Source organism: Ylistrum balloti, unplaced genomic scaffold, assembly GCF_031769215.1.
Source record: "Ylistrum balloti isolate Yb309-2 unplaced genomic scaffold, AGI_CSIRO_Ybal_v1 Utg370442, whole genome shotgun sequence".
Lineage (NCBI taxonomy): Eukaryota > Metazoa > Mollusca > Bivalvia > Pectinida > Pectinidae > Ylistrum > Ylistrum balloti.
The window spans coordinates 3,554-75,642 of NW_026782295.1; the positions used below are offsets into that span (position 1 = coordinate 3,554).

General features: G+C 34.2%; 2 protein-coding genes across 2 annotated transcripts; both read left to right on the forward strand.

The window, feature by feature from the left end:
* The first annotated feature begins 15,519 nt into the window (after positions 1 to 15,519).
* LOC132554766 (sorting nexin lst-4-like) lies at positions 15,520 to 45,686 on the forward strand. Its single transcript, XM_060219076.1, has 16 exons — positions 15,520 to 15,645; positions 26,081 to 26,155; positions 26,456 to 26,755; positions 28,263 to 28,375; positions 28,856 to 28,949; positions 31,062 to 31,187; positions 32,059 to 32,173; positions 33,143 to 33,181; positions 36,169 to 36,299; positions 41,261 to 41,364; positions 41,578 to 41,681; positions 41,950 to 42,027; positions 42,311 to 42,387; positions 42,596 to 42,685; positions 43,248 to 43,454; positions 43,695 to 45,686. The coding sequence occupies exons 1-16, from the start codon at positions 15,520 to 15,522 to the stop codon at positions 43,740 to 43,742; spliced, it is 1,827 nt and encodes a 608-aa protein (XP_060075059.1). The 3' UTR covers positions 43,743 to 45,686.
* A 7,614-nt stretch (positions 45,687 to 53,300) lies between these two features.
* Positions 53,301 to 63,635, forward strand: LOC132554754 (differentially expressed in FDCP 8 homolog A-like). Its single transcript, XM_060219063.1, has 11 exons — positions 53,301 to 53,808; positions 55,398 to 55,495; positions 56,126 to 56,275; positions 56,655 to 56,799; positions 57,066 to 57,130; positions 57,587 to 57,686; positions 57,977 to 58,104; positions 58,442 to 58,555; positions 58,952 to 59,173; positions 60,681 to 60,790; positions 61,824 to 63,635. Exons 1-11 carry the CDS (start codon positions 53,301 to 53,303, stop codon positions 61,891 to 61,893), a joined length of 1,710 nt encoding a protein of 569 aa, XP_060075046.1. The 3' UTR covers positions 61,894 to 63,635.
* The last annotated feature ends 8,454 nt before the right edge of the window (positions 63,636 to 72,089 follow it).

Consider the following 72,089-nt stretch of genomic DNA (forward strand, 5'->3'; position numbering starts at 1 on the left):
CGGGCACGACACCTGCCGACCTACTGAACGATGACTGACACGACGCGTACCAACCGACTGATCGACGACGGACACGACGCCTACCTAACGACCGACCGACGACGGACACGACACCTACCGCCCGACTAACTGACGATGGGCACGATGCCTACTGACCGACCTACCGATGAAGGACACGACGCCTACCGACCGACTGACCGATGACAGACGTGACACCATCCTACCGACTGACTGACGACTTACACGATACCTATCGAATAACTTACCAACGACACATGACACCTACTGATTGACGTACTCACGATAGACATGGGTAGCAGGAAACAGTTAATTTGCACTTTTCCTGAAATTATTTGTCACGTTTGAGATATACAGGTATAGCAGATTGGTTATGAAAAATACATCATTACATGTATATATATTTATAAACTACATAACAATTACATTTACAGTAGAGAGATGAAATTTGTGTCAAAAAAAAATTTCCTCTGATTTCTGACATTTGATAGTCATGGTTACCTACTGAAAATGCTAAAATACTGCTAATTCCAACCTAACACTACAACTTTCTAGGAGAAATTTGATTCTGAACACCTATCTTAAAATCAAAAACACTGTCGTGGTAACAAAGTACTTACATTTCAACAAATTCCAACTCGTAAATCCTTCATAACATGACCACATGTAAACACTATGAAAATTTCACTTCCTGTAAAGCTAGTTTTTGGTGCGTAGACACAGATTCGAGATTGCCCAAATAGTAATCTCCAACACAAAGCTTAAGTATTATTCTGAAGAAATGAAACCCCACATTGTCCACTTTAACATGACAAGACCAATTTTAGCAACAAAATGAGACATATCCTTATATTACTTTTAGATTGTTTACATGAATAAGTTGTGAAGATATCACATTTTTTGCAGATCGTTAAGTATCAAAGTAGATTAAAATGTGAATGAAATCTTGTTTCTTTTCCTGTGGAAACATGGAGAAGCTAGTGATGTCAATGAACCTGATCCTGTGATGTGGACACAAGCAGCAGTGACCTCATGATATTTGGGAGGACTAATTAACTGACAATCATTGAAATACAAGAGGACAGGGTACCAAAGAGGATTTTGTATACACATGTGTGACTCTACGGATTATATCTAACATTTTCAACATCAGTTTCGTGCAGGTTTTAATAGTAACACTGAAGAACATTTATATTCTTGATGTTACCTTGTTATATTTCAAAAGGCATCATTTCATAATTCCTTTCATAAAACAAATAAAATTATCTGTAAATTTTACCTGTTCCTTATTTTAAAAGAATGTATGTAGATCCCATAAAAATCATAGCAGCCATAAGGCATTTGTAAATTTTGTTTATTAAATTTGTTAAATTCAAATTAGTGTTGCTTTTTTAATTGTTTCAGTTTTCATTGATTCTTTCAATCTTTACCTCCTTTGCTTCCCTGCTACATTTACTTCTCTGTTATACGTTACTGTTTGAAAAATTATTTAAAAAATACATTCATGGCTATATAAGAAAATAACAGTTCCATGATTGTTCTAGTCCAGCTAACTGCGTAGGTAGATAATGTAACAATGCCATGATTGTTCTTATCCAGCTAACTGTATAAATAGATAAGATGATGATTCCATGATTGTTCTAGTCCAGCTAGCTGTATAGGTAGATAATGTAACAATTCCATGATTGTTCTAATCCAGCTAACTGTATAGGTAGATAATGTAACAATGACATGATTTTTCTAGTCCAGCTAGCTGTATAGGTAGATAATGTAACAATGACATGATTTTTCTAGTCCAGCTAGCTGCATAGGTAGATAATGTAACAATTCCATGATTGTTCTAATCCAGCTAACTGTGTATGTAGATAATGTAACAATTCCATGATTGTTCTAATTCAGCTAGCTGCATAGGTAGATAATATATAACAATTCCATGATTGTTCTTATCCAGCAAGCTGTATAAGTAGATAAGACGATGATTCCATGATTGTTCTAATCCAGATAGCTGTATAGGTATATAACAATACAATTCCATGGTTGCATTAGTCCAACTAGCTGTAAAAACACTCCTCTAACATTACAATTACATGAAGGTTGGCTACGATACACTTGTACATAATTATATATACAGAAAATGTAGTAAGTTGCCATTGATTACTTCCTCAGAAACAATCACATATCATGAGGAAATGAAACCAAACTAATGAAACATCTTCAACATCCAAGAGTGTTGCTTTCAATATTAGGTGAATTGTGTACTCTGTATCTTTGGAATATGTAAAGCAAAAAGTAACATTAAATTATTATAGCTAGTGACCAGCTTACAAAACATTTTAAGAAAGGTCCATCAACTTTCATCTAGAGCAACTTGGAGGAAATTGTAAACTTCTTGCCAAATGACACAGGATGTTCAATGATAATTGGAACCACCCCAGGAACCTTGGGTCTTCAATTGAGGTGTATAGTACCAGATAAATTTAATGATTAACTGGAGACACCACAGCGAAAAAACTCCCATATTATGACCGTACATTAGCGCATATGTCTATCTATACTCCAACCTTACCACAAACTCACAAAATACATGTGGTACATTTAAAAATCATGTGAAGACTAATACTTATTTGTAAATCAACTTTAAAATGTCAATTTTCTTCAACAGAAAAATCAAGGACAATTTATTACTGTGGCATAAATGAACTTGTACAATTTTTCCGCATGAATTCCACTCAAAAGAACTACATACAGACTGTACCAACTTACAAATTGCAAAATATACAAGTTCATCCACACTCATACCACTCAAAATTCATAATTATTGCAATAATGATCAAACTAAAATATTTTTTTTAGTTTCTTCATGAGAAAAAATGACCAAAAAATATGCCATTGTTGAAAAGTAGGTCACGGTAATTAAGTGTCCTAATTACTAATTAAGTCACACTTGAGCACCGTTTTTTGTCTTAATGCATCTATAAACAATACGTTTATCACGTGCAGTGTATTTATTTGAAATATTTTTGCATGAATTAGAGCAATGAAGAAGTTACAGTCAGAATAAGAGAGGCATGCCATTTAAATAGACTAGTTACAATTTAAAGTGCGAGAGCACCAGTCACTGTCTTATTCCGGTTAATGAAAATGAATATTGAATTATACTGTATGAAAAATTATTTCAAATAAATTTCACAGTATAATCATTCTTCCGTGCATTAGTTGTATTCTTGAGCTTTAACATAAGATGGTTTGACACTAGAGCTTAAACATAAAATAGTATGACATTATGACATCTCCCTGATGTATACCTTGTTGATGGTCTTGTTTCAAACACTAGCAAACTTCAGTAATCTACAATGCAGTGTATGTAACACATGGTATATCCAGATATACAAGTATGCTTTGTTCTGTGCAGTTCGTACATGCCTTGACTTATGCACATATCTTGTGTATCAATAAACCGTTAAATATAATTTAATTCATACAAGTGTGACATATATATAATATTATTATAGTATTTTGTTTAGTTTTTATTAACTTTTTGTTATTTTTGTAAAATGCCAGTACACAAGCAGTGTGCTTGCTGCAAAGCAGATTATAAAGTCAGAATATATTGTCTGAATCAGGCAGATGTTCTGTCTTTCTTGAAAGATAACATCAATAAAGATTTATGTTTAGGTGACCCTGTATGTAAGAAATGCATAGGGAGATTCTACAAAGACCATGAACCATTCTAACAGTGGTTTAGACCATCAGAGTGAGACACCCGACTCTAAAAAAATCAGACTGGATATTCCATGAGCTACGCTTACTGAATCGCAATGTTTCGTTTGTGGAAAGTCCAGAGATGAAAAAAAGTAAAATGGTGAAACCATGCACGGAAATAAGAGTTAAGATTTTCATTAAGACAGGCATCTTGATTCCAAACACATCAAGGTGCTGTGCTTCTCATATAGTGGATGGTGATATTCATTCATATGTTCTTCAGTCACTCACTCCTACCAGTGAAGACTCGGAACTGGATGCATCTGAAATATCAGAAATCCTGCTTTCACTGAGATCACTGGCTTCAAGAAAAAGTTGTTTGGCAAAATCCTACACCAATTTCTACTCCAACCATCCATTCTTTTCTTTTATTACACAAAGAATCTTTGTAGGTGGACATTACACATAGTACATATATACTACATTGTACAGCTGCTGTTGTATTTACAGCTAGATGTCTAGTAACTCATTATTGCATATAAATTTCTTGCTTTTAGTGTGGGATAATGTTATATTGATATTAAGAAATTATTCTATTTAGATTTAAATTAATAAGGTTAAAGTTAAACAAGTATGTTTGAATTTTAATTGAAAAAGAAATAGATTTATCTCCCCTTACAGAAATACTGGGGAGACTAACCAAATATAACTAAATGCATACTAGTAATATACAAAATGAATATTTGTTTGATAGTGCAGTATTTTGTTGTTCAGAGAAAAAAAATAGAATCAGAAGGTTAGTTTTTAAATAGTATTAACACAGACATTAAACCCTGTCAATCAATAAATCATTTTTAAGCATATTTGTAAAAATGAATCAAAACATATTTCAAGAAATGCTGGTAATAAAACCAGACAGTAGTAATAAGTTTATTTAAAAACAAAAGTAGACAATACCATTTGCAACTTCAGTGAAATGCAACAGTTTTAAAGTTCAACTTGCTATAATTTTTTCTAAGATTTAGAGGCAATACGAACAATATCAACAGCTAAAAGCCCGCCCCTGTTTGAGACACGCCTGTCAGCACAGAACAATTTTATCCTTCAATTTTTTATGGTGCAATGGCCTGAATACATTTATTTCATCTTAACAGTTAACATGTGTACATTACTTATAAAAAACTGGAAAAGGCTTAAAAGATTTTTACATAACTTTACATAATATAAAACTACTTTGAACCACTGTATTTCATACTTTCAAAAACAGTAAAGTATATCTGTTCAACATGATAATGAATCAAACATTTACTTCATAGCACAAAAGCAAACTTTAAACTGAAAAACAAACCTAGATTGTATTGTTCTGCTGAAAATGAATGTGCCTTTCACCAATTTGGCTTAGACTACTCTATTTGAAGATATGCAATGTCAACTTTCTCAACTGCAACTCAGCATCAATAATAAATAGCTGAAGCTGGTTGAAGTACAATCCTGCTTGATGGACATGTAGACCTTCGTTCAAGTATTGTCTGCTATAAGTATGGAATGCTGGAATCTGACCAGTAGATGTCATGAAAAATGTCAAAAAGTGATCAGAATTGTGAATCCCATCATCAGGACAGGACATTGGGATAACAACTGCATTAAAATTGTTCTAAAAGCTATAAAAAATAACCTTTCATTATTTGATTTTGATCAACAATTTGTGAAGTTCACTCTCAAGATAATCTTGATGTTTGTTTGCTTGGATTTTTTTTATTTTTTTTTTATTTTGACCCTTTTACCTAGACCGAGGACCACCCGTGTAAAGAGATCACCTCTATTGAGAGACCACCTGTGTTAACAGATCACTTATTAGTCCACTTCATGTTAAGTTTTATCACTACACTGTCATAGTACTGATTCATAGTCAAAGAAAAGCTTGGAATTAAAGTAACACCAAATACATCATATTTCCATACTTACAAGACAATTGTACACTTGACAGAATTTTGTTTCTTTGTAATGTTAACTGGACTGGATATGCTGGGGATTTTTTGGTTAGTCCTGAACCAAATTCAATAAAATTTTACATAAAATTAGGAATTATATGCTCCCCACCCATAGAGCTCTAAGCAGGGGACTAAAATTTATCAAATTGATTCAAATTTCAGGGATGGAAGGATTAAAGATGATTTACTAAAATGTGATTTTTTTTTTGTCCTTAGGGTTTCACATTTCCCCTTGGGTAGGAATTTACTACAATTTATATAGGAATATTATCTTTATCTTCTTCTGCCTTTCACTGTATTTCTGTTCTTGTTATAGCATCTCTGTATTATCTATAAATTCCAGCTATGTCATTGACTTTTTACATTTAAAGACAAGAAAATTGGTCTCATCATTGAATATCAGGGTCTCCAACCCACAATATGACATTGGGAGAATGAAAATAATTTTCAAAATTGTCCTCTTTGTAATAAAAACAACATGACGCTGTAATTGAACTATCAACTGAGGTAGATGATTAATGACCCTGGTGTCTAATTTTATAACAGACATGTTTGACAAGTCACCATCAAAATATTACATAACTGATTTAGATACATTTATCTTACAAATATCTTTTACTTTAGAGATTTTGCAGTCAAATTGAAAATTTGAAAAGGTTTATTTTTTAAATAGGATATACAAATCTAGAAGAAATCAATATTAAACCTGTGTATTTTCCCCTCTGACCTTCAGAAAACTCATACATGAAACTACTACCCATTGTGCGTCTTAAGCTAACAGTTATTGTATAAACATTTTCCAAAATTTTCTATTGACACACTTAAATTGTTGCCAAAATTTGGGATATTACGCGTTTAAAATTTGCACAAAACTTTAAAAATTGTTTATGTCTTTGTTTCATTAATTAATTTTTAATACACAATGTCACTTCAAAGTTGTGAAAAGAAAACTGTAATGGCTAGTTATGAGTTATCTCCCCTCTGTCAATATTGATGTTGTCAGAAACTACAAAAGGATATCAGCTTGAAGCTATGTATTTTTAGCAACAATAAAAAATGCAACATTATACACAAATTCTAAATTTTTAGATAGCTTCATGTTTTCTTGACATTTTTCCAAACATGTAAAATTCCCAGATATTCCCTTGTTGACATCAAATCAAAAGAATGATTTTATTTCTATATTATTATTATCAAATTTTTATTATTCCTTTTATGTCCTCCAAGATTACATAAAAAGAATAAATACAATTAAAACACAATCAACATTAAAGAAGAGTTGTATAAATGTCCAAAGCAAATCATAATAGTGTAATTAAGAAGTTTTAAATATTTGATACAGAAATCTTTAATTTACATGTCTGAAATATTCCAAATCTTCTTTCAACATTTCACGACTAAAAGTACCCACCAAGAAAGTATTTGCTAAGCCAAAGTCTGACAAATTATTCAACCACGTCATGAAATTTATGCCCAACTTATTAAATAAGTGACACCTTACTTCATCTCAAATATCAATATTATTCATAGCAGTGACAAATAATATATGTAATAGAATCATCGCACAACATACCGCAGTAGTGACACAATTCCTCATGGTTCAAAATGCAAGAGCTTACACATATTTTTAAAATATACTGTATGTAAATATTGAGAATACTTTACTGCTAATTTCCGTGAGTGATGTGTTTTAAGCTTAAGATGGATAAACTCTGAAAAAATTGTTGTCATAGAGAATAATATTACGTATGAATAAGGTAGAACCTGGATTAAGGGTCAATTATGTATATCAAGTGAGTTACAACTACACATTTACAATTCTTATACAATAAAAATGGTGGATGAAAAAAACCTAGTGCTTGCTGCTAAAGCAGTATCAATTTGAAAATTGAGGGAAAACTTTTTAATATCTACAATGTCAAATCCTAAAATCAACAATCAAAATTCTTTAAGAAACATTTGTTATGGTATTAGATACACTTGTCTTGTCGAAAATGTTCTCCTTCTTAATAAATACATGCTAAAACTAAGGGTTTTCTGAAAATTTAGTTATTTTGCCAATGTTAGTTAAAAACATTATGATCTTATGTTGATAATCAGGAGTGAATTAGTTCATGTATTTGGTTTTTAAATAATAAATTCAAATTTTCTGGTAGTCTGTTCTGAATAAAGTAAAACTTTAGGAGCAACGTATTACGCGTATAGTGGATGAGAAATTCTATGAGAGGTTACAGCGGATGCGAGGCATTATAAGGATCATATCATAACGGGCTTGAAGTAATAAGATCGAAAGTCAAATTTTATGTTTGGTCGATAATGCTAATGAGAAGTGGAAATTATTGAAATAAATCTATTACATAGCCAATGGGACATTTTAGGGAAAGTCTTGTATAAGAGGAAGTGTAATCTTTGTAAGGTGTAGAACATATTGAGAAGAAACTGTCAGGATGGGGCAAATAGTACAAGTAGTTAATGAGTGTGTGGTATTAGGTCTCAGCTTTACTAATCACTTATGGTATTAATAAAGTTTGCTAACGTGTATTTAGTTATATGAAAATAAGAACATATTGTACTATAGACCACGTCAGTGTGTAAAACTCAAAAATTCACGAAGTCCATGTATGTATTAATGTGAGCCATGGCACTTTTGAAATTAATTAAGATCTGGCACGGGAAAGCGATTCTGTAAGTCCTCTTCACAATAATGTTTTCTCTCATTTCTGGGAGAGGGGTTCCGATATACACCCCATATAACAGTGAGAGAATTCTCGGACTCCTCATAATGTTTTATGCTTTATAAATGGCTACTTCAATTACTTTTCATGTTATAAAATGAGTGTTGACAATGTTAAACATCTGATGAATGATATCTGATAGTTAAATGCGACTACTGCCAACTAGAAAATGGTCTCCCCACAGCAAAGTAAAACTTACCAATTCCGCCTAAACCACATTTTGCGCGCGCGCGCGCGCGAGAGAGAGAGAGAGAGAGAGAGAGAGAGAGAGAGAGAGAGAGAGACGTAGAGAGAGAGAGTGAGATTTACATTGTTTTTTAAAAAAAAAATTGAAAATAAACAGAAAGTAATTGTCACAAAAGTTAGCGAGATCAATTTGAAAATTGAGATTTCTACTTAACTGTTTGTTTTGAAAAGAATTATTAGGAGTGTCTTGAACAAAAAATGTATATAAAGACATCAACTCTAATTAACGATGACTTTTACCGTATTTCATTTTAAAATATTCCATAATACAATCACTGTAGAGAAATTATCAAATCATACGTTATATTTAGTACGTTTCTAGACATTCTTAATAATAAGATATCAAAATAGATAAAAGCATGTATTTTCTAGCATTTGAAACAACTAGGAAAAGTAGAATAAGCAGTATCAAATCCCTCTATTATACGTTTCTGAATTTACGTGAAACAGTTGACTTTCAAGACTAGGTTAAAAGATTTAATTATGTTGGCGTGCTAGTATCGCATTTAGTACATTGTATATCGTTACATTGGATTTGACCCAAAAAATCAGACTTTTTGCTTGAAAATTAAGAACATGGATTGATGTTTCAATAAACGAGCAAATGAATAAATGTAAGTCATAAATCTTTCTGAGAAATAAAAATGTACGAGTTAAATGAATTCGAGATTTGCTCGGTCCTATGTATTTATATTGGATAGAAGCATTGCCACAATAGAGAAGTAATGTATTTTTAAAAATGTTGTGGTTAATCAAGTTCTATTCACTTTCCTTCATCTCCTTACTGTGATGAGTTACTTTAAGATATAGTTAATGGTAGCTGTTGTAGATCCCTTCTGTTCCGAATCCTCCTTGATCAAGAGTTTTCAGTTATTAATTTTCAAATTTTAATTGCTACAGTAATTATCAATTGTTGTGTTCAAATATATTTTCAAATTCCGGATCTTCTCGCATTTTTATTTGTTTAACTAAATCCAGATGACTTCTTCGTATATTGACTATGGTAATGTATGAAATAATATAGGACATAGAGTCAGACGATAAGAAATTAGCCTGTGAAAGAAATGACTATAGTTCACACCTGTCCAAGTAAACCACATGGGGTTCTCAGTTTGGGGTTTACTGACTCGTCCTTCGAAATAACGGACCATGTGAACTCATATAATAAAATGTTAGGTTTTTATTCAACATGTATTCAGTGTTGAACTGAATTTTACCACTCTGAATTTTATAATAATCACTGAAAGTGTTTTTTTGTTTGTGATTTTGAACACCGATATTCATGCTATCGCGGATTCAAATTCGAAATAAGTCTGACATGTTATGATGTGTAACCTCTATGCAGATTACAACAGATATCTATATAACCATGTTTGTATTGGTCTCTGAGTAAAATGGTAACATGATTTTATAAAAGCGCTCATCGATGACTGGGGCTGATGTACATGTGGGCTCTCGTGCCTACGACTCAATAAACACTAAGGGACGTAACCCATGATATCCCGTAGAAATAGCTGCATATCATCAGACAACGGTTTTAAACTAGTTTCCTCAATTCAGTGATCTTGATAAACGAAGAAATGTTTCAATGTCGAAATTATAAACTGCAGCTTTAGAAGATATATATATATATTCTTCAATCAGGAAATATAACGTTATCAGGGACGTCCCTGACGTTATATATTTCTCTGTTCCAAATTTCATTTTTATTGATTTTTTATGAATCACATGATAAATCGTATAACTTGATCACAGTTTATAAATAATTACGTCTATCCAATATCTAGACTCTCTCTCTCTCTCTCGCTCGCTCTCTCTCCCTCTCCCTCTCTCTCTCTCTCTCTCTCTCTCTCTCTCTCTACACACGTAATAGATAGATAGGCCTGTATCTTGATCTAATACTATACTGGTAGAGTGATGTCCCTTAGCGCGTATTTACAGAGGGCGCAGCAATTCTTGTCAGGTTGAGTCATGGCGGAGACCACGGTGAGTTGAACTTTACCCTGTTGAGGACTGTTTACATTGTTTCCACTATGTTTTTAGCTTGACTTTTTGCGTAAAATTTACATAAACTAATCATTATGTATATATGAATTATTGAGAGACTTAAATAAGTTGAAAATATGTTAGAAGAAAAATTAAGCTTCTTTCGTGACCCACCCCCCAATGGCAGACTGTCATTTCGTTGAATCTGAGTCAGTTAATCGGTGGGGTGAGCACCAGTGGTATGATGCTAGAAAAATATCCGATATCATGGATACACTATGAGTTGCCGTATTGATATAGTTTGGGAAAGAAATTGTAGTCAATTTCCCTGCAACATTTTTTGGGGTTGTATATCTAAATAGGCTACTGCATTTTACAGGGTACAGTATTTGTCAAGATTAAACGACCCATTACAGCTATTGCAAGTAGCATTCGGTTAAAGTAATAGCACGTCAGGCGTTATATACTTGGTGAATCAAAACTCTGTCTGTTGTTTTAGGACCAAACAATATATTATGGATCGGAACAAGAAAGCTGTGTTTAACTGTCCTGTGATGACGATCAGTATATACAAATATATTATTATCAATGCAGCAAAGACCACTCAACTGTAATTAAACATAAAATAGGAAGAGACACAGTACAGAGTCATGAATAACATATTTATTGGTGTTTATATCCACTTGAACTTAGGCTAGATTGACAAAGCGTGATTTCCTTGATGCTTAAGCAGTTGTGACAGTACTCCGAATGACATTTATCAAACTATATTTAACATTTTCATACTTCATCTACTGAGCTGTTTTATCAAAATATATTCCTGTGTATCAATTATGGTGCAAGAACATCAAAATGATTTATTTTCATATAATAATATTGAATTTATCATGACATTTTGAATGAATTTGATTTAAAAAAATTTTGACTAATGAAAAATGCTTTCAGTTTGATGTGTACTTATATTCAATGTACCATGGATCCATCAGCAAGTCACTCTTAGTCTACTTGACTCGATAATATCACAAACAGGAAGGAGACCATTATGCTTACCAACATCCAAAGTGCTACATAGTACCGTCCTCCTCATAATATTGTTCACAGACATTGAACTAAACCCAGGTGCCAACCAAAAAAGTATTTTCCTATGTGGATCATGTGAAATCTCTGTGACATGGTTGAAAGATAGGGATATGTTGTGACTTGCAATGCCCGGAACCATAAATCCTGTGAAAAACTATGCATTGCTGATCATGAGCTCCTGCAAAGGTTGTCAGTCCAATGTTTGTCGAAATGTGACAGCCTAAATGTATCCTCATTCACATTCCACTCATACCAGCTAGACAATGCCAGCTATTATAAACCACTCACAACCCCAAACAGTTTTCTGGACTTGTATCTCAATTTCGTCCATGGAGAACAAGCAGTCTAAAGTCAATAAAAAAAAAAATACAAACACAAAAGATAAGGAAAAAACAAATAGAAGTAGGTTTCAACACTTTATGCTCTCAACATCACCACCAAAACTTAAACTTAAGAATAATGACTGTCAACTGTTGAAGCATAAAGAGACAAAACATCAGAATGTAAAATGATATTAAACTACACTAAACCTGATGTAGAAAAAGGTTCTAAATCATGGCTGAAAGGGATAAAACCTGGAAAAATCTCAGTTACAAGTGTGACCTGATTGTCACAGGGTTTTCCATAAGAGCCGGTCGCCGGCCAATTTGACCAGCTACTTCAATCATTTGGCCGCCTACACCAATCCAGTTCCGTAATAATGTTCCATACACGACTACACGTACACGGCAGGCCAGCCTCCTACTTTCACTACACAGCCTACTACTAACAAAATTAAGGAAAACTCTGTTGTCAGAAGTAATAATGATAATATTAATTGTAATTGGTTTTATTTATATATTGAGCAATATGCTTGTTTTACAAGAAGATGATATACAATATTTACAAATAAAGTATTCCTGGATGATTACACTGAACATGAGAAGGTGTGTTTTTATTGGTAAAAAATAATACCATAGCAACTGAATAAGTGCAATATGTAGCCAGAGGTGAAATGAAATGGATGAAAATAAAATAAAAAAATGCCAAAAGTCTATTGGTTGGTGCAGTCTACATGCTGCATAGAAATACAAAGGACAAAGAGGAACTAGAAAAATAATTCAATCTTGTAGCTGAAGAAAACATCAGAAACATTATACCAGCCGTTGACTGCAACTGCCCAAACATAAACAGGAAATCATAGACAGTTGAAACAAGAAACAAGAAAAACAAAGAAGTAGAAAGGAAACAAATTGATATAACATCACAGATAGGCCTAATACAACTGTATGTGGACACAACCAGAGATAATGACCTGCTAAACCTTTTCTTCATTACCAACCTCACTATAGCTGGACCATCATGCCAAAGGTTTTATACCATGCCATATTAATCACAGATGTGGATACAAATCCACACTACCAGCAAATCATGGGAAATTATGCATCTTGAAGAAAGTAAATGGGAGCAAGTGTACCATGACCTAGACAACATTTTACGTAAAATAAAAGACAGGAACATTAAAGGATGCAACATCAACAACATCTGAGTGACCTCAAAAAACACTTGCTTAGGAGCCTGGATAAGAACATACCCAAGAAAACCCATCAAGTCAAACCACAAACTACCATGGTTCAACCAAAGATTAACGATTGTGTTGAAGAAAATACAATACCTGTATAATCAAGCCAAAAGAACAGAGAAATGATCCAACTTCAAACTCTATCAGAAAGAATATGAGAAGGGAATAAGAAAAACAGAACAGAATTCCATAAGTTTGACAATATTATTGGGCGTGGAGAATAACAGCAAGCCTTTCTGGAAATACCTAATATAGAAAGGAGACAAACATGCAGCATAAAACTACTGACTGGTATCCCTGACATCAGTACCTTGCAAGCTGCTGGAACACAGCTGCAGTCTACTAATGTAACAATTTGAAAAAACATAAAATCTTGACAACATTAAAACCATGGTTTCAGATCAGGGTACTCTTGTGAAACACAATTTGTAATCACAATTAGTTCTAGATAGAAATACTCTGCCGAAATCACTGTTAACTTTGGTGTACCAAAGGGAACAGCTCTAAACTCCATCCTCTTTCTATGCCACGTTAATGTCCTGTCAGAAGTGGTTAAGTCCTCAGTATTGTTCTTTGTGTGTGATTGCTTGTTGTACAGGGAGATAAATAGTAATTAAGACTGTACCACACTTTTAACTTATCAAAAGAATCTAGAAACATGGGCAGGAAACTTGGGTATGCAGTTCGACACCAAAGAAAAGTTACATCCTCCGTATATGAAACAAAAGTGAAGATCTGAAATGGAAAGGGTGCATTAACAACACCTGTATAAAAGCTGGCTCCACACTTGGATACCTGCATAGAAATCTCCAGCACTGTCCTAAAGAATGCAGAAGAACAGCATATATAGCTCTCGTCAAATTAGTCAAATTTTTTTCTTGGTGCATATCATAGTGATGTAGATATTTTAGAAAAGTGTCTTTGTGATGAATGATGAAAAACTTAGTCTAGTTTTAGATCTGTGTTTTGAGATATCACAGTAATACTGGAAGGATTTTTTTCTGTTGAGTCCAGTCCACTCACAAAGATGCATAGTGGCTTTTCAAAATTTGAGTGATTCCCACAGGGAAAAGTATGAGTCCAAGACTCAAATATTCCAAAAAATTGTTGGATGACATCAATTTGCCCAATGTAATATATGTTATGCAATAAAATCCGGTCATTGTGTTGTAAGTGAATTAAAAAAAAAACAGTCTAAAAATTGGGAATGTTGACAGATGGTAGGTAAATGGAACTAATAAAACGTATCACAACATTCAGAATGTTCATGTGATACATATGTAAGAACATGGTGGAGAAAATTTGAACTGGCCCAATTAGATTGGAAAGGTCAGGATCATTAAGAGTATAATTTACAAATGAGCCTCCATTCTTATATAGGGAGTCTAAAGCCAAGGATAGATTTGGAATTTCAGGGAATTCAACTGAGTCTAATGCATGGAACATAAAGAAATGGTACATTAAATTGGATCAAGATTTTGCCTGAATTTGCTAGAGGAATGGTTCATTAGGATGGTACAATGTAATAAAATACTAGTAATTATTATAGAAAGACTTACATTTCTAATCCTGTAGGTGGTCTTCAGTCTCCACCTCCTTGTATATTTTACTGAAATGCAGCTGATAAAGGTATCTTCTGTCAGGAATGATCACGATTACACCTGACATGGAGATGATCCTACCTCTTTTCAACATGTTCGCCACTTCCTGCCTGATCCCCACCACCAAAAGGATCTTGGATTTGTTCATAGTGTTTTATGTTCAACATGGGTCTATAAAAAGTCCTGATATATCCCAACTTTCAATTCTTTTGTGCATTCAGTGTGAACTTGCAGATATCAAGGCAGGTCAGCTGAAAATTGTTTAACCTGGAGATTTAGATATTAGACACTAAAATTGAAAAAAAGATGATATATGAAAAGTATTTGGTTTTATCATTATGCATTTTTGAGTCACTAGATGTGGTTTGGCATTAGAGTGAATGCTAATGTACATGTTGTTACTTGTACATTGTAGTTACATGTATACAGACATTGTTGTTCATATAATACAGCATCAGTCATCTTGTGATAAGTTTTGTATCCTACTGTACATACACAACTAGTTATGCTCAACACAAGCTGATTAATATCCTACCCTAAACCTACTTCTCCCATAAGGTGTTAAATATGCTTATGTTCATATTTCTCTTAGACAAAACATGGCACATTGTAATCGTAGAATTTTGGATGTGTTTCAGGCCCGTGCATTGTATGACTTTGATGGAGACCCAGATAATGGAGAGCTGAGTTTCAGAGGAGGTGATGTTCTGGCAATTATTGCACAGGTAATTACATAATCTTCCAAGCACTAGATTTAACATTACCCCATATATTTATATATCTTTGGTGGAAAATATGTGCCATCATTGATCTCTTAAGCAATGTAGATGGTCAGTAATTTCCGCCTCAAAATGCAGTCAATGAAATGAGGTAGAGGCTGCTTTGGTTATATGGAGAGGAAATGCAGAATAAAATTTAAAAAAGAAAATGATATCGGTGCTAATACCTAATTTGTTGATGCAATTATAAACCGTGATACTAGGAAAAGGAAATGTGTCCTTGATTTTGATTTAGTTTATGTATAGTGATTAAATATTTGCCCAACTTGTAATATTGATTCAGTTAGTATATGTTAAGGATTTACAACGTTTGGACATGGAAGTTAAAACATTTGCTACATTTACCTGAAACACAGCTAAGGGTGTGTGGAGCTCAGGAAATGAACACTTGATACAGTTCTCAGCTGTTTTTCTTCTCACTCCCTATGTTTGACGTCAAGGTCCTTCTTAATTTCATTTATTGGGGAAAAATCCTTGAACTCCTAGTTTCCTTTCTAGAAAGTATTATTGGTTTCAGTGGATAGTAATACCTACTTCAGTTGATTTTATTTTGTTCTGCATAAACAAAGTTTTGAAGTACATTGTAGTGTCTTCTTATGAGAAAACCTACATTCTAACAAAAAGTATTTGTATTCTGAGAAGAATTACTGACAAATTCCTAATCCAGACGGCTACAATATAATATCAGATTTCTTTGTGAATTAATAAATAGTTATGATAAATCAGATATCAAGTGTTTAGTTTATATATGTCAGTTAGGTGTATACATGTATATATATGTTCCATGAATTAATGGCAGTACAGACAAGTAAATTAAGGTCAATAAGGGTCTTCATCGTCTATTGTAACTTCTGTAATATTTTGTTTCTTGATAAATGGGAGGGGCAGGTTGCCTCAAAATTTTGACAATCTACTTGTTGGTATTGACGTTATTACTTCATTGATTAAACATCTATACCAGCAATACACATCCAATGAACATTTGTTTGTCAAGAGCCAGTACAAATATTGGACCTTATTGTCATTTTTACTATATATACATTAAAATTTTTATTGTACATCTTTAATTCTGTTATTTCTTTGGGTTAACTGTAGGTTGTAATTAATCTTAACAGGACTCTGTAGGTCCAGTGTACTACAAATGTATTCTTGGTGTAAATACATATATTGTACCTGATGTAGCTGGTCACAGGTGAAAGTATTTGGGCAAATATATCATCTTAGGTACATATAATGTGATAACAGATGGGCAATCTTTACACTCATTATTTTGTCACATAACTTGTGTGCAGTGAACTTTGTAAATATGATATCCCATATCTTAATACTTGTAGTGTTGGCCATATGTCCCAATTGGTTTAAATTTAGGTTTGGGTTTATACACCACTAGAAAGCTTTGGAGGAGTAAGATAACATTTTAGTCTAGTGGTACCAATAGGGCTGAAACTGTATACCTACTTCACTGATACAAATATATATATATATATTATGGTACAACACATGCAGGAAGGATTAAATACAATGCTTTTAACAATTTACATAGTGGTCTAGAAAGCAAACAAAATGATGAAAAAGTGGTAACTAGGAAATTAGGATAAGGAAATGTCTCCAAAATGAAAAGATTTTTATCGATGTAAAATGTCCATGTATCATTCGCTGATAACCTATTTCCTGAAATGTTCAACAATGCTTATATATTGCACGGCAGTTTTATTAAAATGTAGTGTTAAATATCCTTCCTGACATATTTCATGAGAAATAGAGATTATTTGAAAGGTAAAACAAAATTGAGAATCACCTTTAATGTGCATGACAATGTGTATCAGAATCCATTTGTTTATCACCTCACGTTTAACACAGGGTGTTTACATAGAAGTTTACTGAATACTTTTGTATTCTGTTCCATTTTACTTCTGAATGTTCATTTATGTAATAACTAAGTTTTCTTTGAATACTTCTGATTTTGTAAAATTTTCACACACAGCAAAGGTATAACATTTATTAAGTATTGCCTCTGGTGGTTGTATTCTTAGAATGGTATAGTAAAAGATGGCACCAGTAAAGCGGTATGAACAAAAATTAGGATAGAATTTGGAAAAACCAGAGTAATTCTTATTATAGAAAAAACAAGGTGAGAGACAAAATTATATATTCCCAATAAATCCAATTAGAAAGTTATCACAAGATTAAGATTCTAGCAAAGCAAAATTAAATCAAACTTCATTATTATGTTGAAACATTTATTGACTAACTGTGAGTTCTGAAATGATGTGGAAACAATCTTGTTTTCTCCCTCTGACTCAAACATTGAACAGCTAGGACAGCTACTGTATAAGTAAGTAAATTATAATAAAATCCCTATTATTTCCACCAATCATATTTTATCTTCACTGGATAGGCAGGGCAATGTCTTAATAATGCAAAAAAGCATAATACTTAAATATTTAAAAATAAATTTCTACAACAAAATTCAACATCACACACAAATACTATATTGCACAGGTGATTGTATGACTTGGTACCCATACTTAGGTGATTGTATGACTTGGGACCCATACTTAGACGTAAGGGAAGCAGAAGAGCTCTTCTTCTTACAATCAAACTCCCGCTCAATATTCTTCAAATAGATAGGTCCTCAGGATACCCTGGGAAACTACTACAGAGGATTACTTCTGATCCTCCCATTAATTGGTGCATATTGACACCTCAGGAGATCTGTGGTGTCCTCCTCTGTGCCCCACCCCTACATTTGAATTCATTAACATAATTTTTGCACATGCAGAGGAGGTGGTTGTGTCCGCACAGGTAATTGGCACTGTCAAACTGTACATATATATTAGTTCAGATCATATAAAAACATAGTATTACTTGCACAACTTGTACAACACCACCACATCTTCATACTAATAGGTCTTCAGACTGGGGACCATATGCCTTTAAAATGGGTTATTGTAAAGATAAAGCAGGGTCCTTCTGCCAGGAACCACGAAACCAATACACCCATGTGCAGTAGGTCCTAGCTTTGTTATATGAGGTATTTTACAGGCTTGTCACCTCATCAGGTGCACTTGTTTACCAGTGAAGAACTGTATCATCACATAAAAGACACATATTGCGTACTTGAAATGATTAGTTCAATAAAAGTAAGTATTTTTATGTGTATTTTACAGGCATGTTACCTCTTTAGGTGCACCTATTTACCATCTTAAGTGATGAACTGTATTGTTACATAAACACACATGCAGTAACTAACACACACTATCACTTTATCCCTCGTCTGATACCTACGGGCCCATCTTTCTTATACCTCTCAATAGTATTACTTTACTGTCACCCTGTCCACCTAACGTTTAACATGGTAGCACCCAACAAGACTAGATCATGAACCACTTAGTAACCCCTGTTAACTTTTTAACCCTCCCTATACTAATATCAAAATTACAAACCATGAGGACATTGTTACATGATGCAAGAAACAGTGTAGATTTACAGAAAGTAGGAACATTGTTGAAGCAAACAATTAGACAAAGTGGCTGACAGATATGAGAAAAGACTAACATATTGACACCAAAAATACATTAGCACTAGTACCTTGCTCACAATTAAACACCAACACATAGTCCGTCAGATGGGACTTAAAATGGTGGCCTGTGTGGGAATGTCAAATAAGAGCAGGAGGCCCAGACATTAGGGTTAGGTTAGCATTAGGGACTACAGTAGTTGTTAAGAAATTTTGGCAGCTTTCCAAAATTATTATAAACATATAGAAATTCAAATAGAACTGTATTCCCATCCTCTTCCACTTTGTTCACAACTGGTTCTTTTGCTGCAATGTGCCTCGTCAGAGTTAAATAAGTTATTTAGGCCGTAGGAGTCATCTTCAAAATTATAGTTTGATAACAGGTCTGATAGTATAGAAGACCTCTCTCTTCCTCATCTCTGCATTCCACTCTCTCCCATCACATCATACTATTGGCTCCCAACTCATTTTCCTGTCCTTTCTCATGTACAAAAGTGTGGAAAGGTGGTAATAATGGACATAAGACTGATTAAATGAAATAAATAGGTGTACAAGATTGCAGAAGTGATAGATACACAGTAAAACTGACTGGATTACCTGATTATGTATATAGTAATAAATATGTAGTATAAAAAGGGCCGATGTAACACCCAGTCTATAGTTGTACTATAAACATGTATAAATGAATTCTTAACAATACCATGTGTACATATGGTGCCTAAGGGTTTGTTCATTGTGTATGTATATATGTTGTGGAGCTAGAGGCAGGAAGGACATATTCAGTCTGACTTTAGTGACCAGTTGTTAAAATTCATGGACAAATGGGACAGGCTAAATTTGGTAGTCTCAATGAATCCAACTTATGTAGAAACTAAAATACACTTATATAAAATCATGAATTACAAGATAAGACACAGAACAAGATTATATGCCAAGGAATAATTCTCTGTAAATTATACCACTAAATAATTACATATGTATTGTTGTGATTGTAGGTAATTATGTGTGCCAGATTGTCAATAAAATGATCACTTCCTTCTCTTTTCTGATAATTAATGTACAGTTATCACTTCACAACACTTAATCAGCTATATATGACAAAGTTACCAAACATAGATCCAATTTTTAGTTATCTTTTATCTATTGTATTTATCATTACCACTAAATTTACCAACTGAATTTTTACAAAGATAGTAGTACATACATGCAACCTGATAATGACAAGGATGGAAATACTCTTATCTTCAATTGTTTAGGCCTGATTGTTTTTCAGATATCAAATGTTTCTCACAGAAATAATATTGTTGTATGGACATTCCCAGTCTTTTTTGTGAATAATACATCTCTGTAATATTGTAATGAATTCAATTTCCCTGTTGTGAATTTTCCATTTTTGGATAGCAACATCCCTGCATACCAAACCTAAAGTGTTTACATGTTGCATTTTATTCAGTATTCAAGAGCTGTTCTAATGATCAGAATTTTCGTGCAAGAAGTTATCAACTGACGGACAAACTCTTAACACAACTGGTTTTGAAAGATACAGATTGATGAATATTATTGTTTTGGGATCATCATAGTGACCTCATGAAGAAATCTTCTGTTTGTTTGTATGATATGAAGCTGGATAAATGTTGATGCTGGTTAGTTTGCCTGATCGTTCTGTTGGTGTATACATTGTTCTCATGTGAGATTGTGTCATTACTTATCGTGATAGACCAAGGTTTACATGGCAATAGATACTTACTCTTCCTGAACACCTGGTCTTATTCTCCTTGAACTTTTTCTGGAATCTCCATGTAAATCTTTCTTTTGTTCATATTTTGGTTTAGTTTTATTGAATTTGGTTTGGATATTATGTAGACCTGTTGGTATTTTCTTTTGTTTGTCAGGTCCTATCATCTGTATGTACCCAGTCACATACTTGTTATGTTCACTATAAAATGATGTCGGATATGTATCAGAATATTTCTGTACATTTGGTGCCATGATCTGAACTGCCATGTGGTTTACATGTTTTAGAGCTGGTATCACAACAGTTTTCCTTTTTATTTCACCATACTGGTAGATGTTAACACAACAGACAGCTGGTGAATCAATCATCAGCTCACCGTGTTATCTACATCAGAGAGTCTACAGGAGATGTTCCAGCTTCTGTACTCTATCAGATCTTTTTAAACTGCTAGCAGGTAGAAAATTGGTAGCTGGTCAGGAACGGAAGATAGTTAAGTATCTATGCACACGTTAAATAAAGTTTAGGTGTGAAAAAATTTTACTTAGTCTTGATATCCATGTTCCAGACATGTTATGTAAAGCTGTGCAAATGAGAAAAAAATGATAGCATTCACTATTTCAAAATCGACATCTGAAAGTTGACATAACTAATGATATTTAGCATGATTTTTCCTCAAAAATCTGGCTGATTTACATTAAACATGAAATTGTATGGCTACGACATTTGTAGTCAGTATAGGCAGCACAGTTTTGTAAAAACACACACATATATATATAACATGCTTTTTTTGTAGACAAAGTTGTGTCATTTATGAATATCAAATCTATTCTGTTGTACTGGCAGCGATGCCGGGATATCGGCGATCGCATACAAAGTTGAACAGCTCTCTCTCCATCTCTGGGTGTTTCGCTGTCACACCTATGTCAGCCCTTCTGGTCAGTGGTTGGGACTTTAGACAGTCTTTTTTTCTTTCGTGCCTTGATATTTCACTCTGGAATGTCGAAGTGGCGACCGGCGGCACGAAACTCCAGTCTCTCAGCGTAGTCAAATGGCGTTCGCAGTTTCCCCATGTCGAAGTCGGTGTAAACAATCTATCATTAAATACCTTCGGATACTGCGGTGGGTACAGATACCATGAAAGATCATGCCTATACTGAACAAACCACCTGCTTTTATGGGGACAAGGTAGGATTGAAAATGTTCACACGTTAAAACAACATCGTTTTCTGACCAATAGTACGCGTTCAGCCCAAGCCGGGTGTCATCAGTCTCCTCATACTTAACGTGTTAACTGTCATTAACCGTTAATTATACAATCAGCCAAGCCTTTCATGCTGGTTAGGTCACCTGGGTAAATTTGTTTACTTAAGGTAATTACATGTGGTAGGGTCACGCTCATTGTGGTTTCCTAATTATCAATGGATCAGACCACATCAAATGTTTCGTCGCAGTGACCAGTCAATTAATTTTTCTGTAGATTTTTTTTTTTTTAAATCTGATCTCCAAAAAGTACCTGCGCACTATACGCGAATATTTATGGTATATATATATATCACCTTAAGCAAAGTTGTGTCATTTATATCAAATATGAATACAACCCATGCTGAAATATTACATAGTCTATCAATTCAATGTTTATCTTGGAATTCTTACACTGTGTTTGCTGTCTTATCAAGTTGATTTTATACCTAATTAGTTGTTTCATTTGGCTGGCAAATGTATGTAGTAGGATAACCTATGCACTCAATTGTTTTTTAACTATTTTTCGGGATGGTTGGTGCCATGGTAAGGCACTCACCTTTCACCTAGCTGTCCACGGTTTGATTCCTGGAATGGATGTGAAAAGGTATGGGGTCACCTGCACAACCATGTGGGTTTTCCCAAGGTACTGCAGTTTCCTCCCACAGAGAGACCCCTCGTGCGCTTCCATCCAGGCCAACAAGAGTGATTAATATCAGTTGGAAAAACTTGTTTCGCAATTGTTACAAAATAAATAAAAGTATTCTAATGCCAAAACTGCATATAAAATTGTATTTGGTCAAACAGTTTTTTTCCCCATTACTTGATAATGTATAATTCTGGTTGTTGATAAGCAGTATACTTAATGTACATAATCTATACGCACAAGTGAACTGGGCTGAATATGTGATTGTGAGGGCAGGGTCCGTAAGGGAAGGGTACAGATCACACTGCTGTATTGTATAATGTATTATGTAAGCCCTATATCTCTGAATACAGTGGCAGCTGACCTATAGTAGTATTTAGTGAATGGTGTGTCATTGACATGAGAACATACAGATCTGACTCATCATCTGTCAACAAGCATCCCGAGCAACCTCCGGATATATTGAAGGTGTCACTGAGATCTCTACTTCCTGTGTCTGTAGGTCAGTTGTCAGTGTATTTAGTATCACTGGTATATGCTACTGAAGAAACATAACATCTGTAGATCAATGCAAATGTAAAAATAGGGTGGAATTCCAATTGAGGAAAATGTTTGACATTGACCTCCTTTGATTGTCCTGGGTGGGGGAGGGGTGGGGGAGAGAGGTTCAAAATATATAAATGTTGTCTATTACATGTAGTTTGACAGTGTCAGTATACATATATGTTTATAGTGTAACAGTGCGAGAGTTGTGGTACCTAGTACATGTATCTACATTGTTCTATAAGTATAGGAAGTGTGTCGTACATTTTTTCCTGGTATTATGTTGGTTTAGGTGAATGCACTTTATACCTTCCTTCCATAAATTTGTATTTCTGTTGTTGATGTCTAGATTTACCATTAGATCACTCAGTATGCACTGTGGTATGATTTGTCTATCTATGGGATATTTCCATGTTTAAGACTTAGTTTATTGTTTCAATATCAGATAATCCTGACGACTACATGTATATATACATATGTACTATGACATACAGATCAGCTGATATCCAAAGCAGTAACACAATAACTGACACTTTTTTTAAAGTTTGCTTCCTCATTGAGAAAAAATCCCCAGGTGTGTTTATTGGTTCAAAATGTTAGTAAAGAAAATATCTGTGGACAAGAATACTGTTTCTGTGGATATTTAATTAACATTACATGCAAACATCATTTGATTGTCGCATAATAAGCCCACCCAGCCTTTGATTCTGAGGTATTTGTCTCCTAGGTTTATTGCTGGATGGATATGGTAAAACGTCTGCAATGAGTCTTCAACATGTTGTTTTGATATACAAAATATCACTATATTGTTTGAATGTACAACATATTTTATAAGGTCACTGTCCCAGAAGCCAGTAGCTGCAGCCATTTGAATAACAATAAATAGTAGTAAATTTCCATGTTATTGAATACAATAAAATGTAGTTATATGTATGTATGCATATTTAACGGTTTTACTGTATAGATATATATAAGGATATAGGTAAAGGACTGAAACCTGCCTTTGGTATATATCAGAAGAATTAAACAGACAAGCATGTATACTACCATATTCACCTGATATTGACATGAGATGGAAATCAATTGCTTTGAACTCAGTGATTAATGTGACAAGTATTTCATGCCATTGATTACATACTGAATGTCTATATTGGGCCTATATAAACTAGGGGTGAAATATTACATGTGAATGTCTGTTCTCCTGATAGCTGTGTACAACATACACCATAATATATATACTCTTACTGATCATGTTTTGCTCTTTAAAGGCCAATCTTTTTTTTACACATACACAAATTATAAAATTGAAAATGGATCTGGCAATAAGATTATAAATCTTATATTAAGCCATCTCCAAAGCCAATTGACATGGGTTTATGTATAACAGTGTAATTCCTGGAAGTCCTAATTTTTATTTCATACATTGTACATGTTCATGTACAAAATGTTCTTACATACCAAGGTAGTTAAGTCCTAAAACAGTCTGTCATTGATCAGTACATTCATCGACTATTATAGCCATATGTTGTTTACAATGGAGTTGGCAATGACAGAGGGTCAGTATGATTTAAACATCCTTCTTACATTATCTATAATAAGACAACATGGAAGCCTGCGACAGAATATTCTTATCTTGGTCAAAGTGTGACAAGCAAGGAGCCATTTGTACAGTAATATACTCTCTAATATAAAGTTGATAGAGGGCAGTCAGGGCTCTTGATCTGCCAGATTTGGGGCCGATATTGGGCCCCATTCCCAATGCAAAATAGTATCTTTTTTCCCAATTTAGACCCCAAGTTTTCTCAATTCTAAGGAAAACACCATTATTTTTCCCAATTCTGAGGGCCCCAGTCCCAAACTGGGGTGTTAGAGCCCTGGCAGCGCTGTATAAATAACAGGTGATAAAATGTGCTGGTGTAAAAGATTCCAGATGTCTTGTATTACTTTCCAGTTCCTAGAAATGGGAAAAATGAAAACCTGGTACTGAAGTATAGAGTTGAAACATATATTAATCACAGAAGTTATGAGCTATGATTTCTTATTGAAAATCTGGGCATGGGATTGTAGAGTGAGTTACTGGTATGATGTTGTCAAATGCATCATATTAAAAATTATTCACTATTCAGAAGTTACATTTTCTGTGTTTGCTAAAATCACAATAATACACAATGATAAACAAGATTTTAGCTGCCTTTGTATACAAAAGGTATATTATATTTTTAAACTTTTTATAATTCATTTAGAATCTTCCTGTTATCCATTGAATTTGCTCATGGAATATTTTATTGTATATGTCACTAGTGATATAACCCTGGGAAGTTTTTCATTGACTATGCCATTCAGAAATATAGTTATATAATATGGACAAAGAGGGTAAATCATGAATTGAACATGATGCAACAAATGTCTGCCTATGTTGGATTTTTTTCCTAAACATTTTTTTCTTTAAAACCTTAAAGGGTGAAACTTTTCTAAGTTACATGTACATGATTAAAATTATCCTAATTTTGATTTCATTTGATGAGATTTTATGAAATGAATTTTGGAAGTTTTTTTTATATTTTTGTGAAAATAATTGAATACTCAATAATGGTCCATTATACATAGTATATCAATTATATCATTAAAATACAGTAGTCTTTTCTCTTGCTTCTTCATAAATCAAATTAACATGTATGATATGCTTGATTTTTTTCAGGATATTGGAGATGGATGGTGGGAGGCTAAAAATGACTTGGGACACCAGGGTTTGGTGCCTGAAGCTTATCTACAGGTATATCTTTACCATTCGATGGCCAACCAAATTCAAATGTCAATCATATTAGCTGTATTTGCCATGACCTTATTGTTGACCTCATGTTGTGACACCAAAGTTAGCTATTGTAGACTATCCAAAAAAGTTTTGTTCTTGTAAATACATTGTGATCTTTCTATTTTATGTCATTTGCAAAAGTCTTTTCTTCCGAACAACTTTTCAGAAAGTTGCAGTTATATGATTTGTTTATCTTTATCTATTCTCAATTGATATCTAGTTTGAAGAACTTTATACATTAATCTTTTTTTTGTTTATTAGATATCAGAGGAACCTCCTGAACCCTCCTTTCCTCCTCCCCCTCCCCCGATGCCTACTCCCCCTAGTACGGTGGACTACCCAGATGACCCAAGGGCAAGTCATTACTCCACAGGCACAACATCTACTACAAACGGGTACAACTACCATTACCAGAATACGCCTGCTGACACCGGGGGTGGGGACTATAATGTAGGAGGGGGCTTCACAACACAGCAGAGCACAGAAGAGTGGGATGAGGAGGAATGGGAAGAGGAGGATGATGATCACTCCTCTACAAGTACAGATCGTGGGACATCTCAGGTAAACATAGCAGTACAGACTGGGGTAGATCTCAGATAAACATAGCAGTACAGACTGGGGTAGATCTCAGATAAACATAGCAGTACAGACTGGGGTACATCTCAGGTAAACATAGCAGTACAGACTGGGGTACATCTCAGATAAACATAGCAGTACAGACTGGGGTACATCTCAGATAAACATAGCAGTACAGACTGGGGTATATCTCAGGTAAACATAGCAGTACAGACTAGGGTAGATCTCAGATAAACATAGCAGTACAGACTGGGGTACATCTCAGATAAACATAGCAGTACAGACTGGGATACATCTCAGATAAACATAGCAGTACAGACTGGGGTACATCTCAGATAAACATAGCAGTACAGACTGGGGTACATCTCAGGTAAACATAGCAGTACAGACTGGGGTACATCTCAGATAAACATAGCAGTACAGACTGGGGTACATCTCAGATAAACATAGCAGTACAGACTGGGGTAGATCTCAGGTAAACATAGCAGTACAGACTGGGGTACATCTCAGATAAACATAGCAGTACAGACTGGGGTACATCTCAGATAAACATAGCAGTACAGACTGGGGTACATCTCAGATAAACATAGCAGTACAGACTGGGGTACATCTCAGGTAAACATAGCAGTACAGACTGGGGGACATCTCAGATAAACATAGCAGTACAGACTGGGGTACATCTCAGGTAAACATAGCAGTACAGACTGGGGTACATCTCAGATAAACATAGCAGTACAGACTGGGGTACATCTCAGGTAAACATAGCAGTACAGACTGGGGTACATCTCAGATAAACATAGCAGTACAGACTGGGGTACATCTCAGATAAACATAGCAGTACAGACTGGGGTACATCTCAGGTAAACATACTGGATAAACATAGCAGTACAGACTGGGGTAGATCTCAGATAAACATAGCAGTACAGACTGGGGTACATCTCAGATAAACATAGCAGTACAGATTGGGGTACATCTCAGATAAACATAGCAGTACAGACTGGGGTACATCTCAGGTAAACATAGCAGTACAGACTGGGGGACATCTCAGATAAACATAGCAGTACAGACTGGGGTATATCTCAGGTAAACATAGCAGTACAGACTGGGGTATATCTCAGGTAAACATAGCAGTACAGACTGGGGGACATCTCAGATAAACATAGCAGTACAGACTGGGGTAGATCTCAGATAAACATAGCAGTACAGACTGGGGTACATCTCAGATAAACATAGCAGTACAGACTAGGGTAGATCTCAGATAAACATAGCAGTACAGACTGGGGGACATCTCAGGTAAACATAGCAGTACAGACTAGGGAAGATCTCAGATAAACATAGCAATATAGACTGGGGTACATCCAAGGTAAACAGCAGTACAGACAGGGTTACTTTATTAATCTTTTCTTTTGAAATTATGATTTTAAATCACAGGCTGAAATGTTTTTTTCAATAACTAATATAAGAATTTACTTACAACTTCTGTTCTGTTCAGGATTTACAAGGACAGGGAAACTTTGGTCTTTCTCAGCCAAGAAGAGAGCCTAAACAGTTATCACCCTCAGGTGACATGTCAAAGTATGGTACAGTGAAGAAAAGCTTTAACAGGTAATAAAAAGTTATATTGTAGAGTGAAGGATAGATTTAAGATGTAATTTACAGTTATCTCCCCTTGTGGTTTGTCAAACCATGGTACAATACAAAGAGCTTTGATGTGTAAAAAAAACAGTTATCCCCCTTGTGATTTGTCAAAGTACAGAACAGTGAAGAGATGTTTTAACAGGTATCAGTGAAAAACAGTTATATACCCGTGTGGACATGGCATAGTGATAAAAAACAGGCAAATCTCTTATACACCTGGCTCAAAAATGTCACATGAATGAACCCATTAATTCTTAAACAAATTTAAAAAATACTGGAACAAGTACATTTTAAAGTTGCAATGTGGTCTGTGACACATTAATGTGTGTATGTATGAAAGCAATATATTTATTATCGTGATCTATTTCTCTTTACCCTCCTTCCATATATACTTTTATATACCATTCCGTTTCCTTGTTTTGTAATGTGTTTCCTGTTTATCTGCAGATTTTCACATTTTGCTAAAGCTGGAGGCGAGGCCTTTATGATGGGACAAGTACAGAATGAAAATGTGTCCGAAAATGATGTCATTACCATCACTGTGAGTAAAATTGTGCTGAACATGTGCATTACACATGGTCATATTTTACGACATTTAAAGATATTGATATGTGTGTTTTTCATTCCCATATCAAGTCATGCCACATTCATCTCAAAAATGGCAAAAAGTTAGACACTACATACACAACAATGGCTGTAATCGCCATTTGTATTATCAACCATCTTGACTTCACTCCACCTCGTTGTAAGTAGTTAACTCCGAACAATTTGTTTACCTATAGAGGAAATGGGTCATGTGCTTTTGTTCTGGGTAAAGATACAATGATTCATTGTTTTGTAACATCGCTGTACATGTCTAATGTACATATATGTTCATATGTGGAACTACCAGAACAATACAGAGAGTTTAAAAACACATGATCAGACAAAACACAGACATTGTCGGAAAGTTTAAAAACACATGATCAGACAAAACACAGACATTGTCGGAGAGTTTAAAAACACATGATCAGACAAAACACAGACATTGTCGGAGAGTTTAAAAACACATGATCAGACAAAACACAGACATTGTCGGAGAGTTTAAAAACACATGATCAGACTAAACACAGACATAGTCGGAGAGTTTAAAAACACATGTTCAGACAAAACACGGACATTGTTGGAGAATTTAAAAACACATGATCAGACAAAACACAGACATTGTCGGAGAGTTTAAAAACACATGATCAGACAAAACACAGACATTGTCGGAGGGTTTAAAAACACATGATCAGACAAAACACAGACATTGTCGGAGAGTTTAAAAACACATGATCAGACAAAACACAGACATTGTCGGAGAGTTTAAAAACACATGATCAGACTAAACACAGACATTGTCGGAGAGTTCAAAAACACATGATCAGACACAACACAAACATTGTCAGAGAGTTTAAAAACACATGATCAGTCAAAACACATATATTGTCAGAGAGTTTAAAAACACATCATCAGTCAAAACACATATATTGTCAGAGAGTTTAAAAACACATGATCAGACAAAACACAGACATTGTCGGAGAGTTCAAAAACACATGATCAGACAAAACACGGACATTGTCGGAGAATTTAAAAACATATGATCAGACAAAACACATATATTGTTGAAAACATCACCTCTCAACAATTACACTACTCAATAACTTTCTCATAGTTTAGGGTACCAGAAATAGGATCTGCTGTGTCTGTCAGATTTTGTTGTTACAATATCAAATAATGTTTGTGAGCGTTTAGATAAATATGACATCTCTTCGAAGCTACATTTGATATTTCAATGCCAGTCACTAATGAACTGCTAGTGTTGTTACTGCTGTTTGATACAAAGTCCTAAAAAAACTTTAGAAAGTTGTTCATTATCAAAATTCTATTCCCCTTTCACTTAGAAGAAAAAGTGAAATTTTAAAATGTCTGATTTTAGCACATCTATATTGCAATGATTAAAACTGTTTTGGTATTGTAGTCTTCCTGGTAGCATTCTGTAATGGCTAACGGCAGCTGTGTGTGCACACATGTATGATAACTGAAACAATGTTACAAAGTGACACTACATTGTACTGCAAACACAAACACATCCCTAATTAACACAAACACAATAGTGGAGATAAACATATCTGTATAATTGGCATTGTCATAGATGTACTGTCTGATAAAAGATGTATTCTAAAGATTGTAGTAAATTTCTGATAAGAACTGCTATGTTAGAAACCTATTGTTTTACAACAAAACACAGAAAAGCTTACATTGGCATTTGAATGAAATTAACTCTTATCCTAGTTTTTTTTAATGGAAGTTCACAGAGCATACATTTATTGCAAAATAGTCACTCACTAAAAGTGTCCATGGTTTGGCTTGTTTTGTTGTACCTTTACTAGAGCGTTGCTGTAACATGGGACTGTAAAAAGCATAATATCACATTTCTTTTGTTACGCATAATACCATTGTAAGCGATATGTGTTTTCATTATTGCATTGTATTAAAGAAAAGGCTCAATTAGAACAATTATGTGTGGAAAAAGTTAGTTTTGTGTAAACATTCAAATGTATGCAAGTCATTACCAAACCTGTTCAATTAATAGCTTTTATAATTAATGTCATTTTTGTGTTAATTCTAGGATACCGGAGATGGTCCTGTCTGGCCACTACCAACTGATACCTTCACCTGTGAGGTCACATCTCCTAAGAAGGAGAGTAAATTAAAAGGCCTAAAAAGTTATATAGCGTACCAGATCACACCATCAGTAAGTGTTCCTCAGCAACCTGTTTAACTATTTCCTAATCTTCTGTTGCTGTTTATGAGATATTTGTTTTGAAGTACAAGGTAATGTTTTAAGTTAAGGAGTTATACATAATGTATGTTATCATTGGAGGTATAGGGCAGGTAGTTGCACAAGACAGAATAATTAGGTGATCAAGGATAGACAGGACATATTGTCACATTAAACAGACTGTGACAGAAAGCTGTATATTAAAAGGTAGGTTATCACACAACACAGATTAGACAGGTTAGGAAGGCAGTCAAAGAGTATTCTGTTTTTCAGGTCACCTGTGACAAAATCTCAAGTGACCTTTTGAGATGGTCCATTGTCTGTCGTGAACAATTTACATTTTTGATTTTCCCTCAATATCAAAAAGGCCCAGGGATATGGTATTGGGCAGGTAACATGATAGGGTGAAGGGCTGCAAAGTTGTTCAAATGAATGACCTAGACCTTCATTCACAGGGTCACAAGAGTCAAATATGCTAAAGTACAACAACAGACATTGTTATCAATTCTGTTCATTAGAGAAATAAACCTTCAAACTTAGAAACAATGAAAACTTTGTAAGTATGCATATATATTGATTCTGCTCCATCTGCCCCAATGGTGGGACTGACGGACAGGCACTAAAATTGCCCAAAGACCAGAAAACTACATGGTGACCATTAAAGCCCATGGGCCTCTTGTTTTTCACTAGCAATTGTAGAATGTAAAGTGTTTTATCTTCAGTTTAACAACATAATCATAATGCTGATTTAAGGAATATTTTGGTATGTTCTTGTTACATGTTTTCACTGGTTTTAATAAAGGTTGTATTTGTATTTTATGTGCCAAATTACCTTTGTTTACAGTTCAGTAACATCCAGGTGAGTCGGAGGTATAAACACTTTGATTGGCTACATGAGCGACTTGAGGAGAAGTTTGCCTGTGTTCCTATCCCACCACTGCCAGACAAGGCCATATCAGGTATACAACCATAGTACACTTTAAATGTTTAAATGGAGGCACAGGGAAAGTTTTCTAATTCTATCAGTGTGTTCCCTCTCACAAGGTTTTGAATTAGAGGGGTTTCACTGAAGGAGACATATTTGAAAATGTCTGGCAACATGCACTTTCATTATTTATGAGATCTTTTATAAGATAAGCTCCTGAAATCATTATATATATAACTATCATTGATGTGTTTCAATGTTGCTTATATGAGAGCAAAGTCAAATGATCATTGAGCACTTTGTGAGACTAATGACAATGTCTGACTTTGGTTTTAATCTCAAGCTCTGCTCTGATGGAAACATTTTTTCAGTATTGAAAATTGAGATATTTATAAGTACTTTTTTCATGCTATGTTTGTAGGAAAATAACTGAACTTTGTCAGTTAGCATTCACAACATTTTAGCTTCTACACACGTTTCAGTTTTTAAATTTTTTGGTGATATTGTAAGCTTTGTAGGCATATGTCACCAAATTGTGAGCTCAGTGATATACAAAATGTGTTGTGCTTTGTTGTTGGACATTTGTCAGAAGTTGTTTCACCATCAGATTACTTTCCCCTTATATACACATTTTCATGTTGGATCGGGGCTGTTTTTATTAGCTCTGCTTTTCGTCACTTTAACTGTTTGTAGGTATATACATGCCTATGCCTTATATATTGTATAGTTTAGCTATCTGCAGATTGGGTTAACCAGTCTTTAGGAATGTCCGTATTGAGCATGATGGTGGTGAATAATGAATCATATAGCTGTACTTAATAAAATGATAGGTTCTTGTAGAAGCAATTGAAAAAAAATGTAGTAATTTGTTGAACTTTGTATCTGTTTACATGTAATGCTAATATTTCATTTGAACAAAATAAGAATGTTAACCTCTCATTAAAGAATTCTTGTTGGATAGTCTATGTCTTGGAACACTTGCTTATTTTGTCAATCCTTTCAGTTGGCATTGGGTCGCTTTCTAACTCAGGAATAAAGAAAGGTTTGTTATGTGGTTGTCATTTCGGGTGAAAACCTGATCCCTTAAACAATCAAAACCTTGGCCCTAACACAAACCTTAACCACAGACACTGCACCATTGATACACTCCCTTTGTCAGAAAGTCCTTGGATTTGTAATATATTTATTAAAATAGAGTATTGATGATAATTGGTGTGATTCTGTTTTAATTACTTGGACAATATTTAATAGTAAAAAGTGATTAAAAACATTTAAAACATGTAAAGTTATGAGAATCACTTAGATTAATTTTTTCATGTTTAGAAAAAAATCTGTATTTTATCAGGATCATATTAAATGTTGAAGTTTTGGAATTTTGATTGAAGATAATTTGGTTGTGGAAATTGCAGAACTATTTAGTATCAGATGTTCCATTCCAGCCTGTATACTATACATAAAAACACTTTTAATCCATGCTCAGCCACTCTTACCTTCCTTATCAAAGCTCACATTTCTTGACAAAATCTGGCCAAACATGTTGATCCTTAAAAGGTTCTTTAGTTGTGTGATGAAATTTGAATGAACAATCTTTTTATTTTCCAATACAGTTTTAGTCAATATGTTCAGAACATTTGAAAAAATTATGTACTTCCCAATTATTTGTTGCTTTAGAATAGAAGTTCTTATAACACAACCAGTGGAAAATTTGATTGTGATGTTTAGATGACTTATGGCTTCCTTCATCAGATAAATAACTATAATCTGATGTACATTATGCAAGTGCTAGTACACTCAATACTGGTCATTTGTCTGATGAAGGTGATCATGTAGTCATCGAAACGTCACAATCAAATCTTATATTGGCTTGTGGTATAAGAACTTCTATTCTAATGATCTGACCAAACTGAAGAAAATGTTCCAAAATGTTGCTGCTTTATTTTTCCTTTAGTTTCTGGAGCATAACTTTGCCTTCAGGATTATGAAACTTGATGTATACATTGGTCATACTAAGACAATGTGCAGTGTTCCAAAGTCAGGGCATGATAAAATTTTTGTGTCCAGAACATAACTTTTCTGTTATTTGAGCTAGAATAATGAAATTTAGTGTATACATCAGTCGTACTAAGAGGATGTGCAGTATGCCATACACAGGGCATGCAACTCCTTTATAACAGAATTATTGCCCTTTGTTAAAATTATATATCCTGAGCATAACTAAGCTTTTATTAAAAGTAGGATAATGACACTTTGTCTCTACATTCACCATACTGAAAGGATGTGCAGTGTTCGAAGTTCAGGACCAGCACACCCCTTAATTACAGAGTTACTATTACTCTTTATTAAAATTTGATGCCTGGATGCATAACTTTACTTGAGCAAAGATAATGAAACTTGGTGTGTACATTATTCATAATAAGAGCGTGTGAAGCATACCAAACTCAGGGCCTGAAACCCCTTATTTACAAAATCATGTATTGTATTGTCATCTGTCCTACATCAATCCTTTCTTCCTACTGCTAGCTGTTCGTATTTGGTGTGGGTTTAATCTTCCCTTGCTTGGCTGAATGCAGTTTTATTTTGTCAAATGTATGTCCCTTCCTTGAATAGATGTTTTTGATTTGCTATTAAACAAATTAACGAAATTTTGTCTTTTTTTAGGACAAAATCTGATCTTCAAGTCTATTTGTCTTAACTTTCAGTTTTGAAAAAGTACATTTCAAATTAGACTCCCTTAGTAAGCAGAATTCCTGTGTTACAACCTGGTACTTTTGAAGTTTTAACTTATATAGAAGTAAAAACTCCCAAGGTATGAATACCATCCCTGGACAACTTTACGGGATATCTTTTTCCCTTCAATCTTTGATGTTGATTTTACCTGTCCATTATTTCCATTGATAGGACGCTCGGGTGAGTAAATGTTCCGACTTGGTTGCTACTTTTGTCTCTCTAATCCTGTGAAGAGTTCTGGTAATTAGGTTTGGGCAAAATAATTCTTGGGTAAGGATTGAGGTACTAAAATCTGTTTTTCTGGTACAACTGTCATGTAACTTTACACACTCAGACTAATTACAAAAGATAATAAAATGTAAATGTAAGAAAAATTAACTGGTCTGTATGGATTATGAAATTTATGATTCACAAACATACAACTCCTTGCATGTGATTAAAGAAAGCATGTTTTATTCTTTTGGTTTAAGTTGTAATTGGTATTTTGGTTGAAATATGTGATTGAGATGAAATGAGATGGATTTTCTTTAAAATAGATTAATATGCTGTATTAGTAGTTCAGTGTTTCTGTAACTGTTTGCCGTGACTTCCTTCTATGTAGTAGTAAACAGCTGTCGTTTTGGTTAACTGATGAAACAGGTTTGAATCATAGGAGTTAGGTGTCTGTCTGTCCACACAGGACCGGAGCATATGTACATTCTACATGACGTGATATATATTTAATGCTCTAGAATTAGAATCATACAAAGCTTGACAGGCGTGTTCTATGCTGAAGCTAGGTCGCTGTGACTGTTTTGTAGTTTACCATGTTGAATAGCTATCAATCATTGCCATATCCTGACCATACATACTCAAGCAGGATCGTTGGTTGTGTAATTCATCTCAAAGTTTTCCAAAAGATTTCATACTTCCTTCAAATTTATCCTGTTAGAGCTGGTAACAAGTAACAGCCAATAATACTAGAGTGTTATAAGTATGTCTGTCAGCTGCCAGTATTAAATGTATTACTTTACGTTTGGTATTGTGATATTAACAATCAATATACACAGTACATGTGTATTTTCACCTGAAATAATGTTTGTACTGTTAAAATAGATTTATTGTTAGTTAAGCTTGTTCATGTATCAGGACTGAGTGAAATATGATAAAGCAGGATAAATCATTACTTTGTTCTGTAAGGTTGTACTTTCAAAGTGAAAAAAGGATTTTAAAGATCACTATATTTATAAAGTTACATTGAAAATACTGAAGATGAATACGATTTCTTGTATCTGTGATTGTTAATGGCTCTTTTGTATGTAGGAAGATATGAAGATGACTTTATAACAGAAAGAATGCACCAACTCCAGCTTTGGATTAACAGAATGGTACGCCATCCATTGATATCCCGTTCTGAAGTCTTCCATCATTTCCTCACCTGTACAAACGACAAGGTAAATATCAGCATTGGGAAACACAAATAAAAGGATAAAAAAATGGAAAAAGGTAAAGAAAGAAAAATAGATATAGGGAAAGACAGATAATAATGATAAACTTCATTTATTTTACAAAAATTGCGAGGCAAGTTTTTTCAGATTATATTAATCACTCTTGTTGGCTCGGATGGAAGCACACAAGGGGTCTTAGTGTGGGAGGAAACCGGAGTACCCGGGGAAAACCCACATGATTGGGCAGGTGACCCTATACCTTTTCACATCCATTCTGGGAATAGGGAATGACAGATGAAGGGAAAGGAAAATAGAGGTGGGGAAAGAAAAATAGATTTAGATAAAGGCAGGTATAAGGAAATCAGAGGAAAGGAATGAAAAATAAATAAAGGGAAAGATGGATATAGTGAAAGAAAGGCATAGGTACAAGTTAGAAAAAAGATATATGGAAAAACTTATATAGAGAAAGAAAAAAAGTGGTATTTTGAGAGAAAGGAAAAAAATATAAGGAAAAAACATAAAGGGAAAGAAAGATAGATGTAAGGCAATATATAGGGAAAACAGATAGAGGGAAAGGAAACCAATGGTAGGGGTCGCAGGAGGGAGGGAGGGGGGAGAAGAAAACTAGACATGTATTGGGAAAGACATATGGGTAGAAAAATAGAAGTAGGGAAAGAAACAAAGATGTATGTAGACACAGATAGATGGAAAGAATGATGGTTATAAGGAAAGAAAATCATTAAAAGAAAGTAGGAAGACAGATGCAAAAGCTGATGTAGGGAAAGAAAGATATATGAAGTATATTGATGACTGTAATGTGTGTGAATACATATGCAGTCTGTTATTTTGGAAGTATCAGTTACTTCCGAAATGATATTGAGAAGGGACAAAGTGACAAAATGACACTGTAGAGAAAATATTACTTCTGAAGGAACAAGAATGAAAACTGGTATTCTTACAAATGAATGTATACAGAGTATTCCCCTGATTGTGTCACTGGTCACTGTACAGAGTATTCCCCTGATTGTATCACTGGTCACTGTACAGAGTATTCCCCTGATTGTATCACTGGTCACTGTACAGAGTATTCCCCTGATTGTATCACTGGTCACTGTACAGAGTATTCCCCTGATTGTATCACTGGTCACTGTACAGAGTATTCCCCTGATTGTATCACTGGTCACTGTACAGAGTAGAGTTTTCTCTTCCTGATTGTTCTCTTACTGATTGTATCACTGGTCACTGTACAGAGTAGAGTTTTCTCTTCCTGATTGTATCACTGGTCACTGTACAGAGTAGAGGTTTCTATTACTGATTGTATCACTGGTCACTGTACAGAGTATTCCCCTGATTGTATCACTGGTCACTGTACAGAGTAGAGGTTTCAGAGTATTCCCCTGATTGTATCACTGGTCACTGAACAGAGTAGAGGAATATATCACTGGTCACTGTACAGAGTAGAGTTTTCTCTTCCTGATTGTATCACTGGTCACTGTACAGAGTAGAGGTTTCTATTACTGATTGTATCACTGGTCACTGTACAGAGTAGAGTTTTCTCTTCCTGATTGTATCACTGGTCACTGTACAGAGTAGAGGTTTCTATTACTGATTGTATCACTGGTCACTGTACAGAGTAGAGGTTTCTATACTGATTGTATCACTGGTCACTGATTGTATCACTGGTCACTGTACAGAGTGTTCCCCTGATTGTATCACTGGTCACTGTACAGAGTAGAGGTTTCTCTTACTGATTGTATCACTGGTCACTGTACAGAGTGTTCCCCTGATTGTATCACTGGTCACTGTTTTCTATTACTGATTGTATCACTGGTCACTGTACAGAGTAGAGGTTTCTATTACTGATTGTATCACTGGTCACTGTACAGAGTATTCCCCTGATTGTATCACTGGTCACTGTACAGAGTAGAGTTTTCTCTTCCTGATTGTATCACTGGTCACTGTACAGAGTGTTCCCCTGATTGTATCACTGGTCACTGTACAGAGTAGAGGTTTCTATTACTGATTGTATCACTGGTCACTGTACAGAGTAGAGTTTTCTATTACTGATTGTATCACTGGTCACTGTACAGAGTAGAGGTTTCTATTACTGATTGTATCACTGGTCACTGTACAGAGTAGAGTTTTCTATTACTGATTGTATCACTGGTCACTGTACAGAGTGTTCCCCTGATTGTATCACTGGTCACTGTACAGAGTATTCCCCTGATTGTATCACTGGTCACTGTACAGAGTATTCCCCTGATTGTATCACTGGTCACTGTACAGAGTAGAGGTTTCTATTACTGATTGTATCACTGGTCACTGTACAGAGTAGAGGTTTCTATTACTGATTGTATCACTGGTCACTGTACAGAGTATTCCCCTGATTGTATCACTGGTCACTGTACAGAGTAGAGTCACTGTCAGAGTCTTCCCCTGATTGTATCACTGGTCACTGTACAGAGTAGAGGTTTCCCCTGATTGTATCACTGGTCACTGTACAGAGTAGAGGTTTTCTGATTGTTCACTGGTCACTGTGTGTTCCCCTGATTGTATCACTGGTCACTGTACATTGAGTACCCCTGATTGTATCACTGGTCACTGTACAGAGTAGAGGTTTCCTGATTGTATCACTGGTCACCCTGATTGTATCACTGGTCACTGTACAGAGTTTTCCCCTGATTGTATCACTGGTCACTGTACAGAGTAGAGGTTTCTATTACTGATTGTATCACTGGTCACTGTACAGAGTAGAGGTTTCTATTACTGATTGTATCACTGGTCACTGTACAGAGTAGAGTTTTCTCTTCCTGATTGTATCACTGGTCACTGTACAGAGTATTCCCCTGATTGTATCACTGGTCACTGTACAGAGTATTCCCCTGATTGTATCACTGGTCACTGTACAGAGTGTTCCCCTGATTGTATCACTGGTCACTGTACAGAGTGTTCCCCTGATTGTATCACTGGTCACTGTACAGAGTAGAGGTTTCTATTACTGATTGTATCACTGGTCACTGTACAGAGTAGAGTTTTCTCTTCCTGATTGTATCACTGGTCACTGTACAGAGTGTTCCCCTGATTGTATCACTGGTCACTGTACAGAGTGTTCCCCTGATTGTATCACTGGTCACTGTACAGAGTAGAGAGTAGAGGTTTTCTTTCTGATTGTATCACTGGTTACCTGATTGTATCACTGGTCACTGTACAGAGTATTCCCCTGATTGTATCACTGGTCACTGTACAGAGTAGAGGTTTCTATTACTGATTGTATCACTGGTCACTGTACAGAGTAGAGGTTTCTATTACTGATTGTATCACTGGTCACTGTACAGAGTGTTCCCCTGATTGTATCACTGGTCACTGTACAGAGTAGAGGTTTCTATTACTGATTGTATCACTGGTCACTGTACAGAGTATTCCCCTGATTGTATCACTGGTCACTGTACAGAGTAGAGGTTTCTATTACTGATTGTATCACTGGTCACTGTACAGAGTAGAGGTTTCTATTACTGATTGTATCACTGGTCACTGTACAGAGTAGAGTTTTCTCTTCCTGATTGTATCACTGGTCACTGTACAGAGTAGAGGTTTCTATTACTGATTGTATCACTGGTCACTGTACAGAGTAGAGGTTTCTATTACTGATTGTATCACTGGTCACTGAGAGGTTTCTATTACTGTTGTAGAGGTTTCTATTACTGATTGTATCACTGGTCACTGTACAGAGTGTTCCCCTGATTGTATCACTGGTCACTGTACAGAGTGTTCCCCTGATTGTATCACTGGTCACTGTACAGAGTAGAGTTTTCTATTACTGATTGTATCACTGGTCACTGTACAGAGTGTTCCCTTGATTGTATCACTGGTCACTGTACAGAGTAGAGTTTTCTCTTCCTGATTGTATCACTGGTCACTGTACAGAGTGTTCCCCTGATTGTATCACTGGTCACTGTACAGAGTAGAGTTTTCCCCTGATTGTATCACTGGTCACTGTACAGAGTATTCCCCTGATTGTATCACTGGTCACTGTACAGAGTAGAGTTTTCTCTTCCTGATTGTATCACTGGTCACTGTACAGAGTATTCCCCTGATTGTATCACTGGTCACTGTACAGAGTAGAGTTTTCTCTTACTGATTGTATCACTGGTCACTGTACAGAGTATTCCCCTGATTGTATCACTGGTCACTGTACAGAGTGTTCCCCTGATTGTATCACTGGTCACTGTACAGAGTAGAGGTTTCTATTACTGATTGTATCACTGGTCACTGTACAGAGTAGTGGTTTCTATTACTGATTGTATCACTGGTCACTGTACAGAGTATTCCCCTGATTGTATCACTGGTCACTGTACAGAGTAGAGGTTTCTATTACTGATTGTATCACTGGTCACTGTACAGAGTATTCCCCTGATTGTATCACTGGTCACTGTACAGAGTAGTGGTTTCTATTACTGATTGTATCACTGGTCACTGTACAGAGTAGAGGTTTCTATTACTGATTGTATCACTGGTCACTGTACAGAGTGTTCCCCTGATTGTATCACTGGTCACTGTACAGAGTAGAGGTTTCTATTACTGATTGTATCACTGGTCACTGTACAGAGTATTCCCCTGATTGTATCACTGGTCACTGTACAGAGTAGAGGTTTCTATTACTGATTGTATCACTGGTCACTGTACAGAGTATTCCCCTGATTGTATCACTGGTCACTGTACAGAGTAGTGGTTTCTATTACTGATTGTATCACTGGTCACTGTACAGAGTATTCCCCTGATTGTATCACTGGTCACTGTACAGAGTGTTCCCCTGATTGTATCACTGGTCACTGTACAGAGTAGAGGTTTCTATTACTGATTGTATCACTGGTCACTGTACAGAGTAGAGTTTTCTCTTACTGATTGTATCACTGGTCACTGTACAGAGTAGAGTTTTCTCTTACTGAGTGTATCATTGGTCACTGCAGAAGTGGAAAGAGGGCAAGAGGAAGGCAGAAAAGGATGAATACACAGCTGGAAAGTTTTTCTTCCTCCTGAGAACGCCTGTCGCTCAACTGGAAATGAGAGATGTGTAAGTAGATTTAGCATTAATTTATTTAGTTTTTTTACTCTCCTCATTTCAGTTTATGAAGCTCTGTAAATAACAATATCACAATGAAGTTTGATGAAATCACAAAATGATCACATGACCAAGTGGTGTTAGGCATGTGACAACGTGTGACATTCTCTGTACCTGGCAGTGGATTCAGTGAATATATAAAATCTTTTGGTTAATACATTTCAGGGACAAGAAGATGGAGACATTTTGTAAATTTGTAAAAGGAATGGATGACAATGTAAAGGGTCTGATAAATGTGATGAGTGATAACAGAAAAAAACATCTAGGCCGTGAGTATTGAACTTGTCCTGATCATTCATCATGTGTTGGGAATTTAATCTATCATAAGTAGTCAAAACAGCAGTATAGTCAATTGTGATTTGTTTACCTTATTTTTCATATCTCTTTGAATAGATTTTGAAATTTCTAAAACAAATTTTGATATTTTGTCTTTCATTGTTATGAAAAAAATATTAAAAACTTAATTTCCAAGATTTTGTAAACTATTTTAGCCTTCAGAATTTAATTTGAAATTGACAAAGCATTCTTCTTTTTCAGCTTACAAACGGGAGTACCAGAAAATTGGTTATTCATTTAAAAATTTAGCTGTAACCTTTAATCTAGACAGCTCCAGTTGTAAGTACCCTTTTTCGTTTTAAATTGATAATACTTTGATAGCTTCATTATACATAGTTTTAACTGTCTGAAAGATGGTTCAAAGATGGGAAACTGAAATGTTGATAGGATGGCAACTATTGTCCCTCAGATCATATGTATAAGTAAAAACATCAAATAATGTTTGCAGATGCTTTTTAAAGTTATACATGATAACTACATTACTGTAATTCAGATTATAATTGTGTATTAGATTTATGTGTTTTGTGTATTTATAACATTATTTAACTTTGGCAATTCAAAGTTTCGGGTGGATTGACAGCAGCAATAGACTACACGGGTGACACATACAACCAGATAGGGGAGATGTTTGAAAAACAGGTACAGTAAACCATTGTTATGTTGTTTAATCACCATTTGTCTAAGCAGTCAGTTGTTTGAAAAGTTTCCTGGAAAATTCAGAAGTTTGTCTATATGACTATGTGGCCTTTGTTACTTGGTACTTCTAACATTGACTGAGTAATGTTAAAAAAGTTTAAGTGAAACACGTTTGTTTGTTTTAATTGATTTGATGTCATGTTATTTTCAGCCTAAGGTAGACCTCGATCCTATGTTAGACGTTCTGTACGAATACAAGGGGATACTCAGCACCTACCCTGACAACCTAAAGATACACGAGGTAGACACATAGCTTCACTAGTCACAGCAGTTCTCATACATACAGCTTCTCAACAAATTATTGATCCAGAAAACTTTGGAGCTGCAGTTCTCGTACCTACAACTTGTAAACAACGATTCTGTCCAGTCAATTATTCAGTGGCAGTTCTCATACCTACAACTTGTAAACAATGATTCTGTCCAGATAATTATTCAGTGGCAGTTCTCATACCTACAACTTGTAAACAATGATTCTGTCCAGATAATTATTCAGTGGCAGTTCTCATACCTACAATTTGTCAAAAAAAAAAGAGTCCAGTTGACTTATATGCAAAAGATCTCAGGATAATTACATCCATTTATAGCTTCTGAACAAAAACTATTCCTTAAACTAAATTCCTGAATGGACACTTTATTTAGTGAAGGTAATGGGACATTATTGTACAGTTAATAAAGTGATATTTATCGTATAATGAAATTATTTGTCAAAAAAAAATACTCTCAATATTTTCAAAAATGATTGCCCACTAGCTTGATACACCATGAATTGAAGTACATAAGCTCATGACTTGTAATTGGTACAGGGTGCTGTGGGACGAGCAAAGGAATGTATGAATGAACAGAAGGAAGGTAAAATGTCAGAAAGTGATGTACAAAAAGTGGTGAACAAGGCTGATATCATCACCTACGGTACAATGGCCCAGATGTCACATTTCCAAAAGGAGCGGGTACAAGACTTCAAAGTCATGATGAAAAAATACCTGATGGAACAAATAACTTTTTATAAAAAAGTGAGTAAATTGTTTGATTGAGGTTTTCTGTCTGTAACAAATGTCATGATGACTTTAATATTATAAAGGTAACGTGAAGCATTTACTTGATATTATCATGAGACGAAGGTTTCATAGGCGTTTTCTTAATTTAAAATGACTGATTTTTTTTTCAAATGATAAAGATCTGCCTATTTGTATTTAAGTTTCTAGTTTACCGTTGATCTAAAGATTATGATATAAATTAATGTCTTTTTTCAGATAACACAGCAACTGGAAGAGACACTTGTGAAATTTGATAGCGCGTAGTAGTGTGATGTGGATTAGAAATTATGTGTCACATGTGCTTGTTAAAAATTGCTGGTAGTCCGCAATCAAGTATTGAATGCACGAATCTCCAGTTCTCTATGACTTCAGGAAAGTGCTACTTCTGATGAAATTAGGTTTTATTTATATATCTGTTTAGATATCTAGTGACCAGATCCTGGAGATTGAATTTGCATGGCCTTCAATTCAGAATTATCAGCAAGTACATGGTAGCCTCTTTGAAGCCTTTCAAAAAGTTTGAGAAGGAACACAGATCAGCACTGCAGATATTGTTTGTTCTCAAATTCTGAGATTTACAGCCCTGGAAGCTGTTTTTTGAATATTCAGACCATTTATCCTCACTAAGATAAATTTTATCACATCATAGCTGACTTCCAACAGGACATAGAGCATGTATACCATTTATTTATTGAAATCATCTGTACTAAGAATGATTACAAAGATACAGATGTATATTTTGTAAAAGCCATTAATCTATTTGGTTAGGTAGGATAGGACAGGGTACAGTAAAAGGCAAAATCTGTTAATGTGGGTTAGATGTGTAAAGCTTACAGTACAGGGATCTTTTTAGTTACTTTCATCTACAAAGTCATATAGTTATAGTGTGCTACATGCCTTAATGTCACAATTATTTATATTAATTCAGTTGTACATTGTTCTGAACATGTAAATCTTATTTCGAGATATTCCTGTAATGATTTTCTAAAATTTTGGTGATTGTCATCTTATTTAGGGATAGTCCAAGCAATTATGGACTAAACATTATTGTCCTCATTTTAGAATCTGTAAAATGTCGTTTTATTGTGACTTTTACTTTGTAAAAACTATGACACAAAAAGAATTATGAGTGACAAAATGTCTTCATGACTATACTCTTTCATGTTTTCTCTACATACCTTACCTTTTGCCATGGAAGGAAGCATTTTATCTGAAAGTTATCTTAATTGGTTGTAACAGGAAATTTCTCACAACAGAAATTAGAGAAATGAGGCTTTATAGAAGTTAAATTTATATTAAATTGTGTCTTGGATGAGAATTAATGGTTTGTATTTTCTTCGTTGGCCTTAATGATTTAAATTATTAGATCATTTTTCTCTTAAGTTGAGTTATTTTTTATTTGTTAAGTTGCAGCAGAGTGAAGAATTTGAAACAATTTTTCATGTAAAGATAGGTTCTTGCAAATTGTTTTAAATATTTGTTGTCTGTGATACTAGATACAAGCAAAGCTGGAAAAAAATTAACTGAAAAATTTTCAAACATGGCTGAAAATCACCTGGAACCTTCATGAAATGGAATGTTATTATACATAGGAATTGTTTTAGATTCTAACAAATTTTATTTTCTCTTTGAAGGCATTAAATTCCTAGGCAATATGAGGTAATTCAACATCCTGATTATGGTTTGGTTAGTTTTAAGACTACATCAATGCATAAGACATTGTTGTTGAATTACCAGTTATACTTTCTGTTTTGTCGGAATCATTTCATTTATAGTTCAAATCGGTGAAAAGACATCAGATTCCATGGCACATAAAATATGTAAGGTTTACGAACAGATTGTTGTTTATTTAATTGTTGTGTTTTTGATATCTGTATATTGATTATTTTTCAATAAATAGTAATGAAATCTTTTTCTCAAAATGACTGTATACCACCTTTTGTTTAGTGAGATTTTCATATAATAGAACAAAGTGTTTGTTCATTGTCAAAAAATACCGTGTTCATTGACTCAAACTTAATAGGAAGTGAATTTATTATGCTTGGCATTGAAATAATAGAAAAAATAATATTCATTATATCAGTTTGTCTGCAGAGTGATTTATCTTATGCAGTATTTGATGTTTTCTTTTGAATCGGCGCTTCTAGGTTCTTGGACTCCTTGAAGTCTGGTAGATTTCGTAACCTTACAATTGTCAGTAAATTACTGATGCTACAGTCTCTAATACCTTTGATCAGCACTGTATGTGTATTTAATATTTGATGGAAAAAGTGATATCTGATAAGTGTTCTATATGTTTACAGCAGCAACTGATGGTCAGTTACAGTATCATGGGCCATGGCTTTTCATACATTCTAGTCCATTTCATTCCGAATTGCTAAATCAGTATCCTTTAGGTTTAAAGCTAACTACAGCTTATCATTTTGCATCCTTTTTTAAAACTTTACCTCTGTTTCTTCAGGTTCTGAAATTTACATTCGTGATACAAGCAAGATGTACCATATTTAAATCCAAGCCAAACAATACTAATAGTATGAATGGCCAGGTATATTGGCTCTGGCATAGAATTAACATTGTTATAAAAGAAGTTATTTACCGTGAATGTATAATGTGATATACTACAACTTATTATTAAATATGTATATTAATGAACATTTATCCTTGATGCCTGATCAAAGTATGCATAGATAATGATGCATTGTTTTGAAATAAACATGTAGAAATTCTAATCATTATATAGATAGAAAAAAGTAGACTTTTGAGAAATATATGTTGAGATTTATTATCTATTTCATGTCTATATATGGTGCAATTTTGGTTTCATTTCCTTTTTACTGTACATGTTTGAGTGGTACATGTAAGCGTGTATTCTTGAGATGATGTTTATTTTACATATGATTATGTCTTTTTTTTTTTGCCTGCAGTATACAGCATGATTATAAAGTACTCGTGCCTGTTTGGAGAACAGAGGGATTTTCATCCTGTGCCATATCTACATAGATGTTGAACTCTGCTTCCCCTGAAAGATTTCTGTTTTAAATGGCATAATTAATTAATTAACATTAAGTAAACCATTTAAACAATAACAAAAATACCACATTATCAGCAATTATCAAAAATCATTCAAGGTATTCGCAGTACCTCTATGGGGTTGATAGGTTTTAGAAAAATGCAATTGGATCATTCACCAGTGTTAAAAATAGAAGGGAGACAAATCCTGTTTGTCTCGTCTCTGCAGAAGTTCACGTCTTGTGCAGAAAATCCCCAATATATGTATAATTATTTGATAGTTATAACATATTCCTGTACTGGTTGTAATTTTCCTAGTGTGGTATCTCCTTGTTGCTTTTGAGGAGACACTTTACAAATATTTAAATGAGATAGCACTAGAAAAACTTTTCTTTAATAACTTCAGCCAGGAAAGTGGACGAATGCATCACAGCACAATATTCTATGACAAACCAAGACTCTAATATGTGTATGTATATGTGGTGGACTTGTTCAAATTTCATTGTCCCCTACCCATACAACCTAACACCAATTACACCAAATCCAACACAAAAAATTTTATATTTTCTACAGAAATATTTCATAGAATATCATACATATTTCATTGACTACCGGTATGTATTTAAATTTTTTCAGATGGAAAGAAAAGATGTTGTTTGTGCTGTTGTTACAATGTTACATCATATCCAGTCATCAGCTATCAGTGTCATTTTAATGAAAACATTGGTTTTTTATTGATTTCGTTTTACACAATTATGAAAGAAAAATGAAATACTTCGTGACTTACTCATCAGTTGTCGTGTTGTAATGTGTTAGTATGAACTGTACTGATTATTATCAAACAGATCTTCTTTATATATTAGAATGGACTTTTATGGTGAATATTTACCATCATATTTGGGTGTTTTAATTATTTACCTATAATAAAACCATTCTCATGTACATGTTACATGTATGCTACATGTATTTACAGGTGTATAACTGCAGTTCATGTTTGTCAAAACCCTTATTTACTTTCTTAAATATCAACCTACAGTGCTGTGATTTTATCAGTAAATTGTCTGCCTACAAAACATAATGAAAATAATATATTAAATGTATGGTAATTTGGATCACACTGTGGATCTATTTATGTATATTGAAATGTGAAATTTATGAAATAAGGTGATTCAAAGAATATATGTTGTGATGGAATTTTTGATATTTTGGATTTTAGAAGCCCAAAAATGACAGCTTGACTATACATTTATGCAGTTATAGGACAACTACAGTAGGTAAATATATATGGAACTGCTGGTCAATTGAAATAATTCAAGTCGTTATAAAGGGTTGTAAGATATCATTAGAAACAGCTTGAGTTCCATCTACTTGTGATAGATAATTATCACAACTTGAAAATGGTGTGCTGTACAGACTCTATTGACTCTGTGATGTTGCATTCCATTTACTGTAATTATATTCACACTGATGTACATCGTATTGTGTGATAAAATATTAAAATGGATTTATAATTTGCTCAGGAGAGATTCATTAGTGTAAGGGAAATCGGTTGGTTTTGTTTTGTTTGTTTCGTACTAGACATTTTTCATGCTGTTACAATTGCCCTTCAGTGTAAATGGAGACATTATCAACTTATTGGAAAGAGTTGTGTGTTGCAGTGTATTTATATTTACTCATATTTTGATTTCTCATGTCTGTTTTGACTTAGAATTTTAGATCACATGTTCCTCTCATCTGAACTCCACTGACCTGCCAGAATTCACTACCTGACTGTTTTATGTTCCCTCATCTGCACTCTGTTGACCTGCCCGGGGTCTCTGCTTGACTGTTTCACGTTCAGATGAGTTGAGTTGATTAAAACCATACTATCTACACACCTATGTACATATAGCATTGGTAATGTTGGTCTGTTGTAATGATTGCCATACCAATAAATAATCAAAGTTATTAGAATGATATAGTCAGCTTGCTGGTTGAGCTGACTTATCAACCCTTAAATCTAGTGTTCCATGTCTGTTATATGTCATAGGTTTGTACTTCTGCTTAACGTTAATTTATTACATGGTCCCGAGTTCTTATTTACTTTCCATTTTTCGTAAAAAATTGTAGTGTTTTACTGAGCAAATTGTGTGAAATATTCAATTATAATGATTAGCAATGCAATCAGCCCTTGTCGTACTTCAAGTTACTCATCTTTAGCTGGTTCCAGATGTCATTAGAAGGATGTGAAATCCCAATTTTTTGTCAACTTACTATGCCCAAGGAAATAGGAAATTTAGATGAAGGAAAAATTCTTATCCGAGTTAATCCCTTAATTTTATCACAATTTTCTCCGATATAAGATAGGAAAAAGAAAGATTGAGAAAAATATCTGTGATTATTTTTAATATTGAAGGCAAATGGGAATTGATAAAGTAATTATTTTAGTTATGGGTTGTGTAAGTTTGTAAAGATGCTTGGCATTAGGGACCAACACAATTTTTTTCTTAAAAATCTGTACTTTTATTCTTCTTTGTTGTTGGATTTGTTTTGTTATTTATATCAAGTGGTGTGCCAGGCTCTGCAGGTACAAAAAACAATGTTGGCAAAGATCAAAGGTCAAATGTCCTGACAATTTATTACCTATAAAAATGGACTGAAATAATAAACTTCATTGTGTCCCTCATAAAAATAATAACAATAATCGTTACAGTTATTCTATCTTTTTATGAAAACCTCCAGCTTATAAATGGATCCCATTATTCTGGAAAATCAAACAGAACTCATTTTTCAGATATTAATGATTTTATTTCACAGGAATAGGTCAAAATATTGTAGGTATGCTTCTTTCATTTTTAGAATTAACATTTAAATGCAGTTCATAGACTCGCAGCCTTACTGGAGATTTGATGAAATACATAATAAGAAATTGCTAGGGAATGTTAAAAAGCATACACATAGAAATCTAATGAATAAGGTTTGATAGCCTGGCAGTGACAATCTTGTACTGGTTAATCATTGTCTAAATGATAAGTGTTTTATTAAGATAAAAATTATACTAAAATATATCTTGGTGATACATGTTATCTAGCTGTTGTTTTGTAGCTGATGATTCTTATGCTCATATTGTTCTTAACTTTGAATGTTAGATGTATTTTTATATGAATGGACACCACAACATACACAGAGTTGTTCTATTATGATGGTAGGTATCTGTTTAATCTTCCTGATATATGTCTATCACTACATAGTTACTTGTACTTCATAAGACACATACAACCACAGTTACACACAAATGTATTCTACTTCAGTTGTATTTCTTTACGACACAGTTATATAGTGCAGGTAATACTACAATATGTACCTGTATATACATTCGTGTGATTGTCTGGTACTAATTTATAATATAAGTAAATATTTAGGGCCTATCTCATATTCTCTAAATGAATTAAAAGTCAGTCTCTCAGGGCAATAGTAATGCGAACAGGAGCTGTCTAGATTGGGATGGTAGCAATTTCCACTGGCATGGTATTCCTAAGGAGTGGACTTCTCTAGTGTTTGTATCAGTGACAGTATACCTGTCCTAGGGACAATGATTTACTAAGTATGGATGTAGTATGTTCGTGATATAAATTCATATGTTAACTGTTGACAAATGGAGGTGCCTTTATTCTTATTAAATAAATGCTTCACAAATCATACATTTTAATTGTTATTTGTTGTGATTATTTTACAGACAGTATTATCAGAGCATATTCATCAGCATCTGTCTGTATTGTTGGGCAGTGAAGGTGCCACTGAATACAGTACTGTATTAGGTATGAAAATAAGGATGACATACTCTTTACATGAGTAGACAAGATTGATAATAGCCAGATTAAAATGGTTTAAAATTATATTGAGTATTGCTAAAGCAATACATGACCCCTACCAGTCCCCAAACTACACTGTAATGTAAAGATGGTGCTACAGAATACAGTAATGGAACAAAAATGCAATAATAAATGATGATCTGATAGTGCAGTTTCAACACCTTTGTGTAAAAATGTTTTGGTCTTTAATGTGTACGGCTAGAACAAAATCCTGTAAGGAATGAGGCAACTAGAGCACTAATTTTTTCCCCCTCATCTGGCCTGAAGAGCACAATAAAATTTGTAAAAAGAAATGACCTTGACCCATATTCAAGGTCACATGGATTAAATTTGTTGAAACCTTAAGATGACATATTCTGATTAACCTATAGGCACAGAGGTCACAGGGGTCAAATTTGTTAAAACATTAACCAAATGGCCTAGCAACATATTTGGTTAGTAAATCTCTTGGGTGATGCCTGACAATATTTGCAAAAAGAATTACCTTGAACAATATTCCAAGGTCACAGCAGTCAATCAAATTCTGTTAAAGACTTCTTTTGGTAAACCAAAAGTCTGAGAAGCAGAATATCTGGTAGAAAGACGTTTCCGTGTTAAATCCACAGAAATTTTGAGGAAAAGAAGAAAGAAGTGATAGCTACCTTAGCACCAGCTCATAACCGTCACTGTCTAGAGCCGAATGTTAGAAGCTGAAGTTTGTTGTGGAAATCAGTTAAAATTAATTTGGCATGCCCACTATGAATGCCAATGGTGCCCGTGCTGATGTTTTTGCAATAACATTGATTGTATGTTTGATAAAAATTAAATAGGTGAGTGATACAGGCCAAATTGACCTCTTGTTCAAAGATCATAGTAGTGACCTTAATCTTTACTCAATTACCCTAAATTTCAAACTCACTGTAGACATTTTCATGTTTTCAAAATGTGTAAATGTGGATAGGCTTGATCAAGATCCTGTTGCAACACCTTCTCTGAAACACCAAAAACTGTAACTGAAAAGAACAAAGTACAAGGAGCTCCAGACAATTTGTTTAATCAAGCACTGGTAGAATATTGTGAAAAAAACGACAGTACATTGAATCCACCTTATGGATATGCAAAAAGTACCGAAAAAAATCTGCTACAGAAGACTAGAGCGCTGGGCCCTAAATCAGGTAAGCAAATACGAGATAAGGTTTATTGAGATTGAGATTGTAAAGGGCAAACTACCATACAAAGTAGCAAATACCAGATTTTATTTCTGACTTTTGCACGGGAGGATGGTAGTATATTTGCGATTGATAGGACGTTCAACTTGGGAAAATGCTTCGTTGTTGCGTTTACATAGAGTAGTGCAACGTAACAGTAAGGGACATCCGATGATGCTGGGACCATTGTTAAATCAGATAAGATAAGTTTATTTCCGGCTGAGGACTTATATACAAGTCCTCTATACCAGACTCAAAAAATACAATATGCAAAATATTGAAATATTAAAAACATTGTTCCAATTGTTGCTATATTGGAATAGGAAAAAGGAACATATATGTACCAGTCATTTTTACCAATGTTAGAAGTCAAATAGGAACCCAAATTATATCATAGGGTCATCAGAAGAGAGATCACTGACGCGTTACAGGACTGTTTTCACTATACATCATTTTTGCTGTGAGCGAAACAAATTCAAGACAACTTGAGTACAATATGTATCATATACTTATGAAGTTAGAGGCATTCCGAAGAGTATAAGTATGAGATATTCCGAATGTTTTGCTTTTACTTTCGCTTTGTTCGAAAAGTCGTAGTAAAAAAACTTGCTTGATATGTCATTTGCAGATTATACTTACCTATTATAGCAAACACTGGTCGTGTTATATGCAAAGCAGCTTTACAGCCAGAAAAACTCGCGAAAACAAAGTCCAACAATTAAAATTTTATTTCCTTTTTAGAATTAAGAGTTATCTCCCCTATTGGGTACGCAACAGCAAAAACTTCCGGGAATCATATGAGCGACACAAACCAGGTAAAAGACATTCATTTGTGTATTTGTAGCTGTATATGGTCACAAAAAACACATGTTAAACACAGTGGTAAAAATTATTAACACTGAAATTAACAGCTTGTGTGTTTAGAAGCCAGAGCCAAACGAACTTGATGATTGACTAGTTTTGTAAAAATAAAAAAATATTGTATTGTGCTGTTCCACTGAAGTACGACGTATTTCAATCTGGCTTTGATCTTGGCCTAGATCAGCTACTAAAAGCTAAACCCTTTAATATAGAGTATCATTACACTCTATAAATATCAAGTAATATTTGCAGTCTGGAATTCTACTTCCGTAAATATCTTGTGTTACAAGACAGAGATGTAACATCAAACTTTCAACAGGTTTGGTACAACCAACCATACGAGTAATAGTCATGCACTTGCGTTACAGTAACTACATAAAGTAATAAATTTGTTACCCAAATACGGATATTTTAAGAAGACATAATTTTTTTCAAAATCATTTATAAAAAAAGAGTGCCATCTTTTTAACATGGCTCAATAGCCAATGTGACATTGTATATACATTTATAGTACCTTAATTTATGTTAAAATGACAATTTATATTCCTAACTTCGTTCTCCACTTACTATTGTGTATACCCATTGGGAGCATTCAGTGCAAATGGCTTATATATGAGCATGGATTTTCCTGTGTTCTGTACAGCCACACTATAATCAATGGAGATGCTAAAGTTTGTGCTTTTACAAAAAGGCCATACAGTTGAAGTATTAACTATTTGTGTCAAAAATGTACAATGTTATATTGGTTATTAGGTCAAAATCTTGACACTTTCTTTTGTTGCAGTTTTACCTTTACATTTGAATAATTCTGAATGTTAGAACTAAAGAATACTTATTTTTTTTAATCATCTAGTTCGTTTCTATGCATTCATATACAAATAAAACATATGAAGGACTTGCTTTGTAGAGCTGTGATGAATCAGGAGGAGGATCTAGAGCATGCTAGGTTAACTAGTACATCTGTTCTACCTCAGCATCAAAGGACATCTCTGACTAACCCCCAGGGATCAGCCGGGGTCATTCATCGCATTGAAAGCAATACCGCATCAGTCAAACTAACTGGCAACATCTTGACAGGACTGTCAGACTCAGAGGAAGAGTTCACATCATCTGGAGGTGAATATGATGAACCCCAACAAGAAGAGGAATTAAAGACTGAACTTCAAAAAGCAGAAAACAGTGGCTTGCCAGATGAAGCAAGCTGTATTAGTTCAGATGTGTTGTGTAATGATGAGAATACAGGTCAAAATGTCAGTCCTGTTGATGATAGGGATCGATCTAGCTCTGCAAGCCAGTCAGAGGAGGATCTGAGGAAAGACTATGAGAAAAAACGTTTTAATCCATTTGACAATGACATTCACATGGAAGAGGATTATTTTAATACATCTACTGACGCAAACAGACCACATAGGAAGCCGTCAGGTAAAAGATAATGATATACTGCCAGAATGTTATCATATTTTTTAAGTCTGAAGATCTTTTACATTTCACAAGTCTTAAATGTGCTTTTATTTGTAATTTTATGATTAATTTGTCATCAACAACAAAACCTGATATCATATGAACAGAGATATAGGTATAGTGATGGTGTTAGTATTTATGTAATTAACTGTTAGGCTTCAAAATAACAAAATAAGAAACATGGCGGAACTGGAATCCAACGATCTGTGCGTGAGTGAGCTAACGACCCTCTAAGTCTCCAGACCCTCGATCAACGGGTCCCAACATGGTTGCCATTTTGTAGCGGGTGGTGTTGTTCCAAAAAACAAAACCGTTGGGTTCGTTCAATGTTTAATTGATTAATCGATGTAAAATAGACATTCTGGAATATACAATAAAACATAATCGAACACTCACACAATCTCTCGTTACATATTCAACAATTATACTTCTACGTTTGAATAAAATATATGATCCAATGATATACTTTATAACATGGCCATTCTAATAGTAATAGAGTAAAATCACACTTACAACATGTATTGTGCACTTACGTACAAGGCATATACAAGTTCGCAACACTCCACAATATCACATTGTTGTCAGTTATAGTAGAACTACAAATAAGAAATAACCTCTTATGAAATTTACAGAAGATTTCAGGAAAGAAATGCATAATGCTTATAAATTCATAAAGTATAGGATTTATGAAGATTATAATACATATACAACGTTGATTCAAAATATTACCCTGAAAGTTCAGTTACAGTTAAAACATTATTGTAACAATTATATTGTTCATACAAACACTCATCACTCACAGGGGAGAATATGTTAGAAGAAAAACTTTAACTAGAAAAATATAAGGTTAGAGAAAACTTACAAATGTACCCCGATATAGTAATAGACATATATCCAGGAGAAACTATCAACCAATCAAACAACTTCGTCAAAGTCCGTCAAATGTCTTGTGTCCAGTCGGTCAGTGAACACTACTCACGTACAAAAGTACATACATATACACTACACAAATAAAGGGACACGCTCGCCAATACGTATAAATGTTACGTATGCAGGTAAAACGTGACACTAACGATGTGTTTGCGATGATAAGTAATACACACATGTACATAACCAGTACATATATATATATATATATATATACTACAATACAAAATAAAGATACTGCAGGAATCACTACCAGTAGACAAGATATGACCCTATTACACCTTCATCAGACAAAAGACCAGTGTAAAGCATGTTAGTACTTATATATACAGTGTATGAGATAGTAATGAATTGACAGGTCTTTGCAGCTTTAGTATAATCTTACGTACATACACTAACTAGTAAATAGCGTGACAAGATGGTGATAAGAATATAGGGAAAATATGTTGAAGTGATAAATTGGTGATCTTCCATTTCTACGTCAGGTGATAACAACAGCTGTAAGATAAATCTCAAAAAATCAAAACTGATTTTAAATCTTTAACTGTCTTTAAAAACTTAGAGTATCTGTGTCACACAAGTAATCAGTGTTGACTGACATTCTTCATTCATCCTGTTTACAGAAACCAATTCCTCATGGACCAACCTTTCTGACAACACAGATGGTGAAGTCACATATGCTGACTTAGGTTTGGCTGAGGACCACTTCTCACACCCAGAGGTTTAACTTTGCTGCTATTACATCCAATTGTTTTACATTTAATTGATTTGTGTATTTAGAGGATTATTGATATCAAACATTTTGTCTCAACTCTTAAAAGTTTAAAGCAATTCACGTTAATAGGGTTTGAGTAGTATAACACTCAGTGGTTAGTAAAGCATTTGATTCATTGCAATGTTTTGAAATCTTTCAGAATTTTTAATTTTGTGCAATACCTTAATAATTGTAATAAAAAATTGTTATGAAATTTTTCTCCTCATGCTCTGGCTTACATGTTGGTCCCTATGCCCTACCACATGACTTAAGGTAAATTCACTTCTGGAAAAGATAGGTGATTGTTACATGTGCTCCTGATTTCCTCTGTTACAGAATAATGTTTCTTTCTTGCACTTTTAATTTACTGTTGTGAAGGTTTGGTATGAATTTGAATTTTCTTTACTATCATAAAAAGCAAAGAGGATGTTTGTTATTTTCCTCTGAGAATGAGTATTTGCCTAAGTAGTATTGTGACATGACATCATTTCCTGGTTGTTAGGGATGTTTGCCCAAAGTATCATTGTGTCATTATGAGGTTGATAGACACTAAAGCCTAAGTAGTATTATGACATGGTGTTTTGATCTGGTTGCTAGGGACACTTTGGTCTAAGCGGCACAGAGGAAATGGAGATGGCTATAGAAAACTGCAAGGACATGATCTTACAGGTGCCTCAGGACTCGGACAAACAGAAAAACCTGGTTCAGAAGCTGGTACAACTCCGACTGAAGCTGCAGGAAATCAAGGTAAATGGACGATGATGGTAAAATAGTGATAGCTAGTGTTAGGACATTGGTATTGATAGTAGTAAATATTGGATTAAAAGATATTAGTCATGAATCATGATACTTTGAAACCAAATTGATGAGATGAGGGCAAAATATGGATGAAAGCTAGTTAGCATCCCCCCATGCAAATTCTTTTTATCTTTCTCAAGTTCATAAGAAATTCTTTTGTGCTTATCTTGAAGATATTGTTTTTAAGAAATGTCATCAATTGATTTCTAATAATGTCAGAAACTGTGTTGTACAATGATTGCTTTTATCCCCACATGCACTTGATAAAGGTTTACAGAAAGCACCTTGTTTTTATCTCTACTTATACACACTTAATGTCCATTCACAGGAGGGACCATTGCCGATGGAAGATGACGTAAAACTTGCAGTTGGACATAAGTTTAAATGTCAGACAAGTAGCAGTAGCAAGCATTACTGTGAGAAATGTAATGCCATGATTCTGGGAGTTATACAGACCTGGTTTAAATGTACAGGTGTGTAGCCATGGTAACAGTCGATCAATGTAGGTCTATATACTGGGTAATCAAAATAGTAACAATAGATTTATGTAGTCATGTTTATGCTTACCGTAGATCTTATCATGTATCTTATAGTGATGTATTACATATTTTACAATGTTGTATTATGTATTTATTGTATCATATTATTTATTTTATATTATGGTACTATGCATTGCTGTGTTTAAAGTCGAGGAAGACATCTGAGACATTTGTCAGTTCATACTAATCTCACATTTCAGAATGTGGATATAGTTCTCATGAAAAGTGCTTGAACATGATCACAAGGACATGTGCCAGTCTGAAAGTAAGTATATCTATTCTCTATAGAATTATGTCTGTGTGATAAAGCTGCATATGATCACCAACAAATATACAACATAAAATTATCTAACACTTAAAGCTATGGTTTGATGTTCCAGTGTAAAGCAATAGAGCTGCCACTTCACACATAATACTTTATCGTTTGGAATGTTTACTGTATAAATTGGTATAAGTTACTTATGAAGAAAGTGAAATATATCATTCCCTTTAATTTCTTCCTGATTGTTCTTCTATGTCACAAGGTCATGATTACATTTGATTCATTATTTATCATGGTTGATGGATAAGGAATACACTTCAGTATGTAAGTATATTGAACTAGAATATGGGTTATGGGTTCTATCATTAATACAGGTAAGAATTTTGTGTTTCCTTACAACAGATAACAAAATGATATCAGCTAGGAGGTATAATATTGAAATGTTTCCATCTTTGGTAGGTACTGGAAAATCCAACATATACCAATGACATATGCCCTACACGGGGCCTGTCCTTCCAGAATTACAGATGTGCTGAGTGCAGGGCCCCAATATCATTTAGTAAGTATCTTCCTAGTGTACATGTAGTTTACCACTGTTTCTAATGGAATGGTAAAGATTTGGTCCTGGGGCAACTTACCTGCCTCTCATCTTAGTGAATATATATATATATATATATATATATATATAATTTTATGTTACGCCAATATCTTACTTTGATGGGTCATAATATGACATTGTTGGTTCTGTGAAACTGTTCTCATCCTAAAACTTTTATTGTAAAAGATATCCATGTACTATCAAAAATGTCTGGTTTGAATTATCAATAATTTTGCCCCTGTGTATATTAGAGCCTGGATTCAGTGAACCGCGACTGTGTGACTACTCTGGTAACTATTACTGTGAAATGTGTCATTGGAACGATACCATGGTCATTCCTGCCCGCGTCCTCCACAACTGGGATTTTGAACCTAGAAAGGTAATTTAATTTCTACACGAAATGTTTCTATCCATTGAACAAAAAAATATACACAGACTTCAGTTAACAAGATTGTCTTTAATTTGTAGAAGTTAATTGGCACTGTGTAGGCTCTCTTATCAAAAAACCAATTTCTCAAAATAATATAAGACTTGAGCCTATTTTACTTAATTTGTTTCTAAAGGTGTGCAGGACACCTGATTATAGTATCACACCTCTTGATTCTACATGAGTGTCGGACATTAAATAACTGATTAAAATATCACACATTTGATTCTATGTGGGTGTTGAACATCCAATACCTGGTTAAAATATCACACCTTTTTTATTTCTACAGGTGTGCAGGGCATCCAAACAATATCTAAAGTTGATGATGACAAAAGCTGCCATGCAAATACAAGATGTCAATCCTATGCTCTTCAGTTTCGTTGATGAAATAAATGAAATCAAGGTAATTTATGCTGTGTCTTTCAGAAAGGCACATCCTGTTGTACGTTTGATGAAGATATAATCTACTTGTGATATCAACATTTAGCAGAATATTCTTTTGGATCTGTATTCAGTATTATTAAATTGAAATCTCATAGTTTTCTATACAGGTATCCATTTTGGAGTGATTCAAGTCTTAAATTACGTATATGCTAGTTTTTTGAAAAATAGTAAAGAATATTACACCTACATATGTTCATTTTCGAACTTTTGAAGTCTGAGGATATTCAAGTTTGCTTTTTTTGTCAACAGTAAACAAATGTTTTGCTTACTTTCATCTTCAATGTAGAGTATCAAAAGTCTTTAGCACAGCTGCTACATGTGTTAGATTAAATCTTTGGAAATATTTTTTAACTAGAAACTCAGGGAGGAGATTCTAATCATGAAAAAATACCTGCTAGTGTGTGGAGATGCTATGAAACAGAAATTTTTATTGCTGCTTCGAGAACGACAGCATTTTGTTGAGAACTGGGACACATATTCTATGAAAGACCTCCTGGAGATTCAGTCTGATGTCCTTCTGGGTAAACTTGTCTCCATCCATGCTGCCTGGGCACAACACATCAAAACAGACTGTCAGGTAAATATAATTAATTAGTAGCTGATATACTACAATGACTACTTTCATCTGTTGTATTACTGATTATTAATGGTTTCAATATATTTTTAAGGATATCACATGTTCTGGTGAGAGTAACAAAGGAAGTAAAAGGTTTGGGGTTCAATATGGCCATCTCTTTTATACCAGGAAAGTCTTAGCATTTTAGATAAGTCTGTGAAATAAGCAAATACTTAACAGGTGATATCAACAGTTTTGCAAAACTGATGTAGATCATCCTGACCTGTATTTTACCCACTGACATTGAGTAAGATTTCACATGAATATTTTCATGTTTTTTTAACGTTAAAATTGGATGCAGATATAACATGTAATGAGAGAATTTTACAGATTACGAACAACTCAAATATAATCATGATGTGTTGAATGTTCTGTACAAAAACAAAACTGAATATCTACATGCCTCCCATCATTAGATCCATATCACTAATATGCTTGACGTGAAAGCTCATGTCTTTAGAACAATTTTATCCATATCACTAATATGCTTGAAGTGGAAGCTCATGTCTTTAGAACAATTTTATCCATATCACTAATATGCTTGAAGTGGAAGCTCATGTCTTTAGAACAATTTTATCCATATCACTAATATGCTTGAAGTGGAAGCTCATGTCTTTAGAACAATTTTATCCATATCACTAATATGCTTGAAGTGAAAGCTCATGTCTTTATAACAATTTTATCCATATCACTAATATGCTTGAAGTGGAACCAGACAGTCATTATTTATACTTCACTGTACTTACTCTCTTTTCTTAAAAACTTTTTATATTTATCTCTTTTTTTAAGACCGTTTTTTTAAGTATTGTCCCCTTTCAAAAAAAATTCTCTTGTTTTTCTTGTGGTGAACATCTGTCAAAGAGGTAGATGGCTGTGACACGCAAAGAGACATTATAATTGTCCCTGCTTGATTCTCAGCATGGAAAGGGGAGCCACTTGTCAGTATAATGTGACTGGATTTGTACTTTTTTGGAATGTAAAAAAAAGTATTTTTTTTTGTACTTTTCAAAGCAAGTCATCATGATTGGTATACTTTGTTTGTACTAAATTTGGACTCTAAAATTTTTAGATGTACATTTTTACTACACAAACTTCTCTGGACTTTGAAATATCCCAGAGTACATTTTTGCGCTAAAATGTGTGTCATTTTCAGAGTACTTTTTTTGTACTAAAGTTTGTCATTTTCAAAGTACTTTGTTTTTACCTTATTTGAACTTAACACTTGTCCAGGGTATATTGTTTCAGTGTGCTGGCACTGTCAAAGCATTATCCCTACACAGTGTTCATAAGAACCTAGTTGTTGCAAGGACAGAAATCCTTAGGTAAACAAAAAGGAATTTACCTGCATCATGTACCAGTGATAAATTTAGAGTTATGTTCATTGTCTTGTCAAAATTAACTACTTTTTGGTAATTCTTCTCTGTTTGATAAAAAAGATAATGAGGCTATACTATTGTTTTACTTACAGAAATGCCAAGCAAAGGGATTTATCTGTGAGCTCTGTGAGAGCAAAGAGATTTTGTTCCCATTTGACAACATAGCAGTTGTATGTGCCAAGTGTTCCTCTGTTTTACACAGGTAAAATTTATAGTAGGTGTCACACAGGTAAAACTTTATGAGAGGTGATGATCCTATGTTTTACACAGGTAAAACTTCAGAACAGGTAAGACATGATTTACACAGGTAAAACTTCAGAACAGGTAAGACATGTTTTACACTGGAAAATCTCATTAACAGGTAATAGTTCATTCTTTAACACAGGTGAGTTTTAGCCAACTATCATCAAATATAGGGCTGTTAAAATCGTCTTTCATTGGTAGTCTGTCTGTAATAATCCATATTATTGCAATTTCTTCAGAAGTACTTCAGGGATATTTCTCATCCATAATCGAGAAGAAGCTAGCTTGGACTTAGAGAGTTGAACATTGTTATTGCTATTTCTTGAGATGAACAAGAGGGATGTTCCCCTGTCCTTAGTAGTACATATTTAATATTGAGTCTGATCATTGCAAGGTGCGGCTGTCTTGGATTTGAACGGTTGAAATTTGTTATCGCTGTTTCTTGAGATGGAGGAGAAAGATACTTCTTAAACTTGATGTTTATGTTCACCATGGTCCCTAGTTGACAGTTGAGGCTTGTAATGGCTATTTCTTAAGAGGTGCTGAAACAATAATTCTTAGGTGTGATACATAAGTTCTAATCGGTTCTCTGACGTACTAGGTCTGTTATTTTTAGTCTGATCAATAAAACAAAATAGAGGATAGACAACTATCTTGGATTTTGTCAGTTGAATCTTTTTATTGCTGGTACTCAGAAAGATCTTGTTACATCTTTCTTAGGGTTCATATGTAGGATTCCTTTGTTATGAAATGATAAAGAGGAAAATCGGGCAAGTGGTAAAAAGGAGAGTTTTGCATAAAATTAGTAAAGGTCATTGACAGTACACACCAAGGTCCCCTGGTTATAATTACATGTAATTCTGTTTATAAGTATAATGTGTCAGACTATTTGTTCGTGATTGGAGGTATTACTTATCAATACTCTATTACACTGAAGACTATCAAAATAACACAACCATGTGTGTTGAATGATTCTATATCATATTTGACAGGCACTGCTTTGCCAAGAGAGGTGCTGAATGCCCTAGATGTGAAAGGAGAAGCAAACGGAAAGTGAACTGATCTCTGTGGTCAGCGGTTAACATGGTGCTAATGGTGTTTATATTGCATAATGTTATTGTTGTATGCATTTCATACCTGACTGGTACAAGTAGGTCTGAAATGAAACATGAATCAATATTGCTTATTTAAAAAAAATTTACGACTTGTTAGATTATTTGTTTTTTGTATGAGAAAATTTTTTTCATTAGCTTAATATTTGAAATTAAAAAGATTACAGAAAAGATTTAAAACACAGAACAATATAGAGCAATGATCAACAAAACAGAATAATGCTGAAAAAAGGAAAGCAAAGAAAGGCTAAGAAATTAAGAAAAAGCTTTAAAACACAGAACAATACAGAAACGTCTTGAAACCCTGAAAAACCAAGAGAAATCTTTTTTAAAAAAATATTGTTACTTTTACCTGACAAAAATTGGGTCTCTATGACTTTCTTTGTAAGTATTTAAAATGAAACTGTATTAAAACTAGAATTGGATTCCTTGAATCTGTAACATCAGTGTTTATGAATATGAACCAGGAGATAACATGTGTATTTGGTATACAGTAATTCTATTTGGCTAATATCTTCTTGAAGCATAAACTTATTTAATAAATGACGTGATAGTAGAAAAATTGATACAGGTAGATATTGTTTGTGTTGCTAAAATTTGATGGTACTAGTCTTTCATGCTATTTGTTATGTATATATTTTTGTTGTCACTAGTTTTCATTTGTGACAAATAGCAAATATTCATCCTGTCATATCACCAGTATCATGCCATGTCATAATCTTGAAATTTCCGACTGTATGTTTTGAAGGTTTAAAAGAACAATTAAGAAATCGATACATATTTCAAGAATGATACCTGAGAATTTGTTGTTCTGTTAAGTGTGTGTGAAACCAGGGACGTATATATCAATATACGTCACTGGTGAAACTGATAGTTTGATATTATTTATAACTGTTTTTGCATTCCTACACTTTAAAATATCTTGTACTGTTTTAAATCTGTAGAAATTTGTTATAAAATACCAATAAAATCCAAATGTAATATCTATATAACATGTGATGCCCAGAAACAATTTCCATTCTTCCACAGTCGCCTTAAACATAGATTCTGTCAGTCACTCCTGGAAGGTACATCAGGGATCCCATGAGATGTGTGCGCATCATTAGCAGGCATAGCATGTTTAGTTAGCAAATAGTACAGAGGGAACTGCGTTCCTCTGACTTTATATCGCCTTTTATACTTTCATTGTCTGTTTTATACCCCCAGAGGCAGATTATGGTTCTAGATTAAAGACTCAATACAACCTTAATCAGTTAAACCAGTGAACTGTTTTTGAAGGTGAATTGTAACTAGCTATTAGATACTGGTACTTTGGTAACTGTTCTACAAGACATTGTCTTTTATTATCTAATGCCTTTGAAGGGGACAAATCATCCCCTTTAGTAATATGAGAATTGATGCTAATGTCTAGGAATCAGTGCTAATGTACTTAACTGGACACAATTAAGGTTTAGCATGAGGTCATTGTTTGGCATATTAACATAATGATGAAATTGTGCATCCACAATAATCGCTGTGTAAGATACATGCAGAAACTGTCAATGCAATAATATTTGAGCGTAATGATATTACCACTGAGATGTATATATTTATGGTAACCATGTGTGGTTAAGGCTGTCCTTTATTCCTGGTATTTTTAATCAGGTAAAACTGTTATATGGGAAGTAAATGTACATCCCTATTTAAATAAAATCTGTGATACATATCTACTGTTTTCTTACTTATTCATTATACTACATACCATCCAAAGCCTGTGTGTACACTCGGCCAATTTTATTTATTTATCATGTCTATCCTATGTCTTTTACACGTCTGATACGATTTTCTTGCTGACTGGAAGGAAAAGCATCATGACAACGGTGTTAATTTACCATCAGTGTCCACTTTCAACATGAAGTCGCTGCATTAAGATAAGAACTTTATAAAGTGTTAAAGCATACATTGGTATCTCAATTTAGTGAGGTCTTTGGACATGCAACTCAAATTTAATTTTAATCCATTTTAGGGAGAACATTTTTGGTGTGGATTTGATAACTGGGCAGAACTTGTTAAATATATTAAAATTGATATGCAAAATCTTGTAAACACCTTGACCATCCATTTTTATTACCATAAAAACAAGTATGGGTTTTTAATGTATTCATATCATTTCTCAGAAAGAAAACTAAATTTGTAGAAGATTGCTAATGTAAAACATCAAATTTTGATAAATTTAGAATTGGCAAGAACTCCTTCAAACACAGTCAGAGTGTTCATTGTTTTACAGTTCCTCATTGAACAAAACTTTTCATCATTTTTATAAAGTTGATTTTTGTTCAGTTTCTATAAAGTATAAAAAATACCGAGAAATCCCAGTAAGTAATATCACGTTCTCAAATGAGAACAGGGTGTTCAACGATGGAACCAACAGACAAACGAGCATCAAATACGCCCAGCTTCATATCACACAAAGAAATAGGATATTTCTCGGTGAAATCATTCAGACGACCATGTAACTTCCCCATTATTATATATAAAAGATTGTTGAAACGAGTTGTGTAAAACTCGAAAAAATGCACTTAGATTATTTTTTTCTTTTTTTTTTTTTGTTTCCATTCAGCCATTTTTACTATCCTTTCACATGTGAAGAACATGTTCTCTGCCGAATGTAACATGTAATGGATGGTTCTAGCACCCTATTCGCCATAATTATTTCAAGGGAGAGGTAAAAGCTGGTTGGACAGCGAACTTAGCTAATATAAGGATAAAATATTTCTTTTACATATTGATCACAATAATATGATATTGAACTTAGATGAAAAAATATCGAGTTTATTTGTCACGAAATGAGACACATTTTTAGAATTAGAGGTGACCATATCGTACATAGAGACGAGACTATTTTATCAATTATAAAAGTCCCTATGATATTTTGTAACAAATTCGATCTCAGTACAGGTTGTGATAGTTCAGTGTGATGGCACTGTAAACAACCGTCAGTGACCCCATACTGCATGGACGCCATTTTTTTTTATATGACTAGCTTTTTGCAAGGATGTCAAATCCCAAACAAATTTACCTGCTGTACATGTGACACATTCTGAGGTATGTCTGATTATTGATGAAGGAGACATCGATGTCTTTACTTACAGTACACTTGAACAATTGTTGTGTTTGGTAAATTGTTGAAAAAATATTAACAATACGAGTTGTTATGTCGTTTTATTTCTATAAATGTCACGCAAAAGGATTTTTGACAGCAGATGTTTGTTCCTGTTTAGCAATATAGTTTTTTGTTTATGCCAAGTGTTCCCATATTCCAAAGCGATAAGATTTTGTACAACAGATAATGTTCGTATCATTCCGTTAAAATTACAGAAATCTGACACAAAAGGTCGTGATGACCTATAGCCGTTGTATTTCGTCCGTCGTCGTGCGCCATGTGCAAACATTCTATTCAAACGAGTTCGTCATGACCAAAAGGCCCAGGATACTATTAGGCCTGTACCATGCTTGGGTGATGGACTATCAAGTTGTTTTTCAAATGAATGACATTGACCCAATTCTACGGTCACACGAGCCAGATGTGCTAAAACCTTTACACAACTTCTTCCTAATAGTTCAATATCTCATGTTGCTGATATTGGCTCTGTTTCATGCTTGGATGAAGGACTATCTAGTTTATTCAATTGAATGACCTTGCCCCATTTTTAAAGATTACAAGGGTCAGATATGTTTAAAAATTCCAACGACAACGTCTCAATATCTTATGTCCGACGACTAACAAGCTTATTCAAAGAATTGACCTTGACCAACTTGTTAAGCTACATGTTTTAGATTTTAGAATGTCTTCTGTCAACAAGCAATAGCTCCTGTGGCAGAGTGGTTGTGTTTTAACGTGCATAAGAAACTGGATTTAAGGTTTGCAGAAACTGAACGAATAAAGTCATCTTTGTAAGCTCTATAACAGACGAGTTATTCAGACCCATTTGCCCTCTTTTTTACCCCTTCTATTAAAATATTCTGAACTTGAACTGTTTTATTAATTAATAATTGTTGCTACTACTACTACTATTACCACCACCACCACCACAACGACAACAACACCAGCTACTACTACTACTATTGCTACAACTACTACTACTACTACTACTACTACTACAACTACCACTATCACTGCTACTATATCTACTACTACTACTACTACTACTACTACTACTATTAATACTACTACATTGTTATGTATCTAAAACGATCGACCAATGGTAACAAACTAGTGTATACGTACACACCCGTCACTAGTGGGTGTTCTATTTATATAACACGGTATATGAATATGTATGACCCCTGGAGTTTTATTTCTATTGTATAGGCTTTTGTAGGAAGCAGCTCAGTTCTACAACAGACACAGCAGTTCCTCACACGTACGCGGATGTTTTTTCAGCGTGATGTTAAAGATAAAGGAAGTGAGAACATTATTTTTTCTAGGATTCTTTTCATTTTGGATGGTTGAAGGTAACGAACCTCTTGTTTATTTTTTATTTAGACCACTTCTAGCAGTCGGTGTAAAATTATATAACTCTTATTCTAGATGCTATTACAAAGAACACAATTTCCTTTTCTTTTCCTTAAAGCAGCGAACGCGTTTATCAAGTACTTAATTTATATATCAAGTAATAACGAAATATTTTATAATTTTACATTTGAGCTGTTATAACAATGTCCGAATTATTTTCAGTTTCATATTATACACATTTGTACATGTCAATCATCTAGTGTCAAAGATACATGTACAAATATGAAGGAGCAAGTCTAGAATTAAACTCATGATTATGTATTGCAGTGAATTAAAGTACCAATTAAGCATGTTGTGTGAGTATGTAAATCTTACTGTTTTGTCAGTTTTACTAAATATAATAATTGTGTCGGTAAAACGATTTATAGATCAACTATATCAATTATAACAGTGTTGTACAAGTAAGTTCGTAGATATCCCCCCCTCCAACCCCAACCCCCCCAAACCTCACGCACAAACACAAAATCTGGGATACATTCGACTGCCTCTAGTTGACCGGCCTGTTTTGATATGCCATTAACCTTCCTATGATAAAAGGTATACATTAAACGCTGATCAATTTATTGTCTCATATTTCAACCAAGAAATTAATGTTTCTAGGTTCAGAACAAAAAGTTTTACTCTTGATGAAACGAGGGGCCAACAGGAACCTACTGGATCTTTGGAGCACTGTCGGCGGTTTTCATGACAACGGGAATGGCAGTAGCCAGCCTATATCCAGCCTCCTCCCTCTTGTCACTTTCAGGAGCAAAGATATTGATTACAACGTAGGACACGCCCCCTTAGATAAGGCAAGTTACCTGTACATGTATACGGAAATGTGTCTTTGTATGTTTGTTATGAAATTGAAATTGTCTAGTGTTTACTTTCGTGAAAGAAGACCGCCGAGCTTTGTTTTCTTTTTGAAATATAAGCACTAATTTAGCGTTAGTTGGCGGGTTCAATATAACTCTGAACAAATGCTTTGGTATATTAAAGCTGCTTCTCCTACAATGGAGCAAAGTCTGCGATCATTTGCAGAAGGCCCGTTTTCCGTAGGCTAGGAAATCGAAAGAGGGAATTAGATTTGAAAGGGTGTCTATATTGTAATGTGACCTCTGTATATGAATGAGTTGTACAGGACATATCCCAACGACTGAGTTTCTATGTAAAAGATACTACGTGTTAACGAAAGCTCAAATAATTAAAAAAAAAAAAAAAAAAAGACTGAACATCTACCTGTTACATCTCCGAATTTCGATGTGAACAGTTGTATGTATTATCATGTTAATATGAAAACCCTCCTCTGATTTCACATACGATGTCATTAGCAGTGAACCTTGAAGTAAACGTTTAAAAAGTTCTCCCTCAGAAACGTTTCATAAAATGTAAAAGAAGGTCACTGGGAGCACTAATTAATTTGTCTTTTGAAAATCAACAAGCGGAGCTGATCGCGGTTTTGTAAGTAATTATCTGGAATGACGCGGCTAATACAAAGAATGACTCGAATAATTACGGAAACAGCTACAAGCTTTTAAATTATGAATCCTGGAAAACATGAACTCTACTATAGCCAAATGGCTAGAGAACATTCCATATCTCACCAAACTAGAGTATTCTTTTGAGTTAAATAAACAAATGAAAAAAAAATAAAAAAAAATAGGCTTGCTTTTGATTTGATTTCAAACAAGATTAACTTTTAAAAAATGTATTTGATATGTAATCGTTTCCATTTTTCATCTTCCGAAACCAAGATATTTTCCTTGTTTTGTGAACTATCTTCCTCTTGTTGTCCTTAAGTTTCATTTGTCGTTGAAAAAATATACAGTATTTCCAATGGACGTTTTGAAAACGTAATCTAAAGCTCTCGGTCCAAACTTATTAGATGGAGACAATCGTATAGACACTAGAATAAGCTAGTCGTTACGTGTATAGTTTGGAATAGTGCTGATATTTAATTAACAAAAAGGATTTTTTAAGGAAAAAAAAAGATATTTTCATCGACTTCATTAAGATAATGGCAACGCTTGACGAGTCGTTGATTACGGTTTAGAATAGTGAATTACAGGAACCTTTTTTGATAGGACACCTGGGATCTCTCGTTCCCAATGTCTAACAGATGTACCCATTATCATTCCGATTGAAGTGTATGAATTAAGTGAACAATGGTTAATTATGTATGTTAAAACTTTTCGTGATATAATATGCTGATGATACAGTACTTCTGGCTGAAAATCCAGAGGGTTTGCAGAGTGCTCTGAACAAATTCCGAAATTAATGTGACAAATGGAAACTTTTAGTAAATACACGAAAACCCCAAGAGTTTGATATTTGTAAAAAGGAAAAAGAAAAATTGAGGAAATGTCAACTCAATGTTCAATAACATGATTTCTAGAGATACAGCATATCAACATTACTAGGAATGTTACTAAATAAAGAGAAATAACCCTGTAATTATATACACCACTTACATCTCCTTTCTAGACCAGGCTTACGGGAGTAATAAGCCTGTAATTATATACACCATTTACATCTCCTTTCTAGAGCAGACTTATGGGAGTAATAACCCCGTAATTATTTACACCACTTACATCTCCTTTCTAGAGCAGACTTATAGGAGTAATAACCCTGTAATTATATACACCACTTACATCTCCTTTCTAGACCAGGCTTACATGAGTAATAACACTAATTATATACACCACTTACATCTTTTACATGAGTAATAACACTAATTATATACACCACTTACATCTCCTTTCTAGAGCAGACTTACAGGAGTAATAACCCTGTCATTATATACACCACTTACATCTCCTTTCTAGAGCAGACTTACAGGAGTAATAACCCTGTCATTATATACACCATTTACATCTCCTTTCTAGACCAGACTTATAGGAGTAATAACCCTGTAATTATATACACCACTTACATCTCCTTTCTAGAGCAGACTTACAGGAGTAATAACCCTGTCATTATATACACCATTTACATCTCCTTTCTAGACCAGATTTACAGGAATAATAACCATGTATATTTTTTTTTACAAAATTTACATCTCCCTTTTTCCTTTTTAAACCAGGTTTACGGGAGTAATAACCCTGTAATTATATACACCATTTACATCTCCTTTCTAGACTACAGGTGCACCATCACCTTTTGACCATATTTCTGGAAAATGGCCGTATTGAATTATAAAGTTAAATAATAACGCATGGTAATAACCCTGTTTGACATTTGAATATATATTATATGTTATCTCATTGAGCCGCTTTCGAAGGGACTGATTTCAAATTTTATCAAATAAAAGTGACACTGGGTCATCCGGGAAAAGTTTGATAAAAAAGGGTAACACGGAGTCATTCTTCAAACAGTTTGATATGATGGAGCATCTCTAAGGAATGACTTTGTTGAGAGCTCAACAGGGACTAACGATAACGTACATACCGCCTTTCAGTCTCCAAAATTACCCTCAATGTTCATTTATTTTTTAGCATTTTTTTTTCATTTAGTGATGTTTAAATTCAGCATAATAAAGAAGAATTCGACTTAAAATAATCCAATTAGAATTTTCATACTAATTTAAAAACATCATTTAATTTCCACCTTTGCATGACCTTTATCTTTATCGATTTTTATTTTCTTCTCAAGTCTCTTGACGGAATTTGTTGTCCTAGGGTATAACTAAACTATAGATGTCCCGCCGAGTATTAAAGGATGGTCTCTTATCTCTACTTTTACATCAAACATTACTAATTAATCTAAAACTATGTTCATATTTGGTAATTACGTTTTGAAACACTGATACAGTAAACATTCTCACAACTTTTAAAATGGACTTCAAAAATGTTCAGTGAGGATATACACCCCATTCCTTAATGTATATATGAGCATTCCGGATTTTGTATCAACAACAACGTTTGAATTCCAAATCAAGCAATACAAACTATGCATGTTTCATGAAATTTCCCGTCCTCCCAGATTTGAGGTTGAACAATGATCAAAGAAACAGACCTTGAACAATGGATCACTGTCTGCATGCTTGAATAAGTGTTCGCTAATTGTCCGGCAAACACCGTTTTATCTTATATGGTTAGAGTGGCCCACATTGACTTTCCTTTGATATCTGACTGAAGTAGCTCGACATTCATTTTCATTAGTTCAGTTGATATAAAGGTTTCCTCGCCAATTATCTTAAAACTTTATTTTGAGGTATTAAAAACTGGTTCGATTGACGAAAACTTTAAACTTTGAGGCCAGCGTTAATACAATAATGTTTACGGGAGTTTTTTTGAGCAGACGAACTCGGAAAAGGACCCCCAACGAAAAAGACGTCCATGTGACGTCATGTTGACAGGACACGTACATACGGACGTTGGATTATTTTTCGTTAGAAGCATTTTCAGAACCATACGAAACAGGTTACGAGAGGCCAATCGCGCAACATTTTGATATCTTCTAGTTTTGCTTCAACGTCACAAAATTACGCACTTAACATGGTGTAGGAAGGCAGCATTATTTTCTGTCATGGCAATACAACGTACGAAAGGCAACTTGGCAGGTGTGCGCTACCGAGACGATATCATACATCATCACGTTAATGAATATGCGCATATATACAAACAGTTCAAATGCATAGTTTCTTTGGTTTGGAGTTGCGTCTCTCTATTGATGATATTGCTAGGCAGGTAATTACAAGGCAATGTATAATTGATGGCAGAGGGTTGTCATTAATATTCATAATACTGCACTTAAAGTCACACTAAAACCGAAAATAGTTGAAATCTATTAATTAAACAGGAGGCAACTAGGTCTCTCAAAATTAGAAATCGAATAAGGATCTTTTATGGTAGTAGATTCAGACTGGAGCATCGGAACTATACGTTATGTGAACAATCCCCTCAATCTCTACTGAAGACTTAAACGTCACAGTTTTTTTTTCTTTATAATTTCCTAACATTATTGACAGTTTTGCTGACTTTTGTATTTCCGTTTGTGACGTCATAGTTTAGATTATTGTGTTGTCTCTCTGTGACGTCTTCTTACTGTAGGTCCTTCACGATCCTAAAAAGGCGGTGACATGTTTCCTGAAATCCGTTTCCTGTAATCTTATGTTGTGGCGGTTTGTTCTGTTATTGAAATGCTGCTTTAGTTTATTTACTGTGAAATAGGCATATCAATTATCAGAGATTTTCTTTATTGGAATAAAGTACAGCTCTTCTGCTTTTCAACATATGCAATAAATTGTTGTCCTTTGTCAGTCTAATTTATGAAGAGAAAAAAGTCTGTCTTTGTTTTAGAATGGTATATTTCATTTGTGAGTAAATAATGACACAGTAAGAGGACTCAAGACGTAATCACCAGGATTTTAGATAACATATAGACCGGATTGTCCTAAAGGTGAAACAGCTATTCAGACAACACTAAGACGTCATAAAAGAGCGCTACTTCCTTGAAACGGTATGTCACATATAGACAGGATGTCTCCATACAGACACCGTTTATGTACCTTTAGAACAATTGGTCAAGACTGTATACGAACTGTCCAATTGTAGCTTGCCTTTGTCGTTTCCTGCGTAGGGAAGTCACGGCCTTGTCAACAGAATGTGAAA

Coding starts and splice junctions, on each gene's coding strand:
- LOC132554766 (XM_060219076.1), top strand. CDS start 15,520: ATGGCACATTGTAATCGTAGAATTTTGGATGTGTTTCAGGCCCGTGCA. Junction 41,365..41,577: donor CAACTGGAAATGAGAGATGT/GTAAGTAGATTT, acceptor AATACATTTCAG/GGACAAGAAGATGGAGACAT. Junction 41,682..41,949: donor CAGAAAAAAACATCTAGGCC/GTGAGTATTGAA, acceptor CTTCTTTTTCAG/CTTACAAACGGGAGTACCAG.
- LOC132554754 (XM_060219063.1), top strand. CDS start 53,301: ATGAATCAGGAGGAGGATCTAGAGCATGCTAGGTTAACTAGTACATCT. Junction 58,556..58,951: donor ATGAAATAAATGAAATCAAG/GTAATTTATGCT, acceptor TTTTTTAACTAG/AAACTCAGGGAGGAGATTCT. Junction 59,174..60,680: donor ACATCAAAACAGACTGTCAG/GTAAATATAATT, acceptor TTTTACTTACAG/AAATGCCAAGCAAAGGGATT.